The sequence below is a fragment of the Bos indicus genome, chromosome 26 (genome assembly GCF_029378745.1).
Source record: "Bos indicus isolate NIAB-ARS_2022 breed Sahiwal x Tharparkar chromosome 26, NIAB-ARS_B.indTharparkar_mat_pri_1.0, whole genome shotgun sequence".
NCBI classification, from domain to species: Eukaryota; Metazoa; Chordata; class Mammalia; order Artiodactyla; family Bovidae; genus Bos; species Bos indicus.
The window spans coordinates 41,961,625-42,028,491 of record NC_091785.1 but is presented as its reverse complement, the minus strand read 5'-3'; the positions used below and the strand labels follow the sequence as shown (position 1 = coordinate 42,028,491).

Sequence of the window (66,867 nt, the reverse complement as noted above, 5' to 3'; positions counted from 1 at the left end):
GGAATGTCATTAGACAGGATCATGAATCACCGTGCATGTAAAGGAAGGGCATGATTAGCAGCTCACCCATTAAGGGATTTGATGTTTAATCAGGCTGAGAATCAAAACTTTCCAAACTCCATTTGCAAGGTGGTTTTTAGGGACTATTTTGTTAAAATATTTCACTTGGATTGTGTTGATCAGGTGAAGTCAACACAGGGAACAATCACATTTTCAGAAATAGCCCTGCTTTCTCTGGCAGTCAACAATTTGTCCTTTGTCCTCACCTTTTCCGCATGAATCACCCTAGTATCAACCAAACTCCAGTGGCTTGCAGGTCCCCAAATTCCTCCTGATATCCAGGAGGACTGCCCTGAACTGCAGTTGTGTTTCTGGGTGGTTGTTCTCAGAAGCTCTCACTGGCCCCATTGTCTGCCCGTCTCTTGTGCAATCCACACGAGGAGCCTGGCAAAGCCTGTAGGATCATATCAGCCACTAATCCATGTGCCCCTGGAGACTCAGGGGCACCTCCCTATAAACTGTAGGGTGAGGTGCTCATCCTGGGGGAGAGGATAAGCCCAGCTAAAAGGCTTGGAGGAGGGAGCGCAGATTAAGGAGGAGCCAGAGGTCTGGGAGAAAGTGGCCCTGGTGTAAACAATACTGGCAAGTGGTGTCTAAGATCCACTGAGCCTCTCAAATATCCTCAGATTTGAAGCAACACAGGGGCAACACCCCCATGATCTTACTGTCTTTATTTTGAGAAGATCCAGTAAGCAGATACCAGTAGAGCGTATAGACATGATTTGCAAGCATTCCTGCTCATCGTTTGTTCATTCATTTGTTCAGACTATTTATGGAAAACCCTCTATTGTGTCAGGAACTGCGCTAAGAAATGGGTTCATAAATGTGACAATGTGTTACCCTCAGTGTGACAAATAGCACTGACATTTGGTGGTGAGTTTTCAAATTTCAAGGAAAGCAAGATAAGACAGAAGGAGACAAGAGCTGAATATTGTTGTAACCAGGTTGTCACATGGACTTCAGTCTGCCAGGCTCCACTGCCCATGGAATTTTCCAGGCAAAATACTGGAGTGGGTTGCCATTTCCTTCTCCAAGGGACCTTCCCGACCCAAGGATTGAACCCAGGTCTCCTATGTTGCAGGTAGATACTTTACCGTCTGAGCCACCAAGGAAGCCCAGTTATCACCATGCCCAATTCAATGTAATAAATAGCCTTCCTTTGGCTGATTTGTTTCATGGATACTTGGTTTTTCAATGTGATGGGAGGTAGGGGATGGGGTTAGAATTGAGGCTGACCTTTATTCCCAGGGACTCATTCTCGGCTTTTCTCAACACATTATTAAGTAGTTATTGGGGTGTTGTCTTAAGAAAATCACCAGGTTTTAAGATGACATTTTTTTTTCCAGTTCCCAGAAATTATTAAACTTGCTTATGTCAGACTGGAGGTTGTCTCTCCGTTTTCCCCCTGCCTCCTTCATGTCCATCCTAAATCCTTCGGGCATCTGATTCCAGGCACATTAAATCATATGCACGTCTGCTTCCTAAGAGTAGCAATATACTTCAAGTCAGGCCCTGGGCGCAGAGCTCACTGAGCCGCATTCCGGACTGGTCCAGGGGTCACTTTCAGTCCTGCCTGTAACTATATTCTCAAAGGCAGTACTTTGTTACTTTCAGCACCATCAAAGTCAGCATCATTTCACCACAGTTGTAGCAAATAAGAATTGAATTTTCTCAGAAATTTCCAAATGTTTCAGAAAGCCCCATTTTCCAACCTACATTCAGTTTAGTTCATGAATCTCCAGAGCACCTACCTGCTTAGTATTGATGTGCTAGAAGAAAAGAACTCCTTTCGTGCTATGCATACTGACAATATTAAACCAGTTAATTAAGTTGAAACCTAGACTGAAATACTGAAAGGGAAAATTCTTGGTTTCTTGGGAATGGAAATATCATGGTAAAATGTTAAAATCGAAATCTCATAATCTATATAGTCATCTTTCATCAGCTTACAATGCACAACTTAGAATTTACAGCCTCTATAATAACACTTAATCTTGAAAGAGCGTTTTCTGTACCTGAGACACTCTTTCAAGTAACTTACAAACATTATTTCTTTAAATCTCCCCAACAATGAGTGAGTGAGTGAGTGAAAATCACTCAGTCGTGTTCAACTCTTTGAGACCCCATGGACTATAGAATCCACTCCAGGCCAGAATACTAGAGTGGGTAGCCTTTTGCTTCTCCAGGGGATCTTCCCAACCCAGGAATCCAACCCAGGGTTTCTCGCATTGCAGGCAGATTCTTTACCAGCTGAGCCACCAGGGAAGCCCGCAAAACAACAATACAATGAATATTGAATCTCCCCAACAATACAGTGAATTATCCCCTTTTTGTGGGAGAACAAATAGCAGCATGGAGAGATGAAAAACCTCGCTCAAGTTCAGATGGTGAGGAGTATAGAGTTATGCAGACCTTTCTGGCTTTAAATAAGCTGTAGTTCCAGACTCATACCTCCTCAGGCATATACGTGAGAAATAAGGCCCAGAACCCCAAAGGATTAAAAGACTCACTCAATCTCTTAACACACTAATGTGTTTTAATAAATAATGTTTTAGTGTCTGAAATAAACATATCTATACAATTACTTAAAAAATAAAAAAAGTATAAACTTTACAGTCAAACATTATTCTGTGGTTGCTGTTATGTTTTTCTTTAAAATTAATGAAAATTACATTCTAACTATTAGTTGGTCAAGAGTATTTCCAAATTTCCATTTGTTAGTATAAATGGGAAAGCTAAATAGTAAAGGACTTTAATATTTCTCCCCGGAGCCACAAAATAATGAATAAAAATAACTGAAATTATATAGATATTTTAAACTACTTTAATTCTAAAGTAAATTAAAATTTCTTGAAGAGGGCTAGATGTGGAATACAGATTAAGACTAAGAAAGTAAAATCGATTTGGAAAGACACAGGTTTTCAGATTAGAAGACTTCATGAGTCTAGTCCAGATAATTTTGTGCCAAGTCCAATACTTCAGGCTAAGATATTATTTTACTTTACATTTTTAACTCCATTCAGCAACAGTAAAGAAATCATGGCAATAATTCAGTACCTCTAGAGCTAAATAGGGCTTCCCTGGTGGCTCATTGAGCCTGGGGTTCAATCTCTGGGGGGGAAGATCCCCTGGAAAAGCAAATGGCAACCCCCTCAAGTATTCTTGTCTGGGAAATCCCATGGACAGAGGAGCCTGGCAGGCTATGGTCCATGGTGTTGCAAAAAGGTTAGACATGATGTAGTGACTAAACAACAACAAAAAAGCAGTAGATATCAATATAGAAGCCAAAGAACATTTTCAAAACTCCTATTTAATTATCCTGCAGACAAGTATTTCTCCATTATCTATTTCTCCCCCAAATCCTAAAAACAGAGCCATGGACTTAAAGAACAAAAAAATTGGCCAGTGCCTTGTCCATGGAAAAGAAAAAATCTTACAGAAAAGATTCGATGCAACTTCCCTTAATCAATCATGATTATGTATGTGGTAACTATTCCAGCAACATCTCAATGGTGGTTGGATTGCGTTGAACAGTAAAGTTCTATTTGTCTGGATTTAATGCTAAGCTTTCTTCCAGTGTGCTGGTGAACTATGTGCAAATAACCGTCCTTTCCCTTTCAAGCTTGGAACAGGTAGGAGCAAAACAGCCTGGGGGCATTGGCTCTGGTACCTGCTTCTTGTAGAATAACAGTCTGGAAGAGCAGCAGCCAAAGGAGGAGGACTGGGCGGCCCATGTTGGGAAGGCTTCCAGCTCCTGGGAAACATGGAGTTTCAGCTTTATATGCTCTCAAGTCTCCCCTGAGGCGGGTGGCGGGGCAGGCAGTGCAATCTGATGCTCTTTTCAGACTTGGATTGGCAGGCTTTTTGTTGTGGCATTTGGTGTGTATCTGCAACGGGGAAAGGGTGATTCCATTAGTAGAGGCATTTCATGGAACCATTGGGAGGTGAAATCAGAGAGAAGAAAAAAAGACAAGTTGTGGCTTGATGTCTGGCTATGCAGGTGGACCTTCTAGCTCCTAATCAGGAGAGAGAGACCACCAGGAGCCCTATATATCAATGAAGGCATCGTTTCTTTGGCAGGTGATAGTTCCTAGTAGAAGAAGCTGCTGACATCTGCTCATCTTTCAATGCCCACATCTACCCCTCCTCCTTTTTTTTTTTTTTTTGAGTTTTCTCTTCTCATTTGCTTCCCTTGTAGCTCAGCTGATAAAGAATCCGCCTGCAGTGTGGGAGATCTGGGTTCAATCCCTGAGTTGGGACAATCCCCTGGAGAAGGGAAAGGCAGAGACATTACTTGGCCAACAAAGGTCTGTCTAGTCAAGGCTATGGTTTTTCCTGTGGTCATGTATGGATGTGAGAGTTGGACTGTGAAGAAAGCTGAGCACCGAAGAATTGATGCTTTTGAACTGTGGTGTTGGAGAAGACTCTTGAGAGTCCCTTGGACTGCAAGGAGATCCAACCAGTCCATTCTGAAGGAGATCAGCCCTGGGATTTCTTTGGAAGGAATGATGCTAAAGCTGAAACTCCAGTCCTTTGGCCACCTCATGCGAAGAGTTGACTCATTGGAAAAGACTCTGATGCTGGGAGGGATTGGGGGCAGGAGGAGAAGGGGATGACAGAGGATGAGATGGCTGGATGGCATCACTGACTCGATGGATGTGAGTCTGGGTGAACTCCAGGTGTTGGTGATGGACAGGGAGGCCTGGCGTGCTGTGATTTATGGAGTCGCAAAGAGTCAGACACAACTGAGTGACTGAACTGAACTGAACTGAACCCACTCCAGTATTCTGGCCTGGAGAATTCCATGGATTGTATAATCCATGGGGTCACAAAGAGTCAGACATGGCTAGGCGACTTTCACTTCCCTTCTCAATTGCATTCTCAAATTGCATTCTCCACTCTTACGTCACTCAAAACATTCCGCATTGTAGTTGCTAGTGTTTTAGTCTTGTTTTCCCCATTAGCTTGTAAATTCTCTCAGGGCAAGACTTCTCTTTTTATTATTTATATCCTATTTATAATATTGCTGACTTTATTGCCTAGCATGATGCCTTGGACCGAAATACTTGCAGAACTTTGAAGTACTCACTGACATCCGATGTTGTTCAAATTATTGCTTCCTTAATGGGTATTTTCTCTCTGCTTAGATCATTGACTGATAGTAACAAATTATCCCATAATCTCAATGAATTCTCTCTTCTGAGCCTTGGGGTACAACAGTCTTCTTCTTCATCTGATATTGTGTTTATTTATTTATTTTTGGTTGTGCTGGGTCTTCATTGCTGAGTGCAGGTTTTCTCTAGTTGCAGCAATCAGGGGCTACTCTCCTGTTGCAGAGCACGGGCCCTTGGGCACATGGGCTCAGTAGTAGCGGTGCATAGGCTTAGCTGCCCCGTGGTATGTGGAATCTTCCCAGATCTGGGATCAAACCCATGTCCCCTGCATTGGCAAGAGGATTCTTATCCAATATGCCACCAGGAAAGTCCCATAACAGTCTTCGGGCAGAGAACATACCTTCTGGAGCAGGTGTCTAGCTCTAGGAAATGGAAGGAAGTGTTTTACCAACCAAATACTCCAATATAATATTACTCATCAAGATGATTCCTCAAGCTGGGTGAATCCAGTGTATTATTTCTTTATTTTTGCTCATGTCACCTTTTTCCAGGAAAACAATACAAAACAACTTAAGGCTGATATAAAAATGCACACAAATTTCAAAAAGATGAAAAAAAGTAGAAGAAAACTAAATGAGTCTGGAGTAAAGCAAAAATTAAAAATAAGTCTAGGAAAATAACCAGAAGCCAAGAGAAGATGAAGCGCCAAAATTGCTAAAACAATAAATCTGAAAAGGGCATTTGCTATATAAATAAAGTAAGAGTCGGGTAACCCCTTATGTTTCCTAGTATATACTGATCATGCTGAGTGTTTCACATTCATTACTTAATTCTTTTAAGAGTTCTGTGAGTAAGGAGAACAGATATTCTTCTCTCCATTTTACAGATGGGAAAACTAAGGCAAGGAGAAATGGATTCTCATGCCTGAGGTCAGCTGGTGAGGGAAGGAAGCTGTAGGATGAGGACGCAGGTCGGCTGGCTCTTGTGTTCTCTGTCCCTGTGTCCTGAAAAGGCCATGTGAGACTGGATGCGCACTCTCTCTCTCCACGATGTATTAGAATTTTATTATAATTTATGAGATTAGCTTTAGTTTCAAAACTCTAGGTAGACATGATGGTTGTGTATATGGTGGTCATGGTTACGTGGCTCCACCAGCCCAGGTACTTACCACACCCTCTTGCACAGCATGGGGCCCGCCTGGCCTGTGGATAGATGTACACCCTGTATCCTCGGCCAGCTGTATAAAGAGATTGCACTGTATGTATTAAAACACTTTTTTTGGCTGCACTGCACATGCCGTGTGGGATCTTAGTTTCTTGACCAAGGATGGAACCTATGCCGCCTGCCGTGGAAGTTCAGAGTCTTAACCACTGGACTGCCTGGGAAGTCCCCACTTACTAATTTTTTAAAATAAACAGTTTTTAATTGTCTAGTGATAAAAAGATGAACTTCATATAGCTACTTCATTTGACTATCATGTAAATCACCAAACAACTAATGTTACGAACATGAAATGTGGGTCTGTTAGATATTTTAGACTTCTATTACTCGAGAGATCTTTGAAATAAAATGGATGTCTCTTGCCCAGAGAGACAATTATTGTCTCTTGTGTTTTCCTGACCAAGAGGCAAAGGCACACTAAGGGAAGTTGACCTAAAAACCACTTTCTTTGGTCCTTCTAAAAACCTTTATTTCTAAATAAATAGTGATCTCAGATGCCAATTCTAAAAAATCTCACATCTTTAACCCCACTTCTAATCAGATCGAATTATAACAACAGTGAACAGACATTACAGAACAGACTGCATCCGTGTATGATCCCAGTTCCAAGTAGGAGAAACTGGCTTGCTCTCGCTCTTTTCTTTTTTTAAACTCATTTTTGACCAAAAGGCTTTCTTTCTTTGAACAAGAAAAATCTAATGCGAGCTTTAAGTCATAGAGAGAGCTAAATTTCAGGCAATTACATTCAAGGTTTTTCTTAAAGATATATATACACATTCTGACCCACTACAGCTTGTGCTCTGCTAGGTATGGATATATTTTGATTCCTTTCTGGTCCCTTCCATCACCAGCATCTTGAGTTTCTCTATTACAGTTATCTTTTGATCTCCTACGAACTAGTTATTGATTGCAGGACTGGATAGTCTTGGAGAAAGTGCTCTGATTTGTAATCTACAGCAGAGGTAGCTTCAACACAAGTATCCAGATCTCCACTCTCAAGAATAATTGAAGAAATGACAAAGGGAAGCTGATGTGGAAGTGGAAGTGTTAGTTGCTCAGTCATGTTCGACCCTTTGCGGCCCGCCAGGCTCCTCTGTCCATGGAATTCTCCAGGCAAAAATACTGGAGTGGGTTGCCATTTCCTTCTCCAGGGGATCTTCCCAACCCAGGGATCGAACCTGGCTTTCCTGCATTGCAGGCAGATTCTTTACCATCTAAGCCACCAGGAAAGCCCAAAGGGAAGCTAAGTTACTCACTGTTCAGACATTTCCATGTCCTTTGCATCTTTACTGCCTCCTGTCACTTTTCCGAGTGGCCTTCTTTCCTTTTCTCCAGGGCAGGCTGACGTACCACTCAGCCTGGCTTGTCTGTTCCTCTGGAGAAGAAACCAGAATGAGTGGGCTGGCCTCATTTTCTTAAATTTTATTTTTTTAAAACTTGTTATTTTATATCGGAGTGTAGCGGATTTTACAATGTGCTAGTTTCAAGTGGACAGCAGAGCAACTACGTCATACGTAAACATGTATCCATTATCCCCCAAACTCCCCTTCCATCCAGGCTGCCACATGACATCGAGCAGAGTTCCCTGTGCTAATACAGTAGGGCCTTTTGGTTATCCATTTTAATTATACGAGTGTGTACGTTTCATCTCAAACTCCTAGGCTGGCCGCATTTTATCTTTCAGCACCTCATTTGTGAAATACCATTAGGTTCAAGAAAAAATACCGCTGTGAAAATCATAGACTCACCAACATCCGAAAACATGATTCTGGGCTATTCTGAAAACATAATTCTGGGCTGTTCGGGAGCAGTAGAATAGTTTCAGCATGTTTCAGAACTATGTTTTGAAACATTTTAAAACACAGTTTACCAAAAATGAGGAACTCTCCAGACAATAGTTGTCAACCTTAGCTGCACATTGGAGTCACAGAGATCTGCACACTTGAGAGCTTTACAAAATACTGATGTCTGGCTCCTACAGCCCAGATTCTGATGTGATTTTGGTCTAGCCTCTCACATCACCGTACCTCCCCACTGTAGGTGAATCTAATATGCAACTGGGGTCAAGAACCACTCTTGCAAGATCATCTTTTCTTTCAACCTTCTCTCCTCCAGCTTTGCTTTCTCCTTCCTTCCCTCAAGCAGTTCTCTCTTCAGCTCTTGGTTTCTTTTAAATTCACGTTCTCCAGGCTCTTTTGTTACAACGAGGACTTTATCCCCTTATCTAACAGAGGTTGGTTGAGACAAGCATGCTCTTTAGCAAGATCAACAAGTTCCTAGTAGAATGTGAGTTCTATTTGGGCACAGTCTGTATGGGGGAACTTGATGAAGTCTTAGTTTGCTAGGGATGGTATAATGAAGTACCACTAACGGGGTGGCTTAAACAGCAGTAAATTGTGAGATTTATGTCTCACGGTTCTTCAGGCTGGAGATGAGATTAAGTTGTTGGCAGGGTTTTTTTTTTTTGAAGACTATCAAGAAGACTCTGTTTATGAATCTCCCCTAGATTTTGGTGGCTTGCTGGCAAACAAAAAAAAATTTTATTGGACTATGGTTGCTTTACGATGTTGTGTTATTTTTTGCTGTACAGCAAAGTGAATCAGGTACACATATACATACATCCCCTCGTTTTGGATTTCTTTCTGTTTCAGGTCACCACGGAGCACCGAGTAGGTTAGTACTCTGCAGTCAGTTCCCATTCAGTTCAGTTCAGTTCAGTCCCTCAGTCATGTCCGACTCTTTTCGACCCAATGGACTGCAGTACATCAGGCTTCTCTGTCCATCACAAACTCCCAAAGCTTGCTCAAACTCATGTCCATTGGGTTGGTGATGCCATCCAACCATCTCATCCTCTGTCATCCCCTTCTCCTCCTGCCTTCAATCATTCCCAGCATCAGGGTCTTTTCAAATGAGTCAGCTCTTCACATCAGGCGGCCAAAGTATTGGAGCTTCAGCTTCAGCATCAATCCTTCCAATGAATATTCAGGACTGATCTCCTTTAGGATGGACTAGTTGGCTCTCTTGTTGTCCAAGGGACTCTCGAGTCTTCTCCAACACACAGTTCAAAAGCGTCAGTCCTTCAGTGCTCAGCCTTCTTTATACAAAGTCGTTGTGTATATGTCAATCCCAATCTCCCGGTTCATCCCAGCCTGCCTTTCCCCTCTTGGTGTCCATACATTTGTTCTCTATGTCTGTCTCTAATTCTGCTTTGCAAACAGGTTCATCTGTACTTTTTGTTCCTTTTCTTGTAGAAGCACAACCTCAGTCTCTGCCTTTTTCCTTGGTTTGTGTTCTTCCTGGGTGCCTGTTTGCCTCCAGATTTCCCCTTTTTAAAAAGATCCTAGTCCTATTGGATTAGTACTCACGGTAATGACCTCATTTTAACTCGATTACCTCTATAAAGCTGCTGTCTCCAAATACGGTCACCTTCTGAGGTCCTAGGGGTCAGGACTTTGACTTATGGGATGAAGACAGTTCAGCTCACGACACATGGCATGGACTGAATGGGCAGCCAGCACAGACAAGGCTGAAGTCTTTATCATCATCAGCAAAGTCAAACCACACAGCTGCAAATACAAAATCCTCAATTACAGGGGAAAGCCATCCAAGACCAAGTGGTATGTCCTCACCACCGTGCCACGTCATGACTCTTCACCTGCATTTCTACCCTCTCCTCCTCTCATCCCTCCTCTTGAGGCTCGATTGGCCTCCTGGGGGCCGTCAGGGTCACGAGTGCACTCATCTGCTTTGCCATCGACCCATCTCTTGACATCACCATTCTCAAAGCACCCTCTCCATCCTCTTTATCCTTCGTGCTTCATGGCCAGTTGGCCTCCTTGCCGGGATGTGTCCACTTCTGGATGCCACATTGGTCATGCCTGATACTTCAAGTGCCCACCGACAGTGGCTGCAGTCGGGGTGCAGTGCCAGCGAAGCTGGTGAAGACGCACTGACGGCTCCCTCTAAAGTGGCCACAGTCACGGCAGTGGCTGTAGCTGCTACTGAGGGCTCCACCACTGACTGAGGAGATGGGGTGATGGTGGGGTGGTGGAGCCTGCCATGAGGGCACCTTAGCGGGGAACAGTGCACAGCTACAAGAAGCTAAAGCCCTGCCTGTGACTGCAAGGGTCAGAGGGACAAAGCAGAAGGGGATGGTGAAGCCAGCAGCCATGGTGACACTCCACGGATGGCGTTTGCTTTGAACACTGCTATTAAAAAAATATTAACCATTAATTTCCCACTTATAGAACCGATGGGCTTTTCCATGAAAAAGAGACAAAGCATTGCACAACTCGAGTAAGAACTCCTCTTGCCAATTTGGGATTCTCTACCCTAGCCATTCAGGTCTGTTCCCAGGACTCTGTTCCAACACACACAACTGAAAGACCATGAGCATGTACTCTTCCTGGGGTTAGATCCTAAAGGAGATAGACTGTAACTCCCTCCCTCTTACCCGCCATGGGAGTTCTAGGATCTTTAGGCGATGCTTTGCCAACTGGGGTTTTAAGATAAGATGGTTTCATGTTTGTACACCGTGGCTCACAAAATCTTTTTATGCATGCTCGATTGGGTTCAGCCTTTGCAAAAGAACATGCTTCCTCCCTGGGTAAGTCCCCAGGGGGCAATGAGTTTCTGGGGAAGTTCAGAGAAAGATCGTCCTCTCATGATATGGAGAAAACCCAAGCCCTTACAAACATCTCTTAAGCTGCGTCTCAATTGGCGGAAAAAGCCAGGGTTTCACACAGTCACTTGCAAGCCCAGGGAAAGCAAGCAGGGGTACTTCTAAATAGAGAACCGTCACATTTCCAGGCAGGAAGAAACAGTTGGAGGTCATACTCTACATTTTATGAAACATACAGGGAGTTCCACTGCAAGATGTTCGTGATACCTGGTGAAGTTTCCAGAAAAACAGAAGATGGTTGAGAATTGAGACTTGCCAGCAGGGCTGGTCTTCCATCAGTGAAATGAAGTCGCTCAGTTGCGTCCGACTCTTTGCAACCCTGTGGGCTGTAGCCCACCAGGCTCCTCTGTCCATGGGATTCTCCAGGCAAGGATATTGGAGTGGGTTGCCATTTCCTTCTCCATGGGATCTTCCCACCAAGAGATCGAACCCGGGTCTTCCACACTGTGGGCAGACTCGCTTCCGTCTGAGCCACCAGGGTGCCATATGTAGTTGTACCATCATAGAAAGACTGTAGACCTTTCTTACTGGTGGGTAAGGAGCTTCCTGCATGCCCCTAGAACCACTTGGAATTCAGCCCATTTCCTGAGTTCAGACCTTCCCTACATAAAACGTAAACACAGAAATACATCTACTCAGCAGCCCTCGATCTGCCCTGTGCCAAGGCTACAACCTTGCTGTTATCATCTGGCCTATCATAGCAGACTATGCTTCCCAGGTGGCGCAGTGGTAAAGAATCCGCCTGCCAATGCAGGAGACGCGAGAGGCGCAGGTTCAATCCCTGGGTTGGGAAGATCTCCCTGGACTAGGAAAAGGCAACCCACTCCAGTATTCTTGCCTGGAAAATTCCATGAACAGAGTGGAATTGTAGTGCCTGGTGGCCTACAGTCCATGGGGTTGCAAAGAGTCAGACATGACTGAGCATACACATACACACACACACACACACACACACACCATCATAGCAGATTACTAAAGCTCTTAATATGCTTTGTTTTGGAAGCAAATGCCTTCTAGAACTCTCATTAATATTGTTTTAAATAAATATGCATATTTAAAGTATTTAAATATTTTAAGGCATGTATAGTTGATAGACTGTTGCCTATCTGTGAATGCTCTGTGGGTGTTAATTATTATTGCTAATCTTGGTGGCATTCCTTATTTCAGATCAGACCTGTGATTTAGGGGTGGTGACTTTGGGGCTGCTAAACCCTTGCCTCTAACCATTTTCCTGTGTGAATTTCATTAGCTTCCTGTTCAGATTTGTCAGACTAATTTGTATCCATTCAGCACCTCATCATTTCCTGGAGGGACTCTAACCTCAGATTGTACTGAGATTGGTGGGTTTTTTGTTTTTCTAGTTTTAAATAGTGTGACCTTGGGCAAATCATTGAAACTTTCCCCCAAAGTGGCCAACTTCTTTGTCTGTAAAACTCCATCAAAGGACCTCCTGAGGAAGAATGAGTAGGGGGCTGCCCAGAGACCCTGGTGCAACAGTGCTGAGAGCCTGTTTACTGTGTTAACATTAGAGACAACTTCTGTGAGTCCTTTCCTGCTGTCTTCTTTTCCAGATTCATAAATGGGACTTCCTGGAGGTCAAGACCCCAAAACGCAAAATCATTCATATTTGTAACTTCTCTCTGTGTGGGGAGAGCTGTTTGTTCTCTTTTGGGGCCATGTCTGCCTCCTTGAAATTTAAAAAAAAAAAATTCTTTTTTTTTTAAACTGGATTATAATTGCTTCATAATGTAGTGTTAGTTTCTGCTGTATGACAACGTGAATTGGCCATATTTAGACATATATCCCCTCCCTCTCGAGCCCCCCTCCCACCCCCATCATCCCACCCCTCTAGGTCAGCACAGAACACTGGGCTCAGCTTCCTTGTAAGTTGATTCCCAGTTTCCCCATCATTCCTTCCCTGCTGTATCTTGGCCACGTCTCACTTAGAAAAAAAAAGTTTTTTATTGGAGTATAGTTGAATTTCGATGTTGTGTTACTGTCTGCTGCACAGCAAAGTGAACCAGTTACACATCCATAGATTGACATATCCCCTCTTTTTCAGATCCTTTTCCCGTTACAGGTCAAGCACCCGCAGAACGGGAGGGGCAGAGCTGAGAGCTGAACCTGGGACAAATCTCTTCACCAGAAGCTACAGTTTCCCTCTCAAAATGATGAAGAAGACGGGGCTCTTTTCCTTCTTGGCTCATCTGTATGGGGCACTCTTGGAAGCAGAGCCTTGAGCTGACTTAAGGGCTTTGGTCATATCAGCAGCCCTGGGTTTCCACTGCTGGGGTGCACGTTGCCTTAGTTAGAGGACGAAAATGATGTTTTCCTCATTTGCAATTAGTAATTCATCGTCTCTCTCTTTTTTAAAACCTCTTCTCATTGCCCTGGGGACTCAGATCTGCCGTTAGACCACATGGTCTTGAGTGACTCCTCTTTCTCTCTTCTTCTCTAAGTCTCCACAGGTCGGATGAGCACCCTGTGAGCCTTGCATCTGGTGAGGCAGCTGGGACGTACCTCCCAGACACGGCCAACTCCTTTCCTCTGACATGCTCTTTTTGGCTGTTTGCCTCTCAGGTGGGGTATGTAGCAACCCAGATGGGGGACAGAGCTGAATCAGATGTCAGCGAGGCTGGGACACAAGACAGGAATGGAGCCTGGACCCTGCTTTGTCATACCCTTCCCATCCTCTTCCCACTCCCCCACTTCGTGGGAGAGAACGGAACATCACAGCCTATGGACTTGACTTGGTGTGGCCCAGCAAGGAGGGTCTTTTCTCCTATTTTATCTATGTCCAGATTTCACAAGGAGTGACAGGCAAGAAGGAGCATTCTAAATACAGGAAGGCCGCCCATCCCCCCACCTCCTGCCTTGTCCAGTTGCAGTGGGACCAGCAGAATCAATGTCTGGTTTGTCTGGCGCCATCTTCACGCCAGCCTAACAGAGGAAGTTGTTATTTAAAGATAAAGGAAACCACAGTTCACACCCTCCTCTGTAATCTGATGGAGTCTCGGAACTGCTAAGCTGAAGTAAGGGTAAGATAGGACCATCCCCAGCCTGACTCTCAGAGTGAGCTCAAACATTATCCCAGGCTGGTACTTCCGGTTTCATGAGCCAGGATTTAGCAGTGCGGCCAGTGTTGACGGAGGGGCAACAAAACCCCCAAGGCACTCTGCAGCTGAAAGCCAGAAAGTGAAGTCAAATGAAGTGAAAGTCACTCAGTGGTGTCTGACTCTTTGCGACCCCACAGACTATACAGTCCATGGAATTCTCCAGGCCAGAATACTGGAAAGGGATCACTTCAAAAAGAAAGCACTTAAATGCAAATTTGTAGAGACAGAAAGTAGACCAGCAGACTACTGGCTTCCAGGGGATTAACTGTAAATGGGCAGGAGAGATCTTTTGGGGGAGACATTCCAAAACTGAATTGTGAAGGCAATCATACAATTCAGTAAACTTATTAAAAATCAGTGAATGACATGTCTAAAACAGGCAAATTTTATGGTGGATAAAGTTTACTCTGGGGCTTCCCACTGATGACTCAGTGGTAAAGAATCTGCCTGCCAAGCAGGACACACAGGTTCAATCCCTGTCTCCGCAAGATCCCCTGGAGAAGGGAATGGCAACCCACTCCAGTATTCTTGCCTGGAGAATGCCATAGGCAGAGGAATCTGGCGGGCTACCATCCATGGGGTTGCAAAAGAGTTGGACATCAGCTACTAAACAAAAACAAAAGTTTATCCTGATAAAGTTGTTTTTAAAGAACTAAGCTGTTAAGCATGCTGCCTCCTTCGAAGGAAGTTGCAATGCTAGTCTCACTCTTCGGGGTGAAAGTGCCAACTTGTCTGCACGCCCTGACAGGCTCTTCTAGTCTCTGCCTGCATCCTTTTCTGGCCCCTTGTCCTGTCCCCACATGCCCTTTTCTGCCAACAGTTCCATGAACTCACAGGCTCTCTCTGGCTTTGCTCTTTCCTCTGTGTGGAGTGCCCAGCCCTCCTGCCCTCCTGATGGGTCCTTAGAGCAGGTGTCATTTCATCTACAGACAGATCAGATCCAGCCCAGATTTCCCCAAGGTGGGCAGGGGAGGGACTGCCCAGGATGGAGAGTGTGGATCTCAGGGACCACCCCCAAGCGCTCCTTCCTGGATCTCCGCTTCCCCTTGAGAGGGGTCTCACTAACCACTGCTGACCCCGGGGTCCTGGCCTCCGAGGCACAGTCCACACTCCTGCCCCACCACCCCTCCCCGCAGCCCCAACGTAATCCTAGACCGAGACCAGACTGGAGCAGTCAGAGCACGGGCTCGCCCTTCAGGGAAGCAGACATAATCAGGAAAGCACATGGAACCACGAGGTTCAGCTTATCTCTGACCGCCACGATGGGGCTCCCAGTCTGGCTCCTGACTTTGCTCTGAGCTGGCTCCCTGTGGTAGAGGCCACCTTTTCCTCACCACCAGGGCCACCAGCAAGAGTGGTTAGACCTTTCCAAGATCTAGATGCAGGACAGTAAGAGCTGGAGAGTGGCAGTAATTCTTTTAGTTTAAAGCCCTTCCATGCACCCATTTCTTGCCAGAGGACTGGGCTCACCCCTGATGCTTTCAGGAAGATGCCTCCACCTCCTGTACACAGTGGTGTGGCCTCACCTAAGTGATTCAACCAGGCAACCAGAAACAAGCCCTAGAGATGCATACTGTCCGGATCTGAGGGCTATTTTCACTCAACCTGCGGCCCCTCCTTTTACACCCCAGCCCACAGAAGGACATCATGCCTCTCTATGGCCCAGAGCTCCCTGCTTCACTTTACAGTGCTATCTTAGTTAAGCTTTTTGCTTTCATTCCACAGATATTTATTAAGTGTTTTCTATGTGTCAGTGACTTCATTTTAATAAGATCTCTAGGAGGTTTATATGGACTTCCCAGGTAGCTCAAATGGTAAAGAATCTGCCTGTAATGCGGGAGACCTGGGTTTGATCCCTGGGTTGGGAAGATCCCCTGGAGATGGACATGGCAACCCGCTCCAGGATTCTTGCCTGCAGAATCCCATGGACAGAGGAGCCCAATGGGCTACAGTCCATAGAGTGGCAAAGAGTTGGACACGACTGAGTGAGTAACACTCGCCAGGGAATTTATATACACATAAATTTTGGAGAATCACTGGCCTAGAAGACCTTTCTAGGAGGCTGGTCTGCCTAGAGCCAATGGCTTTGTAAAGGGAACTATGATTCTAAAGCCCACAGCCTCTCATATAAACGTCTGAATATAGTGCAATGTTAGAAAAGAGCACCATTCTTATAAACCAAGGGGGCCATGTCTGTAGGGAATCTTAGCCCTGGAGAGCTGGAGTGGCTGGCGGGTCTTTGCAGAGCCAGCTGTCACTGAGTGGCAAAATCCACCAGAGGGCGCCAGAGCCCAGGAGGTGACTGCAGGGACAGGTGTGGCTAGCGGGGGAAGAGAATCTTGGACTTTTTGTGTATGACCTGCGTACACACACACGCAAACACACACATGTACGAGCACTCCTTGATAGTCATTATAATATTAAGTTGGAAAATGTACTTAAAGAAAAAAAGGTAGGAAGTTAAGAAGTTCAAAAGAAAAGAAATTTTTAGAGAATGATGTGAGAAATCATAAATATATATGCAGTATGTATATAGATTATCATTCCTACCTAGGTCAGGAAATGCTTTCTTAAACAAGCCATGTAAAGCAATAACCATTCAGGAAAAGGCTCATAAATTGGAGTGCAGCTGGAATAAAGGACGTCTTTTTAAACTTAATTTTGTATTGGAGTATATTTGGTTTAGAATGCTGCATTAATTTTAGATGTACAGCAGAACGGTTCAGTTATCCATATACATATATCCATTCTTTTCCAGATTCTTTTCCCATATATGCTATTACAGAATACCGAGTAGGCTTCCCTGTGCTGTGCAGTAGGTCCTTGTTGGTCATCTGTCCTATATACAGTTGTGTGTATATTTTTAAAATTACTTTTTGGTGGAGTATAGTTTCTTTAGTGTTGTGTTAGTTTCTGCTGTACAGAGAAGTGAGTCAGTTACACTTGTACATGTATCCACTCTTCTTCGGATTTCCTTCCCATTTAGGTTGCCATAGAGCTTTGAGTAGAGTTCCCTGTGCTATACACTAGATTCTCATCAGTTATCTATTTTATACATAGTATAAATAGTGCATATATGTCAATCCCAATCGCCCAACTCTTCTCACCCCCAAAAGGCATCTTTAAGAAAGGGGAGAGGCTAGTCAAGAGTAGGAGCAGATATTTGCAATATATTTTACTGGCAATAGGCTTATAAAAAGAATATGTAAAGAAGTTGTACATATCAATAAGAAAAGCAATTACTAGAAAAAATGGACAAAAGTCCTGAATAGACATTTCACTAAGGGTAATCTCAATGGGCAATAGAAAAAGTATTTGACTTCATTTGTAATCATAAAAGTATAAATTAAAGCCACAATGACGTATCACAACATACCCACTAGTGTTGGCAAGAAGGAATTCTCATACCTTATCGGTGGGAGGGTGAATTATAAAGACATTTTTGAACAGAGCTGAGAATTCTCTAGGAAACTGAAGTTACACATACCCTGCTGCTGCTGCTAAGTCACTTCAGTCATGTCTGACTCTGTGCGACCCCATAGACGGCAGCCCACCAGGCTCCCCCATCTCTGGGATTCTCTAGGCAAGAACACTGGAGTGGGTTGCCATTTCCTTCTCCAATGCATGAAAGTGAAAAGTGAAAGTGAAGTTGCTCAGTCATGTCCAACTCTTAGCGACCACATGGACTGCAGCCTTCCAGGCTCCTCCGTCCATGGGATTTTCCAGGCAAGAGTACTGACTGGAGTGAGGTGCCATTGCCTTCTCCAACACATATCTGAGGGCTTACCAATTTCACTCTTAGGTATGCACCCAACAGAGTAACTGCAAGGAAACCTGTACAATCATGCTCCCCAAAGTAAAAAAATCCAAATGTAAGCAACAGAAGACTGTTTAATAAATAAGACGATCATGCTAAATAACAATGAAAATGATTGAACTACAAGCATAACAGCAGAGCCTGGAAAATACAATGCTGAGGGGAAATGCAGGTGTGAAAGAATTCATACTGTATGAATCTATTAATAGGAAGCTCAAAAATGGGCAAAACTATGCACAAAAATGAAAACCCTGATATTAGAAAGCTATTTAAAAATTAAGCAAATCATTAAAACTTAATACTTAGAAGTAGATTTGAGAGTTACTTTCATGTGTTGGCTTGGTTGGGCCATAGTGCCAGCCAGGGCTTCCCAGGTGGCGCTAGTGGTAAAGAAACTGCCTGCCAGCCAACACAGGAGACCATGGTTAGATCCCTGGGTCAGAAAGATCCCCTGGAGGAGGGCATGGTTACCCACTTCAGTAGTCTTGCCTGGAGAATCCCATGGACAGAGGAGCCTATAGTCCATAGGGTTGCAAAGATTCAGACACGACCAAAGCAACTTAGCACACGTGTATGCCCAGTCATGCTTTGGTCTGATCCATTATTCTGGATATTTATGTGAGGGTGTTTTTGGATGAGATTGATATTTAAATCAGCAAACTTTGAGTAAAGCAGATTGCCTTTTGCTCCATAATGTGGGTGGGCCTCATCCAATCAGCTGAAGGCATGAATAGACTGAAGACTTACATTCCTTGAATAAGAGGCAATTCTCCCAGTGGTCTTGAACCTCTACATGGGCTCTCCCAGAGTCTTCAGCCTGCTGGACCACACCAGCAGATTTTGGACCTTCCAGCCTCTACAATCATGTAAGCTAATTTCTTAAAATAAATTTCTCTCTTTTTCCAGTTCCCACCCCAAACCTACCATAGTCATGGTGACATCACTTCTGGGCAGCATGGCAGGGTGCCCTTTATCACTGACTTTCTGATGCCTGGAGGAGCTGTGCCACCTTTTTCTACCTGAACCTGCTGAGACAAGGCCATAGCTACTCCATCTCAATACCTGGATGGGACCAGGCTGCAGGTCCATGGCCAGTCCTAGAATATCCTCCACTAGTCCACAGTCCACTGCTCGTATCTCTGTGTTTTTCCTTCTAGTCCTTTTTCTTCTTGAATACTGTTGTATTGACACAGCCAGATCATACTCTATATAAGTTTTGTATGGTCTTTAAAAAAATATCACATTACATCCCGAGAGTATTATTGGAAATTTGACTAAGACTTGATTTTTTTGATGTGTGCCATGCTTAGTCGCTCAGTCATGTCTGACCCTTTGCGACCCTCTGGACTGCAGCCTACCAGGCTCCTCTGTTCATAGGGATTCTCCAGGCAAGAATACTGGAGTGGGTTGCCATGCCCTCCTCTAGGGGATCTTCTCAACCCAGGGGTTGAACCCAGGTCTCCTGCATTGCAGGTGGATATTTTTACCATCTGAACTGAGATCCATAATAATCTTTTTTTTAATATTTATTTTTTTGGCTGTGCCAAGTCTTAGTTGCGGCACAATCTTCAGTCTTCACCGTGGCAAGTGGGATCTTTAGTTGAGGCATGCAAATTCTTAGTAAGAGTGTGGGATCTAGTTCCCTGACCAGGGATTGAACCCAGGCCACCTGCACTGGGAGTGCAGGCTTGGCCTCTGGACCACCAGAAAGTACAGTCCTTCATATTCCATCATGTACCAGTCATTGGTTGTTCCACAAACATTTGTGCTGTGCACGCAATATGCCAGGTGTTGTGTGGGTTGTGCAAACGGCTGTGTGTAGGACAAATGTGTGAGTCGATGCATACAGGGCAAGAGGCACTGTCTATACCACTCCGCGGCACTGGCTGCTGATTCCCAGGTTCACAGCTGTTCTAGGGAACTGAAATTGCCTGGGTGTGTGAGAGGAGCATTGGTGTGTTTCAGATGGCTGCTGTGGGCATGAGCTCTGGACATATCGCCACTTAGGGGTGTTTTCTGGTAGAAGCAAAGGAAAGCTTCAGGACCAGTACTTGTCAGAGACATCGTCTTCCATGAGCTGCTTCTTTACTTTTTAAACTCATTTTTTTCAAAAGGTAATAGGCTCGCATGGTTCTAAACAATACTGTACAAAACAATAATGTACACAATGAAAAGACGCATTACCACCCTATCCATATCTGCCAGGTACCCACCTCTGATAGCCATTTATGACATTTTTTGCATGTATTATTCTAGTGTTTCTTTATGCAAATGCAAGTATACATGCTTATTTTTTCCTTTTCAATACAAAAAGGTTGTCTACAATTTATATACTTTTGTGCCTTGATTTTTGCACTAACAGTATTTCTCAGAGATATTTCCAGATAAGCTGGGCCCTAAAAGATAAGCAAGTTGTCAAGGCAGAGAGGCGTATTTGAGACAAGAGGGGAGTATGTCTAGAAGCTGATTCCTAGAACCATGGATAGAGTTCATGGATGGAGCATGAGGAACTAAGATTGGAGCTAAGATTGGAGAGGCAAGCCAATACCAGGGAGAGACTTCAGGTGATGAGTGTTCATCCAGAAAGAGCTGAGCAGTCTTTATGGGCTTATAAGTGGCATTGACATGGTCAGATTGTCTCCCAGCTATACTTCTCTGCCCACTCTATTCCTCTGGACTCCAACATACCGAGACCATGGTAGTGTGTGTCCATTTCACCCCAGGGGACCATCTGATGCCTAAACTCAGACCTCACAATAGCTGCCACGTAGGCCAGTTATGATGCAAGATGTTTGTGACTGTCATTTGGGTTCTCATTAAAGCTGTCTTAGGAAGAAACTCCAGGCACTGACACCTCCCATCCTAGCCTGGAGCCAGAGTATGATCAGAGAATGGGAGAATGGCTGTCCGAAGATTGGAAAACAGAGGGCTAGAGATTCAAGGGCCCAAGAGAGGATGACTACAGAGGGGAAGTTAAATAAGAATGGAATACCGGCGCGCGTTTTCAATATAAGCGATTCCTTCCTGAATAAAGAGTCCCTGTCCTCCCAAGGGGATGTATGCCCTGCTTCACCGCTGGGGTGAGTGTAACTGTGCTTCTGGTCCATTCCCTCCCACCCATGTCAGATTTGAAGCCAAATGGAAGAGCCCGCCCTGTGGCTGTAGAAACCGTGATCACAGAGCATCACCCTTTGTGATCAATGTGGCATCATCCTTTGTGAGATTTCCCACTCCAAAAGGCAACACTAGGAAGACCATTTCCGAGTTCTAATACACCTCTCTGCCTTCCAGGATATGGACCAAGTTCTACAAGTCAGACCCACGCATCGCCCTCGGGAAATACTCCCCCTTGGAGAAAGAGATCCTAGTAAGTGCTGTGAAATTTATATACAGGGAGGCCCCACGGAATCCAGGCAGTTAGGCTAGGAGAGTCAGAGTTTCAAAAACCACCAGCAACACAGGTGTGAGTCTCCCAAGCAGTGGAGGAGAGTTGGCTGAGTTAACTAGTGGCTTCCATATTTGCCTAGCAAAAGCAAAATACTCTCTTATTACAAAGTCCCAAGCAGGACTGTAACTACAAGTGATAACGAATCACGGAAGCGGCCTCTTCTTGAGCCCTTATCTTGCACTAGTCGCTTTCATATATGTTATCTCATGGAGACCTCACAGGGGCCTGTAAGATCAATACAATTCTCTCAGATTCATAGTAGGTGAGAAGGAGAGTCAGATTTGAACCCAGGCTCATCTGTTCCCAAAGATCTACCCTCATTCTCACTATACAGGGTCTCGGGCACCCTCACGGATGGAGGGCAAGGGAGCCATTAGATAATTCTTTCTGTGGGTGTCCTTTGCTCCTGTCCCATTGAGAACTTTTTTAAAATTTTCCATAGTAAATGCTATATTTTTATGTTTTTGTTGTTGTTGAGGTAACATTGATTTAGGACATTATTGTTGAGGCAGTCCGAGAGCAGGTGGGAAAAGAATTTCCAGACACAGAGTACTGCAGAAAGGAGTGCTTTTATTTAAAAAAAATAGCAGAGATAAAGTGGGCATTTCGAGGGCAACAGGCTGACAACTCCTGACAAGCCAGGGAGAGTTGACCACTTTCATGAGTTAATAGCCTATTTTTATAGCCTCAAGACAAAGACAGTTCCTACTGGAAGGTTGGCGTTAGGTGATTGGAGTGTGACAGGGTGTTTACTGGAGTGGGCGTCTTTGCCTAACTGGGAATCAGGAAGCTTGTTAGTGATGATCAAGGGGACTTTTGGTAAGGTTACAAAGGGGCTCAGTTAGCTTTGGTTCTGGGCTCTGCTTCTGTGGCCTTGGTACAGGGCCTCACACCTGTGACCTGCAGCAAGACTCAGCAATTACATCAGCGTCTTGTGTACAAAGCTGGGTTTCATATTTCTCTATGTGCTACATGTGTTCCCCACCAAAATTTAGTTTTCTCCATAACCTTACAGCTCATCTCCTTTACCCTCTTTTCCTTCCCCTCCCCACTCTTCCTTCTCTGGTAACCACTACTCTTGTTTTCTCCCCTTTACTAACCCTTGATGTACCAAACTAAGTGAAGTGAGGTTGCTCAGTCATGTCTGGCTCTTTGCAGCCTGGTGGGCTCCTCCGTCCGTGGGATTCTCCAGGCAAGAATACTGGGGTGGTTTGCCATTTCCTTCTCCAGGAGACCTTCCTGACCCAGGGATCAAACCTGGGTCTCCTGCATTGCAGGCAGACACTTTACCCTCTAAGCCACCAGGGAAGCCCATACTAAGTGAAATAAATCAGATTGAGAAATTCAAGTACTGTAGAAATTCACCCACATGTGGATTATAAAAAACTAACCAACAAACAAATGAACACATCAATCCCCTTGAGATTTTAACCACCACCTCTCCCCACTCACCCCCCAGCCCCCTGCCCATTGGCCCTGGAGAAGGGGATGGCAACCTACTGCAGTATTCTTGCCTGGAGCAGAGCCTGGCAGGCTCTAGTCCATGGGGTTGCAAAGAGTCGGACACGACTGATCGACTCACACACCTTTTCCCACTTGTCAGCGTCTAGGTGGCGTTCACACCGTCGCAGCCCGGAGGTTTCTGACTTACAAGCAAGAGGAAGAACGGAAAATGCTCAAGGAACTACAGACGCTGTCTGCAGACTACAAGCGGGTGGTGGACTGTAGAAGGCAACACACCCCTCCTTGTGCCACCTGTGGGTCCCTGGGGAAAATGTGGACGGCCAAGGTGATCGTGTCCCCGGAGGAGTTCAGGATGCCCCGGCGGGAGAGGCTGAACGTCAGCAAGCACATAGAGCGTATGCAGCTGGCGAGAGCCCTGCGGAGCAAGCAGCTGCTACCCTACATCGAAAGGTTTAGGGGCTCATCGCTTCTGCCTTCAGGGGGCCTGGGCCCCATGGCAAGGGCCAGGGCTGGGGAAGGCCAGGATGACGGCAACACCGACGATGGCAACGATGTGCATCAAAAGGGGAGAGGCGAGGTGGAGAGCAAAACCTCCAAAAGACAGGAAATTAAAATGAACGTCATTTTCAAGTCAGAAGAACCCCAAAAATGCATAACGTCCCATCCAAACGATCTAAAACCATTCTTCCCTGCAAAGAAAGCAGAAAGGTCCATCACTGGCTTAACAAACAGAAGTCTTTTGCACGTGTCAGAATTTCCTGGCGACCTCATGCTAATGAATCAGGATTTTCTGTCTCGGGGGATCTACCCCAGCTACGCATCACAGGCCACCCGTCTGGAAGAAGAGAATGCCTGGAAAGAGTACATGTGCAAAGTTGCTCCCCATCATTATTAAAGCTTTATTTATCTCCATGGTAACCCAGCCTCCTGGTCCTTCTTATTCCTGCAGCTCTGCCCCAGGTGTCTTTTTCTTTCTTTTCTTTCTTTTTTTTACTTTTAAAGAACTTTTCATTAAAAAAAATTTTTATTTTATATTGTAATGGCGTTGATTAACAATATTTCAGGTGTACAGCAGAGTGATTCAGTCATATATATTAATATTTTTTCGGGCTTCCCTGGTGGCTCAGCTGGTAAAGAATCTGCCTGCAATGAGGGAGACCTGGGTTCGATCCCTGGGTTGGGAAGATCCCCTGGAGAAAGGAAAGGCTACCCACTCCAGGATTCTGGCCTGGAAAAGTCCAGGGACTCTCTAGTCCAAGGGGTTGCAAAGAGTCGGACACGACTGAGCGACTTTCACTTCCATGCTCATTTCGGCTTCCCAGCTGGTACAGCGGGAAAGAATCCACCTGCCAGTGCAGAGACAGTCCATGGGATCATACTAAGTCAGACATTTCTGAAGCAGCTGAGCATACACACACACACAGAAAGCAAGTATAAACTCTGCAAGGCCTTGCAAATCCTTGAAAAGAAGCCCTATTGAGCGTGGATATTGCCGGTGGTAGAATAAGCCATATGTCCAGAAGGGACTCATGGACTGGTTTATATAGTGGGGGAAGGGCAGAGAGAGAAGGGACATTCTGAGATGGGATGCTGGGTTCTCACCTGGACAGTGTGTGGTCTGGGGCTGGGCATCTGTGTGAGAGAGAAGGAAGGTTAGATCTAAAGCACAGATGTGTCCAGCTGGAATCAAAGCTGAAGCAACTTTGAGAAATAGACTCTGGGCCGATGTTTCGCATGATTCCTCTGAGGAGTCACTGTCAACGTCATCATGATCTTTCTGACCCATGGCATTTGGGGACACCCCGATGCATGGCCATTGCCCACATCAGTGTGGCCAAAGGCTTTCTGTCCACATGTCCACGGCCCCTTCTGTGACAGCCAGAGGTCATTATAGCAACATCGCCCAGGACCATCAGTCAGTCTCCCTCAGGTCTATGACAACCCCATGGTCACCCTGGAGGTGTTAGGACTCTGGGCTGTACACGAATGCCTGGGGAGTCTCCGAGGGGCTCTGCTCCAGATAGCCATGCCCTAGCCGGTCCCTAGCATTCCATTTGTCACCTGCCTGTCATCCCCACACCCTTGAATCATCAAGGGGCTTCATGATGAGCTGTTTACCCAGGAATTCTTTTCTCTAGGTAGATGCTAGGGAAAAGCAACATAATACACCAACTGAGGTTAAACAGTGCTGCCCTGGAGAAGGAACTCCCAGGAAGCAATCGACGAGTGCCTCGCAGAGACGGATGAATGCTTCTGCAGAAAATAAAACCTTTCATTGTTCTGTCCTCAGAAGCAGAGCTTTCCTTCTGACCTGAGTGTGTAGCCACTCCTTGGTTTCTGACCCCCCACTCCTCTGGCAGATGGGGTTGGGGGTGGGGCTGCCGGCTCCAGCAGCCAATCTTGTGTCCAAGAGCAGGATCAGAGGCACAAGTTGTGTCCATATTCTTGTGGAGAACCCTCCTAGTCTTGAGGAGGTCCTTCTGCTTCTCTCTCTGGCCTTCAAAGCCCTCTCTGCTCTTAACTCCTGATCCCTTCCTTTATCCTCACTTAGCCACAAGCACATGCCCTGCTCACAAGAGACAGGCTGGAGGCTCTAAGGAATCCAGCAGGAGGCAGGGGACATGTCCAGGAAGAACCAGGACCTTCTGTACAGGTTTCACCCTTAACCAAACAGAGCCTTCCCAGAGATAAGGACAGGAAGAGCCCACAATCTCTGAAAATGGCAAAGGGCCAATGCAGGGAAGTTTTCAGAGCCATCTAACCATCTGAACCCTTGAGAAATTACATAAACCATGGGAAATGCGTGTGTTGTCAATCCCACCTCCTTGAGTTTGCACCCCAGTCTTGATTCTTGACCACACTATTTCAAGTTTACAGAAGCAATGTTTGAATAGTCTAAACCCCATTTTGCAGCCATTTGCAAGGCGTTTCATCCTTGGGCACATGAGAGTAACTTAGTGTAGGTCTAGACCCCATGTCAAATCTGGAAGGACAGAGACCCTTCCTCACACAGATGACATCTTCTGTCTCAGCACCTTTTCTGGTCTGTGTTTGGCTTAGCCTACCATTGAGGGAAACGTGACTCCCATGTTAACACTGAAGACTTCCTGGAGAGAAATGTAGAGCCTCATTGGAACGTTGAAAACACAACTCTGACTTTATCAGTCATTCATTCATTTAAGAATTACTAGTAGGACCCTAAAGTTCGAGTGCTGCAATGGTACGCACTGAATAAATAAGCAACTGATACTGTATACTTGACTTCCCTGGTGGCTCAGATGGTAAAGAATCTGCCTGCAATGCAGGCGACCCAGGCTCCACTTGTGGGATTGCCAAGAGTCGAATACGCCCGAGTGACTAACAGCCCCTGTATACTTAAATCTCATCGAGATCTACATGAGGCAAGTGAGAGAGGCACAAAGATGCAATGGTAGAGTCAGCCCTTCAGCTGAACCACGATATGCTTCATGGGGCTCCCCGAGCAGCAGACAGATGTGTCTGGAAGGTTGGAAGGATGGACTCCTGGCCAAGGGGACAGTGTGAGCAAAGGCTCAGAGTTGCTCAAAGGTGTGCAGTATCCAAAGCTCAGTGTGTGATGGCTCAGCCCTGAGAGGGGCCGGAGGGGAGAAGACATTAGAAGGGAGGGAAGGTCAGGTGAAGAAGGATTTGATAAAACTCTGCTAAGGTGGGTAAACTCTATGGACTGGTTTTCAACAGGAAGTGAAAAATGGAACCAGATTGTGGTTTGATGCCTATGCTGGATGACGGGGGGTGAACTGGAAAAGATCCTAAAATCTGCAATATCAACAAAGAAAAATCACCTTCAGAGAACTCACTCGAGGAAGGGAGATTCCAGCGTGACTTTCTGAGTTGACCTCAACAGGATGGTCCACACACACAGATTATTGTGCCTGAGGGAGTTGATGGTTCTCCCCACAAGTTCATGAAAAGACCCCCACACTCCCTCTCCTCTCTGAACAGAAGAAAGGGACACGGAAGCAGCTTCAGGCTTATAAGGGGCTGTGCCATCCCTGTTTTTGACCCTCCTAACTCCTGGTCTGAAAAAATGCAACATCACCCGACTTGATGAGCCTGCAAACCATGTGAACTTTATCTTTTACTCTCTGCAGACCTTTAAAAGGGACTATGATGCAATATAATTGATAGTTGGATGGTGGGAATCAGAAGACATTCAACATATCCTCACCAAAGATTCTATATCCTCAAGCACATTGCTTGAAACTTGGCAGGGAGCCGGGCCAGCGTCTCAAGGCTATGTCTGTAGAGGGTTTCCTTGTGCAGGCGAGGAAAATCATAAATAGACAGAGCTCTTGTCCTGAGATAGACCTCAGACCAATGAGAAGCCCTCTGGGCATAAAGACCTTCAGGAGGGGTTTCAACTACTCTCAGCGATGCCTGGGGTTCCAACCCTGTGACACCAGGACTCACAAACTAAAACAAAATCCAGACTCAGGTAAAGAGACATTATTCAAAATGATTATAATGATAAAGAGAAGGAACTAACCACAAGACTGGCAACAATCTAAAGCTCAGTAGTAAGGAATCTTTCTGCAGTTAGGAGACCAGGGGCTGGAAAGGATGGAGGTGACAGGCTGAGAGCAGGTGATCAGAAGATGCTTCTCCTTGTGGGCAGCTGATTCCAGAGGGTCTTCAAGGAATGTTGTTCTCTTTTGCAACGCTTGTCCACTCAGGCCTGAGCAGAGATCACTAAGCTGTGGGATGGAGAACAGGTTAAGTAGAGTTTAAGGAGCATTTTCTTCCAATTGACATGTGGGTGAAATTGCAGTCAATCATTAATGAGGAAAAAATACACTCTTGAGGGACTGTGCTTGGTTTGTTTTAGGTTACATATATATCTGGTCCCATTACTTCATGGCAAATATATGGGGAAACAGTGGAAACAGTGAAAACAGACTTTATTTGGGGGGGCTTAAAAATCACTGCAGATGGTGACTGCAGCCATGAAATTAAAAGACACTTACTCCTTGGAAGAAAAGTTATGACCAACCTAGATAGCATATTGAAAAGCAGAGACTTTACTTTGCCAACAAAGGTCCTTCTAGTCAAGGCTATGGTTTTTCCAGTGGTCATGTATGGATGTGAGAGTTGGACTGTGAAGAATACTGAGTGCAGAAAAGTTGATGCTTTTGAACTGTGGTGTTGGAGAAAACTTGAGAGTCACTTGGACTGCAAGGAGATCCAACCAGTCCATCCTGAAGGAGATCAGTCCTGAATGTTCATTGGAAGGACTGATGCTGAAGCTGAAGCTCCAATACTTGGGCCACCTGATGCGAAGAACTAACTGATGCTGGGAAAGATTGAAGGTGGGAGGAGAGGGGGACGACAGAGGATGGGACGGCTGAATGGCATCACTGACTCAATGGACATGAGTTTGAGTAAATTCCAGGCATTGGTGATGGACAGGGAGGCCTGGCATGCTGCAGTCCATGGGGCCGCAGAGTCGGACATGACTGAGTGGCTGAACTGAACTGACTGATATATGCCTGCTGCTGCTGCTGCTAAGTCGCTTCAGTCGTGTCCGACTCTGTGTGACCCCATAGATGGCAGCCCACCAGGCTCTGCCGTCCCTGGGATTCTCCAGGCAAGAACACTGGAGTGGGTTGCCATTTTCTTCTCCAATGCATGAAAGTGAAAGTGAAGTCGATCAGTCGTGTCTGACTCTTCACAACCCCATGGACTGCAGCCTATCAGGTTCCTCCATCCATGGGATTTTCCAGGCAAGAGTACTGGAGTGGGTTGCCATTGCCTTCTCCAGATATATGCCTAAAGGATTTTAATATGATCAGGAAGGGAAATTTTATATTTGAGAGGGAATGATCATCTTGTTTAGATGTAAAATAAAACTTGTAAAAGAATTTTCATGTCAGATCTTCACAACTGCAAGATCTGTGGATGCAGAAAGGCTGTCATAGAACTGGTGGATCTTTCTGGAGAAGGAAATGGCTACCCACTCCAGTGTTCTTGCCTGGAGAATCCCATGGACAGAGGAGCCTGGCAGGCTACTGTCTATGGGGTCGCAAGAGTCAGACATGACTGAGCGACTTTCACTTTCACTTCACTTCACTAGGTCACACTGCCTCTGGCTCATCTGCTGACAATGGAGTTTATTTCAACAATCATATAAATACCACACGCCCAACTTCCCTGTACCATGCACAGAGAAGGAGGACTTATCAGCAGGTGCCTGCCTCCTTTTACCTACCTTGTGGATCCTGAAAGTATAACACTTCATAGAAAGAAGCTGGGTGCTCAGGCTCTCTGATGTACTTGACAGTCATGATACTGCCAGAAGATCTATAATCCATGAGTGAACCTTCACAAATCTTCCCTAAGACAGGAGATCCTGGCAGCCCATCTATAATCTCCAGAGACTCTTTATTACAGTTGAGTCTGTTGGAGCAGAAAGAAGGGCAGGCATCAGCCTTTGGAATCATGGTCCCTCCGGCAGGCAGCCTCCCCTGTCTAGACCCAATGCAATCACATAGCTTTGCTCACCAGACTTCCCAGGCACGGTGCCCACAGGGAAGGAGACTCACCCTTCTGGAGGAGGGGATGGTGGTTACCCAGGACCCTCCCCACACCAGGGCTGCAGGTGACTCCTTGCCTCCTGAGCAGCCCCACTGATGGGGCTCAGGGAAGCCCACCCAGGACTCTGGGATCAGGAGCCACTGGAGGGAATAGTACAGTCAACCCTGAGGACTGTTTCCTTGGGCAACAAGAATGGAGTCAGTTGAGGCCCAGACATGCGTGTGTGACTCCACTCCTGCTTCACCTTCTACACCCCTGGCACAAGGAACCCAGGACCCCCTATTAGCCTCCAGGATCTAGAGAGGCGAGAGGGGCGTCCAGCTCTCCCTGCTGTGGGCAAAGTGCACGCTCGGGGTGTCACACTCCTGCTGAGGTCTCTGTCTCCTCCTCCTGCCCATCAGACCTCACCCCACCCTGTCTTCCTCTCTCAGCCACCAGCGTGTGTTCCAGCCAGGAGCGAGGTTGGAGCCTCTCTGGGCTAAAACGAGACACAGAAGGGACATCTCACGAGGACACACACTCAGCTCCCTCTGTACTAGCTCACTCTTGGACAGACTGATTCTTCCTGGTCCCAAGGACAGTCATATACAAAACTGGCCTTGGAGAGGGTCAAAGGAACAATAATGAAAATTTTAAGAATAATCTACCCCTCTGATCCTAACAGAAATGGTGATGTAGGAAACACCTGCTTCCTTCAGCCCTGGTGTGTGGTTTCGGTAGATGGTCTGAGCCCTGCTGTGAGGCAGGCATTGCCAGGTTGTCCTCACACAGAGCAGCTCCTCCATCTAGTGGAGACCTGACCCTGTGGAAGGTCTGGAGGGACAGGGCCCTCAGTCACAAGATAACATCACCTGTCTCAGCCACCACTGTGGACAATACATCACTTGGTCTGCAATTGGTGGCAATGTGGCCCCTGTATTAATATCTGTGAAGAGTAACCTACTATAGAAATGCTACAACTTATTGCTACCTTGACAGTGCTTTCTGTTGCAGTATTATTCATCCTGTCTTTTAATTGTTCATTCAGTCTTTCATTCATCCACTCAGTCACTAGTTAGAAAACATTTCTTAACCGCCAAAAATAAGACTCCCTTTCTTGTAGGCACAAACTCAGACATGGGCAGGAATGGTGCGTGCATCATCGCTCAGTCATGTCACTCAACTCTTTGAGACCCTGTGGACTGTGGCCCATCAGGCTCCTCTATCCGTGGGATTCTCCAGGCAAGAATATTGAAATGGGATGCCAGTCCCTTCTCCAGGGGATCTTCCCAAAGCAGGTAATATATGGAGCACAAATCCGAGAAATATCTGCCCAGCTGTGGACAGAGTCAGAGCAGGGGTTTCATGTGTGATGGAAAAGTTCTTCCAGTGAACTCGTGAACTAGGAAATGAGGACCCTAAGCAGCAGGTGGTGAGTCTGGGAGAGGTGGAAGGTGCCTTTCAGGTAGAGGGGACAGTGTGAGCAAAGGCTTAGAGCTGCCCAACAGTCTGATGGGTCCACAGCTCAGTGTGTGCTGGCTCAGCTCAGAGAGGGGACAGAGGGGAGAAGAGGTTAGAAGGGAGGGGAGGTCGGGGTCCCCTGGAGGGATCTGAAAGCCATGCAAGGAGGGTCAGCTCTATGCAGAGGGCAGGGGGCCATGCAGGGTCATCAGCAGGAGTGAGCTGGAGTCAGGATGTGTCTGGATGTGTGTGCTTGGTGGTGCAGGGGGAACGGGAAGGGGCAAAGAGGGACACCTTCCCATAAAACCACACCATCAGCAAAGAACACTCAACTGAGTACTTACTGGAGATATTGGATAGACACCCTAACATGGTACTCTGGTGGCATCTGGATAGTCCAGACACAGTTTGTTTTCGGTCCGTAATAGGTGGCGATCACTCCAGACTCCTCTTTGAGGATTCCCCCACAGTTAGTATTCCCTATAACAGAAGAAAGGATTCCAGTCTCCCAGAAGGTGCACCAGGCTGCTGAGCTCTGTGCCACCCCTCGCCCACCCCACTGCAGGTGGTCCTGACTCCCACTCCCCAATCACAAACAGACATCCACCATGCAGTCTGAGCATCCAGGAAAATGTGGTTTTCAAGGTTTTACTCTTTTCAGAATTTTAAAGAGATCCATACCCTTTACTGCAGTTTGTTTTGATCCCTGAAAAATATAAGAGTTTAACACCTTGTCAGCAAAACATTGTTTGTCAAGTGAAAGTGCAAGTCGCTCAGACGTGTCCAACTCTTTGCGACCCCATGGACTATACAGTCCATGGAATTCTCCAGGCCAGAATACTGGAGTGGGTAGCTGTTCCCTTCTCCAGGGGCTCTTCCCAACCTAGGGATCAACCCAGGTATCCCACATTACAGGCATATTCTTTACCAGCTGAACCGCCAGAGAAGCCCATTGTTTGCAAAGTGAAGATAAAATAGCACTTTCGTCATTGGTGTTTTGATCAAATGAGTTCAAGTTTTACCTGGACCTGAAAATCACTAGGGAAATCAGTCAATCATCGATTGATCAATCATCAGTCACTCAATCATCTATCAGCCCCCACATCAGGGGGCAAGCTTTCTCTTTGCCCAGCACCCCCCTGATGCCAAAGCACCCTCTGCCTGGAGGCTCTCATATCTGACATTGGACATGGTGATGCCCCTCAGCCCTCCAGGCTCCAGCCACTGAAGGTGGCTCCATAGTCCTGGGACACCTGCGCTGTGGAGAGGTGGTCCCATTCCTGCCTCATGAGGTTGTGCAGGCAGGAGGGCAGGGGAAGCTCCTGGGTTGTGGAGGTGAGGAGGGGAGGGAGAAGGAACAAGGTGGGAGTCGTAGGAGGTCAGGTTATGGGACCCCAGGGATTTTTAAGACCAAGGCTGACGGTCAGCTCCGGAAACGCCAAGTTCCTTTAACCAAAAGGTAAATGACACCAGTGTTTCCAGGACAGGCATCTGAACTGAAGCCCTAAAGCACTGCTCCCCGTGAGGAGCATAAAGTGGTAAAGCATTAAGACGGTACTTACGGGGGAGCCAGTCCATTGAATCCACTGTGGCTGGAAAGACATCAAAAGAGAACAACAAATGAAAAGCTGGAAGTTACTGAAGTGTCAAGGCTATATAGCACATACAGTGAGCACCCTGTGAGGAGGGGCTGTGTTTCCAGGGATCGTGCTGGGCACACAATACTTGGCTGCCCTCATCCTCGGAAGAGCTGGGTCCTGCAGGGACAGAGCAGGAAGGAAGTCTGGCGCTCAGCCATCAGGACTCGCTTATTCAGCTGTGACTGTCTGTTTCTCAGGCCCACTCAGTGAAAATGAATGTTCTGGTTCTGGAGCCACAGTCAGACAAGTCAGCTCTCAGGAGGCTGAGTGGCTTCTCCAGTTAACCTGGGAGTTTCTGCTCGGCAGGTTGAACCTGCTGTTTCCTAGGAAACCTCTCAGTCCCGGGCCAAACAGAACAGAGGGGCACTCAAAAATAACTTGAGTATTTTTTGTAATTCTTCAATGAGACCAATGATGAATTTGCTTCTGGTGTAAATACAGGGAATAAAAATCTCAGCTGAGAAGAAATAAGAATTCTTAATTTATGCAAGTTTCACCATATCAGGGAACTGAGGCAGTGACCTGACAGCAATCACTGTTTCCTCTGGTGTTGTGGCTTGTAGTTTATCCTCAGGGCGTGACAAGTGGGCACAGCCAGCCCAGGAAACAGACTGGGGCCCAGTGCGCCTCGGGTGAGAGCTGGGTGGCTTTAGACAAGGTATTTATTCTCACAAACCTCAGTCCATGCACCTGTAAACTGGAAATTTAATAGTAACAGCCTCCTTGGTTCCAGAGGACAGTTCACGTGCACACAGCTCAGTGCCCATCCCAGAGAGGCTGTCCACTATGCTCCCTGCCACTGGCAACCTCCCACCACATTCCTTTCCCATAGACACTGCTTTCCTCAGTAGATTGAAATCAACAAGCACTCTGGAAGCTATGTGACCATAGATGTCAACCAGGACACTGGGGTCTATCTCCAGCTGCCCGTCCTGAGTACCGAAGTGGCACAGGGTTGGGGGCCACAAAGGAAACCTCCCCACCCTGGAGCGTCCGTCTCGTCTGCTCTGGAAAATACAAATCGAGGTTTCTCTGAAAGCAGATCTCAAGGGCAGAATCACACAACTTCCCACCACAGACCTGCACATACAGTGACCTCCTCTGATCTAGAATCTAAGGTCCCGGCTTTGAAGCAGGGGAACAAGCAGCCCCTTGGAGGAGTTCAGGACACGTCACCCCAAAACATGCCATCCTGATCTGTTGATTTGAACTGATGGCGCTTGAGAAACAGCAGATGCAGGAAGGGCTCTGATGGACCTGTTTCTACCTATAAGCTGCCCACAAAGTGTCCCAGGAGCAGGGCTCCCCTTCCCCACCCCCCACAGCCCCAGACCAGGGAGATGGGAAGGTCCTGATCACAGGAGACAGGGATAAATGCTGAGAAGGATCTGTGCCCACACACTGACAGCACAAGCCCAAGCTGTCCACTCGGCTCCTGGTCATGAGCACAGTAGCCTGCAGAGGAGCAGGGGAGGAGAGTGTGGGTCGATGAAAGAGGAGCTGGAGCAGAAAAGCACAGAGAAGGGGGCGGGACAGAGTAAGACCCACAGAGAGCAAGGAGGAAGGAGACAGAGAGAGCGAGGAGGAAGGAGACAGAGCAAGGAGGAAGGAGACAGGCTTCCCTGAAGGCACGGCCATCTCTTCTTTCCCTCCAGCACCAAGAATCTTCGTGGGTCCCTCCATGTTCAGTGCAGGCCCAGTACACAGCCCCCCTGCAGGGCTAAGACCCCCCCACCCCCATCCCCACTCCCCTCGTAGGACATCCTCAGCCTTGCTGGGAGCTGCTGCTCCTGCTGGTCATCCCAGAGCTCGTGTTGCTGCCACGTCTCCATCCCGGGGGCAGAGGCAGAGCAGCCCACCTGTCCTGGGGCTTCTGCAGGGGCCCCCACTTCCCCTTGGATGCCACCATCCAATCAGGTCCAGCCAGGGTCCCACCTACAACACTCACACCATCACACTTCCAAGACCCCTGCAAAGCTGACCACGTCTGGTTCACCTCCTCCAGGTCTGGGCTGAGGGCTGGCTGTCCCACAGGGCATCCCAGGGGGACATTGGCTAAAGCAGAGGGGTCCCAGGGAATGCATACCAGAACAAGGATGGACAGCCCAGAAAATGTTTTAAAATCACTGTATACTCAGCCGTGGGTCATGACCATCCTGCTGGACACTCCTCCTCCAGGCCAGGCTAAGGGTGGCATCTCCTTGGAGGAGGGCAGCTTGCAGACCCTCTTCTTGGGCAACAAGTAAACTGCACAGACTCTCTAGGTTGAACAGGAAGCAGAGAGGCCCCAGGGGCAAGGGGCTGGGGGCCAGGCTTACCTGTGCTGAGCAGCAAGGCCCAAGGGATGACGCTGGACAGCTTCATCTTCACAGCCTGGCACCAGCCTCAGCACTGAGCCCGGCCCCGGAGGCCTGGGGCTATATACACACAGCAGCTGACACCTGACCTCCTCCTCCCCTGGAGCCCAGCCCCGCAGGGCTGCGGGAGTCCCCAGTTCTCTAGGAGAAGCGGGCTGCCTGCTGCTTTCTCTGTGTCTTTGTCACACACTTTCTGTGCCTTTATCCCCTGGGAAATAATGACCAATTTCTTTTCTTCCTCTCCTCTTCCTGCGGTCCTAGATAATAGGTGACATGGACCAATGGCCACACAGAACTCTTATTTGGGAGCCCTCCTGTCTGAGGTTAAGCTTCAGCATGTTCACCTCCAGTGACTTGCATAAGCCTCACAACACCTTGGACAGGAGAGGACCTGAGACCCAGAGAGGCCAAGGGACTTGCCCACATTCCAGGGCACCAGTGGCAGAAGCAGGACCAGTCTGACGTCCCAGCTGCCTGGTCTTAAGAGCCCTCCTGTGTCACTCAGGGCAAAGGCAGGTAAACAGCCCCATGTCTGCTCCAGGTGCACGTGTCACAATTGGTGGGGCAGCCAGAGTACATGTCAGCCTGCGTGTGGTGTGTCCACAAGGGAGAAAGGTAGGCACATGTTGGCATTTATTCTATGTTTATACCAACACCCACATGGCTCTGATAGTGAGGTATTACAGTTATGAGAACGCAGAAGAGCTCCTTGTTGAAAACATGTAGCGGATTCCTAACATGTTCCATCCAAGTTTACTTTATAAGGAAACTTTATAAGTACTTTATAAGTCAACTTTCTACTACCTATTTATCCAAGGAAATGAAAATATGGCCACACAGAACATTATTCATGAATATTCATAGCTTCATTATTTGTAACAGAGAGTGGTTAAAAACCCAAATGTCCATTCATTGTTGAATGCATAAATAAAACACAGTCTGTTTGTATAATGGAAGTCATTCGACCATTTAAAGGAACACAAGCCCAATTGTCTTTCAAGGAGCATTAGCAACTACACACCAACCAGGAGAATGCTATGTCCATTTTCCTGACCTTAAAAACTCTGCATTTTACTAAATCTTTCAAAATTCCATGCTGATTAGAAATGCTTAAAATAATGTCTTTTTAAAAATATGCATTTCTCCAACTGCCAGTAGGGTTGGCTGCTTTTCCAATGGGGATGTAGCTTAGTGGCAGAGTGTGTGCTTAGCATGCATGAGGTCCTGGGTTCAATCCTGGGCACCTCCAGCTTTCTTGGAGGTGGGGTGGTGTGGAATTTGTTTTGGGTTCTAAATCAGTACTAGACGCATCCTCATTTGCTAAGAACGCCCACCGCTTGCCCACTTTTTTAGTTCATTTTGAGTTTCCCTGGTGGCTCAGACAGTAAAAGCGTCTGCTCGCAATGTGGGAGATCCGGGCTCAATCCCTGGGTCAGGAAGATCCCCTGGAGAAGGAAATGGCAACCCACTCTAGTACTCTTGCCTGGAAAATTCTGTGGATGAAGGAACCTTGTAGGCTACTGTCCATTGGATCAAAAAGAGTTAGATATGACTGAGTGACTTGGGCTGGAAGAAGCACAAGCTGGAATCAAGATTGCCGGGAGAAATATCAATAACCTCAGATATGCAGATGACACCACCCTTGTGGTAGAAAGTGAAGAGGAACTAAAAAGCCTCTTGATGAAAGTGAAAGAGGAGAGTGAAAAAGTTGGCTTAAAGCTCAACATTCAGAAAACTAAGATCATGGCATCTGGTCCCATCACTTCATGGGAAATAGATGGGGAAACAGTGGAAAGTGTCAGACTTTATTTTTGGGGGCTCCAAAATCACTGCAGATGGTGACTGCAGCCATGAAATTAAAAGACGCTTACTCCTTGGAAGCAAAGTTATGACCAACCTAGATAGCATATTCAAAAACAGAGACATTACTTTGCCAACAAAGGTCCGTCTAGTCAAGGCTATGGTTTTTCCTGTGGTCATGTATGGATGTGAGATTTGGACTATAAAGAAAGATGAGTGCAGAAGAATTGGTGCTTTTGAACTGTGGTGTTGGAGAAGACTCTTGAGAGTCCCTTGGACTGCAAGGAGATCCAACCAGTCCATTCTGAAGGAGATCAGCCCTGGGATTTCTTTGGAAGGAATGATGCTAAAGCTGAAACTCCAGTACTTTGGCCACCTGATGCAAAGAGTTGACTCATTGGAAAAGACTCTGATGCTGGGAGGGATTGGGGGCAGGAGGAGAAGGGGGTGACAGAGGATGAGATGGCTGGATGGCATCACTGACTCGATGGATGTGAGTCTGAGTGAACTCCGGGAGTTGGTGATGGACAGGGAGGCCTGGCGTGCTGCGATTCATGGGGTCGCAAAGAGTCAGACAGGACTGAGCGACTGAACTGAACTGAACTGAGTGACTTTACTTTCACTTTCCAATGTTTCTAGTCCAACCCCAGTTCTTTTGAGAAATGCCTGTTTGTGCATATCTTTGGGCCAGTTTTCTGTTATTGTTGCATTACTCATTTCTCTTTATGGGTGGTAGAAACTTCCTGTTCTTTTTAAGTCATGTCTTTCTTTACAGAAACCCTAATGGGTTCCCAGTGGGAGGGACATTCTACCTCAAGCAGAGCACAGAGAAGTTGCCTGAGCTATCTGGTCATTCAAGCTCTTCTGGCTAATGAATGGAGGAGGAGGAGGCTCACTGGACAGGGTCTCCTTCTCAGAAAACAATGCTGGTTATGCTCCAGTGGTTAAGTGCCCTGGTTGTTATTTCTATAAAGTGAAGTCGCTCAGTCGTGTCTGACTGTTTGCGACCCAATAAACGGAAGCCTACCAAGCTATGTGATCCATGGCATTTTCCAGGCAAGAATACTGGAGTGGGCTGCCATTTCCTTCTCCAGGAGATCTTCCTAACCCAGGGATTGAACCCGGGTCTCCTGCATTGCAGACAGACGCTTTACCATCTGAGCCACTTGGGAAGCCCAAAATGCAATAATTCCGTACAGTTCTCCTTCCATCTAGAATCTCCCTTGCCTTATCGTTCCCTGTTATCCCTGGCAGTCCCCTACATATAGAATACTCCCTGGCCATGATCTGTGGACAGAACAAGGAGCACCCCGTGGCTGTAAATGTCTGGATGGAAGGAATGCAGGAGCCATGGGAGGAAGGCAGTTGCTTGTCTTCCATCCCAGCCCAAGCATCCTACCTTCAGTCCCCGCCTGTCTGGTTTGCTGTCCTCCCCCTCAGCGTCCATGCAGGTTTGTGATTGCCTGGGGGGGAAGGAAACACAGTCCCATATCCAGGGACACTCAGGAATCAAAGTCTGAGCTCTATTTGGATAGCCAACTGTCCTTCCGCCACTCGTCCAGTTGTCTCCCACTGTGCCAATAATGGGTGAGTGCGTGCTCAGTCGCTTCAGTCAAGTCCTACTCTACAGCCCGCCGGGCTCCTCTGTGCTTTGGATTCTCCAGGCAAGAACACTGGAGTGGGTTGCCATGCCCTGCTCCAGGGGATCTTCCCGACCCAAGGATAGAACCTGCTTCTCCCGAGACTCCCTTATTGTAGGTGGATTCTTTATCACTGAGCCACCAGGGAAGCCCTTGTTACCAGGTTAATTGGTTAATTACCAAAGCTTTATAATAATCCTTCATGGATAATAGTTGCTATTTCCCCTTTGTATGTGTGATTTCAGTTCCTTTTCAAAATTGCCCTATTTTGGAACTTTCATTCTTCTGTATGAGTTTTGGATTGTCTTAATGGCAACCCACTCCAGTACTCTTGCCTGGAAAATCCCACGGATGGAGGAGCCTGGTGGGCTACAGACCACGGGGCCACGAGTCGGACATGACTGAGCAACTTCACTTTCTTTCACTTTATCAAGTTATAGGAAAGTTGATTTTAATTTAAAGTGCATTAAATTAATAGATGTGTTGGGCAGAATTGGCATTTTTATGATCTGAGGCTTTTGAACCTGTAACACTTGTGTTTCTCCATTTCATCACATTTTCTAGGCTTTCAGTATCATTTAGAAGTTTTTTCCATAGAAACCTGATACACCTAATCGGTTATTACCGTTGGAAACATTACTGTTTTTCACACATTGATCCAGCAGTCTTAATCTTAGCATTAGTTTCTATCAATTGACTTCAGATAATTTTTAAAAATTTTCTATGTGTACCATATTGGCTGAAAATAAGATTAGTTTTATTACTTTTTTGCCAATTATTACAATGTTAACCCCTTTTTCTTACAGAGAAAAATGATAAAATGACCAGAGTCTCCTAACCAATGCTGATTAAATGTGATGGTTATCATTCTGCCTTACTCTTACTTTAATGGGATTACTTCTGAAGCCTCACCATAAATTAGAGGTCTGCTGGTCATTTTTTTATACTTACGCTTTAAGGCATTTAGCTTGTTCCCTTCAATAAGATTCTAAGAGCTCTTTTACATCATTAATGCCTATTGAGTTTTGCTGGATTTGTTTCTGAATCCAGGAAGCAGTAATACAGACTTCAGTGCTTATTCTGTTAAACTCAAAAATTACATGAGTAGATTTTCTGATTTTGAATTATCTTTGCATCTTTGAGATAAATTATTATTTTAAAAAATATTTTTAACAATACTCAATTCAATTTCCTAAAATTATGTCCTACTCTATTTCATTTTGTCTTGTTTTCATCTGTATTCTTAATTACATTGCCTAAAATGTCTTTTACTGTCTGTCCTTGCTCATAACTCATATCAGATTATAGTTATATCACTTCAGTTCAGTCATTCGGTCCTGTCTGACTCTGTGACCCCATGAACCACAGCATGCCAGGCATCCCTGTCCATCACCAACTCCCAGAATCTACCCAAACCCATGTCCATTGTGTCAGTAACGCCATCCACCCATCTCATCTCCTGTCGTCCCCTTCTCCTCCTGCCCTCAGTCTTTCCCAGCATCAGGGTCTTTTCCAGTGAGTCACCTCTCCGCATCAGGTGGCCAAAGTATTGGAGTTTCAGCTTCAACATCAGTCCTTCCAATGAACACCCAGGACTGATCTCCTTTAGGGTGTACTGGTTGGATCTCCTCACAGTCCAAGGGACTCTCAAGAGTCTTCTCCAACACCACAGTTCCAAAGCATCAATTCTTTGGCACTCAGTTTTCTTTATAGTCCAACTCTCACATCCATACCTGACTACTGGAAAAACCATAGCCTTAACTAGACAGACCTTTGTTGGCAAAGTAATGTCTCTGCTTTTTAATATGCTGTCTAGTTTGGTCATAACTTTCCTTCCAAGGAGCAAGTGTCTTTTAATTTCATGGCTGCAATCACCATCTGCAGTGATTTTGGAGCCCAGAAAAATAAAGTCAGCCACTGTTACCACTCTTTCCCCATCTATTTGCCATGAAGTGATGGGACCGGATGCCATGATCTTAGTTTTCTGAATGTTGAGCTTAAACCAACTTTTTCACTCTCTTTCACTGTCTTCAAGAGGCTCTTTAGTTCTTCTTCACTTTCTGCCAGAAGGGTGGTATCATCTGCATATCTGAGGTTATTGATATTTCTCCCAGTAATCTTGATTCCAGCTTGTGCTTCCTCCAGCCCAGTGTTTCTCATGATGTACTCTGCATAGGAGTTAAATAAGCAGGGTGACAACATACAGCATCAGTCTGTTGTTCCATGTCCAGTTCTAACTGTTGCTTCTTGACCTGCATACAGGTTTCTCAAGAGGCAGGTCAGGTGGTCTGGTATTCCCATCTCTTTCAGAATTTTCCACCGTTTATTGTGATCCACACAGTCAAAGGCTTTAGCATAGTCAATAAAGCAGAAATAGATGTTTTTTCTGGAACTCTCTTGTTTTTTCGATGATCCAGCGGGTGTTGGCAATTTGATCTCTGGTTCCTCTGCCTTTTCTAAAACCAGCTTGAACATCTGGAAGTTCATGGTTAACGTATTGCTGAAGCCTGGCTTGGAGAATTTTGAGCATTACTTTACTAGCGTGTAAGATGAGTGCAATTGTGCAGTAGTTTGAGCATTCTTTGGCATTACCTTTCTTTGGGATTGGAATGAAAACTGACCTTTTCCAGTCCTGTGGGCACTGCTGAGTTTTCCAAATTTGCTGGCATATTAGGTGCAGCACTTTCACAGCATCATCTTTTAGAATTTGAAATAGCTCAACTGGAATGCCATCGCTTCCACTAACTTTGTTCGTAGTGATGCTTCCTAAGGCTCACCTGACTTCACATTCCAGGATGTCAGCCTCTAGGTGAGTGGGAGTGATCTCACCTTCGTGATAATCTGGGTCGTGAAGATCTTTTTTGTACAGTTCTTCTGTGTATTCTTGCCACCTCTTCTTAATATCTTCTGCTTCTGTTAGGTCCATACCATTTCTGTCTTTTCTTGAGCCCATCTTGAAATGTTCCCTTGGTATCTCTAATTTTCTTGAAGAGATCTCTAGTCTTTCCCATTCTATTGTTTTCCTCTATTTCTTTGCATTGATCGCTGAGGAAGGCTTTCTTATCTCTCCTTGCTATTCTTTGGAACTCTGCATTCAAGTGGGTATATCTTTCCTTTTCTCCTTTGCTTTTTGCTTCTCTTCTTTTCACAGCTATTTGTAAGGCCTTCTCAGACAGCCATTTTGCTTTTTTGCATTTCTTTTTCTTGGGGATGGTCTTGATCCCTGTCTCCTGTACAATGTAACGAACCTCCGTCAATAGTTATATCAGATTATTATAAATTTGTAGAATATGTTGGGTAATATTTTCACTTCCTGTAAGATATTTTGAATGAATTAAAAGTCACTGAGCTTCACAGTGTTAAAGAATTCACCTGCAAAGCAGGAGACTTGGGTTTGATACCTGGATCAGGGAGATCCCCTGGAGAAGGAAATGTCAACCCACTCCAGTATTCTTGCCTGAGAAATTCCATGGACAGAGGAGCCGGGTGGGCTACAGTCTATGGGGTCGCAAAAGACTTGGACACGACTTAGTGACTAAACAACGATGACAACAAAAGTAATTGAAGGCAGTGATATTTCATTGTTAAACTGTCCAGAACTGTTGCCTTCAAAGAAGAAAACTTTTGCTCACTATCTCCGATTTTTTCCCCCAGGCAAAAATGTTTAATGAATCAATGAATTGATTCTTCTTATTATTATTGGAGTAGATTTGATTTACAATGTTGTGTTGGTTTCTGCTGTACAACAAAGTGAATCAGCTACAGCTGTATATATGTCCCCTCCCTATTGAGTGCTCCTCTTTTCTTATGACTCTTTCTTTAGTAGTTTTAGAGAGGGAGGAACAGAGACTTCCCATGTAGCCCAAGTCCCATGTGAGCATCACCCAGTCCCTGTTCCCATCACTCCTCCCAGAGTGCCATGCTTGCCATAGTTGATGAGCCTACATTGAAACATTAATAACAGCCTAAAGTGCATAGTGGTCACGGTTAGTGTGACTCATTATATGGGTTTGGACAAAAGTACAAGAACATGTTCCCATCATTAAAATATCACCTAGAATGTTTTCAGGGCAGGGCCCTAAAAATCCTCTGTGCTCCATATAGTCATCTCTCCTCCCAAACCTGGGCAATGGCTGATCTTACTACTGTTGCCATGGTTTGACGTTTTCTACAACGTCAAATAGTTGGCATCATGCGGTATGTAGCTTTTTCAGATTGGCATCTTTAATTTCGCAATTTGTATTTAAGTTTCTTTCACATGTCTTTTGATGGTTTGTTGGTTCATTTCTTTCTAGAACAGAATTCCATTCTATTGTATCACAGTTTACTTATCCGACTACCTTTCAATGGGCTTCCTGGCTGCTTTTTGCGTTTTGGCAATTGTGAATAAAACTGCTGTAATGGCCTTGTGTGGGTTTTCATGTGAATATAAGTTTTCAATTCCTTTGGATAAATACCAAGAAGCAGGATTGCTGGGTGTATACCAAGACTATGTTTATTTTTATAAGAAATTGCTAAACTGCCTTCTTGATAGCTTACCGCGAATGGTGTCGGATTCGATATTGTTATTATACATTGTTGTTATATAATCCCTGGTACAGAGTTTAAACTGAGTTGTTTGTTGTGTAATCATCAGTTCTTGGCTTAAAGAAAAAAAAAAAAAAAACATTTTATGTGACTAAGAGTGAGGAATGTAGAGAAAAAAAAAGTTTGTCTTTTTCTCCTCCTTGAGAACCCCTATCTCCTCCTTGGGGACCCTGGACCTCTTATCAACCTGCCTAGGAATTGACTCTCTCATTCCTAAATGGCTTTTCCATTTTTCATTCTGACCCGCAATGTATGGGAGTTTCCATTGCTTTATATCCTCATTGGCACACAGTGCTGTCAGGGTTCCAGATGTGGTCACCTGAAGCTGTATCTCACTGTCGTCTTAATTTGCCATCCTCTGGAGACACTTGACGTGGTGCATCTTTACATGTTTATTGCCATTTGTACACTTTTCCTTTTGTTGAAATGTCTGTTAAAATTTGGCCCTTTAAAAAATGAACTGTTTCCTTATCTTTGAATTTTAACAGACCTTTGTATGTTTTTGCCTGCAATGCAGGAGACCCCAGTTCAATTCTGGGGCGGAAAGATCTGCTGGAGAAGGGATAGGCTACCCATTCTAGTATTCTGACCTGGAGAATTCCATGGACAATTCTCCAGCATTGCAGGCAGATCCTTTACCAGCTGAGCCACAAAGGAAGCCCTCCATGGACTTATGGGATCACAAAGAGTCAGACACGACTGAGTGCCTTTCACTTACACTTTGTATGTTTGGATAATAGGCCTTAATCAGATATGTCTTTTCCACATGTTTTCTTTCAGTCTATGGCTTGTCATCTCATTATCCTGATACTGTTTCCACAGGGCTAAGTGAGTACATTTAGTGAAGTCCAGCTTATCGATGATTTCTTCCAAGGATCATGCCATTGGTGTTATCACTGTACCCAAAGTCATCTAGATTTTCTCCTATGCCTCTTTTAGAAGTTCTGTAGTCTTTTATTTTACATCTGGGTAAGTGGTTCATTTGGAGATGATTTTTATGAAGAGCTTTGTGAAGCTCTGAGTCTAGACTTATAATTTTTGCATATGGACATCAACTACTCCAATACCACTTGTTTGAAAGACTGTATTTGCTCCATTGTATTGCCTTTGCCCATTGTCAACAATCAGTTGACTGCATTTATGGGGGTCTCTTTCTGTGCTTTTTATTCTGTTCCAGTGCTCTGTTCTTTCATCAGTACCACACTGTCTTGCTACTGTGGCATTATGGTAGGTCCTGAAGTCAAGTAGCATCAGCCTTCCAGTTTTGTACTTCTCCTTCCATATTTTTTCTACAGATTGAATCGTTTGCCTCTCCACCTAAATTTTAGAGTCAGCTTGTCCATATTTGCAAAATGACTTGCTGGGAATTCTGAATGGAATTGCACTGAATATATAGATCAACTTAGAAAGAATTGAAATCTTGACAACATTGAGTCTTCTTATCCATGAAAATCATATATCTCTCCATTTGTTTAGTTTCCTTTAGATTTTATTCATCAGAATTTTGTAGTTTTTCTCATATAGAACATGTAAAATTTTTGTTTGACTTAAGTATAATATTTCATTTTGGGGAGTGCTAAGGTAAATTACATTGTGTTTTCAATTTCAAATTCTGCTTGTTCATTTTGATATATTGGCTTTTGTGTATTAATCTTTATATCCTGAAACCTTGCTATAATTATGAATTACTTCCAGGAGTTTTTCTTTTTTTGATCATTCTTTCAGATCTGCTAAGGGATGATAGTGTAGTCTGTATGCAAAAATAAATTTCTGTATTCCTTACCAATGTGAATATTTTTATTTACATTTCTTGTCTTATTATATGTTAGAAGCAAAAGCTTCCAGTGTGATGTTGAAGAGGAGTGGTGAGTGGGGACAGCCTTGCCTGATACCTGATACTAGTGGAAAATCTTCGAGGTTCTCATCATTAAGTAAGACATGTTGTGTGCATGCACAGTCATGTCCAAATCTTGGGACCCTATGGACTGTAGCCTGCCACGCTCCTCTGTCCATGGTATTTTCCAGGCAAGAATTTCCCAGGTATCAAATTTCTTCCTCCAGGGTATTTTCCCAAGCCAGGTATCAAACCTGTGCCTCCTGAGGCTCCTGAACTGCAGGCAGATTCTTTACTGCTTGAGCCATCAAGGAAGCCCCAAGTAAGATGTTAGGTACAGTTTTTTTTTTTTTGCTAGATATTATTGAGCAAGTTGAGAAAGTTTCCCTATGTTTCTGCAAGTTTTTATGATGAGTAAGTGTTGAATTTTCTCAAAGGCTTTTTTGAGGAAAAAAACAAACAAACAAACACCTTTGTTACAACCAAGTGACTTTTCTTTTTCATCATATTGATGCAATAAATTACAGAAACCAATTACAGAAATTGATTTTTAAATGTGTAGCCTTGCATACTCATAATAAATGTCAAATGCTTGAGGTTTATAATTTTTTTATACAGTGTTGGATTCAATACACTAATATTTTGTTGAGAATGCTTGCCTCTATGTTTCTGAGAGATTTGGTCCATAGTTTTCTTGTTATGTTTTTGTTTAGTTTTGATATTAAGCTGATGCTGGCCTCATAGAATGACTTAGAATATATTCTCTGTGCCTCTATCCTCTGAAAGATATTCAGAAAATAATATAATTTTATCCTTAAGTGTTTGGTAGAATTCACTGGTGAATTCCTGTAGGCCTGCTTGGAAGATTACCAATTACTGATTCAATGTCTTCAATGGATCTATTCATATTGTCCATTGAAAATGGACACTGAAAATGCATCTGTGAATCTACCACTCATTCATTCACTTAAGAATTCCAAATGACCCTAAAGTGAAGGTCCACAGTGGTACTGAATTATAAATAAGGAAATGATCTGTATACTTACATGACATAGAGATTTACATGAAGAAAGTGAAGGGGAAAAAGGAGAGAGACTGGTTCCCTTGAGAGGGTCAGGAAGATGTGATGGTGAGAGAGTCAATTCCTGGGCAGGTTGAAAAGAAGTCCGGGGTCCCCGAGGAGGAGAAAGGGGTATGGAATTCTCAAGGAGGAGGAAAGGACAAACGTATTTTTTTTTTCCTCTACATTCCTTAGTCTTAGTCACATAAAACATTTTTTAATTTAAGCCCAGAACTGATGATTACACAACAAACGACTCAGTTTAAATTCCGTACTAGGGATTATATAACAACAATGTATCCTGCTTGAGGACAGTTTCTCCTTCCTGAAAACTTTCTGTTTAGTTCAGTTCAGTTCAGTCTCTCAGTCCTGTCTGACTCTTTGCGACCCCATGAATTTCAGCACGCCAGGCCTCTCTGTCCATCACCAACTCCCGGAGTTCACTCAGACTCACGTTCATCGAGTCGGTGATGCCATCCAGCCATCTCATCCTCTGTCGTCCCCTTCTCCTCCTGCCCCCAATCCCTCCCAGCATCAGAGTCTTTCCCAATGAGTCAACTCTTCGCATGAGGTGGCCAAAGTACTGGAGTTTCAGCTTTCGCATCATTCCTTCCAAAGAACACCCAGGACTGATCTCCTTCAGGATGGACTGGTTGGATCTCCTTGCAGTCCAAGGGACTCTCAAGAGTCTTCTCCAACACCATAGTTCAAAAGCACTAATTTCTCTGCACTCAGCTTTCTTTATAGTCCAACTCTCACATCCACACATGACTACTGGAAAAACCATATCCTTGACTAGACAGACCTTTGTTGGCAAAGTAATGTCTCTGCTTTTGAATATGCTATCTAGGTTGGTCATAACTTTCCTTCCAAGGAGTAAGCGTCTTTTAATTTCATGGCTGCAGTCACCATCTGCAGTGATTTGGAGCCCCAAAAAATAAAGTCTGATACTGTTTCCACTGTTTCCCCATGGGACCGGATGCCATGATCTTCGTTTTCTGAATGTTGAGTTTTAAGCCAACTTTTTCACTCTCCTCTTTCACCTTCATCAAGAGGCTTTTTAGTTCCTCTTCACTTTCTGCCATAAGGGTGGTGTCATCTGCATATCTGACGTTATTGATATTTCTCCCAGCAATCTTGATTCCAGCTTGTGCTTCTTCCAGTCCAGCGTTTCTCATGATGTACTCTGCATAGAAGTTAAATAAGCAGGGTAACAATATACAGCCTTGACGTACTCCTTTTCCTATTTGGAACCAGTCTGTTGTTCCATGTCCAGTTCTAACTGTTGCTTCCTGACCTGCATACAAATTTCTCAAGAGGCAGATCAGGTGTTCTGGTATTCCCATCTCTTTCAGAATTTTCCACAGTTTATTGTGATCCACACAGTCAAAGGCTTTGGCATAGTCAATAAAGCAGAAATAGATGTTTTTTTGGAACTTTGTTGCTTTTTCTATGATCCAGCGGATGTTGGCAATTTGATCTCTGGTTCCTCTGCCTTTTCTAAAACCAGCTGGAACATCAGGAAGTTCATAGTTCACATATTGCTGAAGCCTGGCTTGGAGAATTTTGAGCATTACTTTACTAGCGTGTGAGATGAGTGCAACTGTGTGGTAGTTTGAACATTCTTTGGCACTGCCTTTCTTTGGGATTAAAATGAAAACTGGCCTTTTCCAGTCCTGTGGCCACTGCTGAGTTTTCCAAATGTGCTGGCATATTGAGTGCAGCACTTTCACAGCATCATCTTTCAGGATTTGAAATAGCTCAACTGGAATTCCATCACCTCCACTAGCTTTGCTCGTAGTCATGCTTTCTAAGGCCCACTTGACTTCACATTCCAGGATGTCTGGCTCGAGGTCAGTGACCACACCATCGTGATTATCTGGGTCGTGAAGATCTTTTTTGTACAGTTCTCCTGTGTATTCTTGCCACCTCTTCTTAATATCTTCTGCTTCTGTTAGGTCCATATCATTTCTGTCCTTTATCGAGCCCATCTTTGCATGAAATGTTCCCTGGGTATCTCTAATTTTCTTGAAGAGATCTCTAGTCTTTCCCATTCTGTTGTTTTCCTCTATTTCTTTGCATGGATTGCTGAAGAAGGCTTTCTTATCTCTTCTTGCTATTCTTTGGAACTCTGCATTCAGATGCTTATATCTTTCCTTTTCTCCTTTGCTTTTCACTTCTCTTCTTTTCAAAGCTGTTTGTAAGGCCTCCCCAGACAGCCATTTTGCTTTTTTGCATTTCTTTTCCATGGGAATGGTCTTGATCCCTGTCTCCTGTACAATGTCACGAACCTCATTCCATAGTTCATCAGGCACTCTATCTATCAGATCTAGGCCCTTAAATCTATTTCTCACTTCCACTGTATAATCATAAGGGATTTGATTTAGGTCATACCTGAATGGTCTAGTGGTTTCCCCTACTTTCTTCAATTTCAGTCTGAATTTGGCAATAAGGAGTTCATGATCTGAGCCACAGTCAGCTTCTGGTCGTGTTTTTGCTGACTGTATAGAGCTTCTCCATCTTTGGCTGCAAAGACTATAATCAATCTGATTTCGGTGTTGACCATCTGGTGATGTCCATGTATAGAGTCTTCTCTTGTGTTGTTGGAAGAGGGTGTTTGTTATGACCAGTGCATTTTCTTGGCAAAACTCTATTAGTCTTTGCCCTGCTTCATTGAGTATTCCAAGGCCAAATTTGCCTGTTACTCCAGGTATTTCTTGACTTCCTACTTTTGCATTCCAGTCCCCTATAATGAAAAGGACATCTTTTTTGGGTGTTAGTTCTAAAAGGTCTTGGAGGTCTTCATAGAACCGTTCAACTTCAGCTTCTTCAGCGTTACTGGTTGGGGCATAGACTTGGATTACTGTGATACTGAATGGTTTGCCTTGGAAACGAACAGAGATCATTCTGTCGCTTTTGAGATTGCATCCAAGTACTGCATTTCAGACTCTCTTGTTGACCATGATGGCTACTCCATTTCTTCTGAGGGATTCCTGCCCGCAGTAGTAGATATAATGGTCATCTGAGTTAAATTCACCCATTCCAGTCCATTTAAGTTCGCTGATTCCTAGAATGTCGACATTCACTCTTGCCATCTCTTGTTTGACCACTTCCAATTTGCCTTGATTCATGGACCTGACATTCCAGGTTCCTATGAAATATTGCTCTTTACAGCATCAGACCTTGCTTCTATCACCAGTCACATCCACAGCTGGGTATTCTTTTTGCTTTGGCTCCATCCCTTCATTCTTTCTGGAGTTATTTCTCCACTGATCTCCAGTAGCATATTGGGCCCCTACTGACCTGGGGAGTTCCTCTTTCAGTATCCTATCATTTTGCCTTTTCATACTGTTCATGGGGTTCTCAAGGCAAGAATACTGAAATGGTTTGCCATTCCCTTCTCCAGTGGACCACATTCTGTCAGATCTCTCCACCATGACCCGCCCATCTTGGGTTGACCCACGGGCATGGCTTAGTTTCATTGAGTTAGACAAGGCTGTGGTCCTCATGTGATTAGATTGACTACGTTTCTGTGAGTATGGTTTCAGTGTGTCTGCCCTCTGATGCCCTCTTGCAACACCTACCATCTTATTTGGGTTTCCCTTACCTTGGGCGTGGCTTATCTCTTCACGGCTGCTCCAACAAAGCACAGCCGCTGCTCCTTACCTTGAACGAGGGGTATCTCCTCACCGCAGCCCTTCCTGACCTTCAACGTGGGATAGCTCCTCTAGGTCCTCCTGTGCTCGCGCAGCCAGGGCTCCTTCTACATGGGGTTGGTCCTCCCAGCCGCTGCCCCTGGCCTAGGGCTTGGGGGCATGGGGTAGCTCCTCCCAGCCACTGCCCCCGACCTCGGACGTGGGGTAACTCCTCTCCTCGCCGCCCCTGACCTCGGACACGGGGTAGCTCCTCTCGGCCGCCCCCCCCCCCCGCCGACCTCGGACACAGGGTAGTTCCTCTCGGCCACTGCCCCTGACCTCGGACGTGGGGTAGCTCCTCTCAGACACGCTTAGTGCGCGGGTCGCAGCCGCCTGACTAATCCTGATATGTTAGAATGTGTATTATGGGAGTGGGTCTGGTAGGATCTTTCCATTGTTAAATTTTTTAATCCTGTTATCCTAAAATGTAAATTGTGGGAGTGGGTCTGTAAAATTTTTACAACCTTGAGACATTCTTTTGATTTATTGTAATAACTAATTTTAAAAGTATATAAGTCCCTTACTAAAGACTAGCAAGGGGGACACTCTCTGTCCCCCTTCTGATGTCTATGTCAGAAACTTTCTCTGTTCCTTTTCTTACTTTGATAAAACTCTGCTACAGGAAAGGTTTTGAGTGATTAAGCCTGGTCCCTGGTCTCAAAGCTAAATCTTCTTCGGAGATCAAGACCGACATGGTTCACTGTAAGTTATCATCTTGGGGGCTTGTCTGGGATGTTCAGGACAAGGTAAGAACACTCAGAGCTCTAGCCTCTCTGCTTTCTCAGTATATATGTTTTCTGCTTTACTAACTCTTCAATGTGCATTGTGAATGAATGACATGCCCTGTGCGAAGCAAGTGATGAGCCCTGCTCTGTGGTTTCGAAGTGCCTTGTAATGACTGAAGGCAGCCCCAAAAAGGGGAGCCTTGTTGGGGGTTTATACCGACCTGCCAGCGCCAAAAGACACCCAAGGTCCCTGAGAGGGGAGCGACCAGAAATGGGCAAAGCCTGTGGGTCAAACTTTCCTTTCTCAGTCAGCTTTTCCTGGTCTCTTTGACCGTTTCATAATTGCGTGGGAAATTAAAACTACTAACCTAATCTGATGGAGAAGGCGATGGCACCCCACTCCAGTACTCTTGCCTGGAAAATCCCATGGATGGAGGAGCCTGGTAGGCTGCAGTCCATGGGGTTGCGAAGCGTCAGACACGACTGAGCGACTTCACTTTCACTTTTCACTTTTATGCATTGGAGAAGGAAATGGCAACCCACTCCAGTGTTCTTGCATGGAAAATCCCAGGGACGGGGGAGCCTGGTGGGCTACCATCTATGGGGTTGCACAGAGTCAGACACGACTGAAGTGACTTAGCAGCAGCAGCAACCTAATCTGATGGATTATAGACTTTCAATGGACTTGTGATTCATGCCGGTCAGTATAGTTCAGTCTCTCAGTCGTGTCCAACTCTTTGTGACCCCATGGATTGCAGCACACCAGGCCTCCCTGTCCATCACCAACTTCTGGAGTTTACCCAAACTCATGTCCATTGAGTCAGTGATGCCATCCAACCATTTCATCCTTGGTTGTTCCCTTCTCCTCCTGCCTTCAGTCTTTCCCAGCATCAGGGTACTTTCAAATGAGTCAGCGCTTTGCATCAGGTGGCCAAAGTATTGGAATTTTGGTTTCAACATCAGTCCTTCCAATGAACACTCAGGACTGATTTCCTTTAGGATGGACTGGTTGGATCTCCTTGCAGTCCAAGGGACTCTCAAGAGTCTTCTCCAACACCACAGTTCAAAAGCATCCATTCTTTGGCGCTCAGCTTTCTTCACAGTCCAACTGTCACATCCATACATGAGTACTGGGAAAACCATAGCCTTGACTAGACAGACCTTTCTTGGCTGTCTAGTCTCTGTAATGTCTCTGTTTTTTAATATGCTGTCTAGGTTGGTCAGTACTATTGCCTGGAAAATCCCATGGGTGGAGGAGCCTGGTGGGCTACAGTCCATGGGGTCACTAAGAGTCGGACACGACTGAGGCGACTTAGCAGCAGCAGGTTGGTCATAACTTTTCTTCCAAGGAGCAAGCATCTTTTAATTTCATGGCTGCAGCCACCATCTGCAGTGATTTTGGAGTCCCCCAAAATAAAGTCTGTCACTGTTTACACTGTTTCCCAATCTATTTGCCATGAAGTGATGGGACCAGATGCCATGATCTTAGTTTTCTGAATGCTGAGCTTTTTAAAGCCAATTTTTCACTCTCTTCTTTCACTTTCATCAAGAGATTCTTTAGTTCTTCTTTGCTTTCTGCCATAAGGGTGGTATCATCTGCATATCTGAGGTTATTGATATTTCTCCCGGAAATCTTGATTCCAACTTCTGCTTCATCCAGCCTGGCATTTCTCATGATTTACTCTGCATATAAGTTAAATAAGCAGGATGACAATATACAGCCTTGATGTACTCCTTTTCCTATTTAGAACCAGTCTGTTGCTCCGTGTCCAGTTCTAACTGTTGCTTCTTGATCTGCATACAGATTTCTTAGGAGGCAAGTCCAATTTCTTGAAGAATTTTCCACAATGACTGTGATCTACACAGTCAAAGTCTTTGGCATAGTCAAAAAAGCAGAAGTAGATGTTTTTCTGGGACTCTTCTGCTTTTTTGATGATCCAGTGGATGTTGGCATTTTGATCTCTGGTTCCTCTGCCTTTTCTAAACCCAGCTTGAATATCTGGAAGTTCACGGTTCACATACTGTTGAAGCCTGGCTTGGAGAATTTGAGCATTACTTTGCTAATGGGTGAGATGAGTGCTCCTGAAAAGATGAAAGATGATGCTGTGAAAGTGCAGCTCTCAATGTGCCAGCACATTTGGAAAACTCAGCAGTGGCCAAAGGACTGGAAAAGGTCAGTTTTCATTCCAATCCCAAAGAAAGGCAATGCCAAAGAATGTTCAAACTACCACACAATTGCACTCATCTCACACGCTAGTAAAGTAATGCTCAAAATTCTCCAAGCCAGGCTTCAGCAATACGTGAACCGTGAACTTCCAGATGTTCAAGCTGGTTTTAGAAAAGGCAGAGGAACCAGAGATCAAATTGCCAACATCCGCTGGATCATGGAAAAAGCAAGAGAGTTCCAGAAAAACATCTACTTCTGCTTATTGACTATGCTAAAGCCTTTGACTGTGTGGATCACAATAAACTGTGGAAAATTCTGAAAGAGATGGGAATACCAGAACACCTGATCTGCCTCTTGAGAAATTTGTATGCAGGTCAGGAAGCAACAGTTAGAACTGGACATGGAACAACAGACTGGTTCCAAATAGGAAAAGGAGTACGTCAAGGCTGTATATTGTCACCCTGCTTATTTAACTTCTATGCAGAGTACATCATGAGAAACGCTGGACTGGAAGAAACACAAGCTGGAATCAAGATTGCTGGGAGAAATATCAATAATGTCAGATATGCAGATGACACCACCCTTATGGCAGATAGTGAAGAGGAACTTAAAAGCCTCTTGATGAAGGTGAAAGAGGAGAGTGAAAAAGTTGGCTTAAAACTCAACATTCAGAAACTAAGATCATGGCATCTGGTCCCATCGCTTCATGGCAAATAGATTGGGAAACAGTGACAGACTTAATTTTCTTGGGCTCCAAAATCACTGCACATGGTGACTGCAGCCATGAAATTAAAAAATGCTTGCTCCTTGGAAGGAAAGTTATGACCAACCTAGATAGCATATTCAAAAGCAGAGACATTACTTTGCCAACAAAGGTCTGTCTAGTCAAGGATATGGTTTTTCCAGTAGTCATGTGTAGATGTGAGAGTAAGACTATAAAGAAAGCTGAGTGCAGAGAAATTAGTGCTTTTGAACTGTGGTGTTGGAGAAGACTTTTGAGAGTCCCTTGGACAGAAAGAAGATCCAACCAGTCCATCCTAAAGGAAATCAGTCCTGACTATTCATTGGAAGGACTGATGCTGAAGCTGAAACTCCAATACTTTGGCCACCTGATGCCAAGAGCTGACTCATTTGAAAAGACCCTGATGCTGGGAAAGATTGAAGGCAGGAGATGAAGGGGACCACAGAGGATGAGATGGTTGGATGGCATCACCGACTCAATGCACATGAGTTTGAGTAGGCTCCGGGAGTTGGTGATCAACAGGGAAGCCTGGCGTGCTGTGGTCCACAGGGTCACAAACAGTCAGACACAACTGAGACTGAACCGAACTGAATTACTCTTGGAAATGAATGTCTTAAGGGTAAGGGGAAAGAGGGAACATGAAATTGTCCTCCTTCCTTCTGGGAGCCAAGCAGTTCCAATAACAGAGCCACTTTGTCAGATGTATTCTTGAAGGACTCAAGCAAGCGCGCATGCTAAGACTTTATGCTAAGTTGGTTGACATAGAATGGGGAGAGAGGGACATGCCTAGTAAATTCCCAGAGAGACTATAGGAGGATCTCCACAAGTTTCCTGATGTTGATCCTGCAAGTGCAGAGGAGAAATAATCTTAAAATATAGGTTTCTTACTCAGTCAGCTCCAGATTTCTGCCATAAGTTATGAAAACAGGTGTTTGAACCAAATCAGTCTTTAAAAAACTGTTACAGCTGGCTCAGGCAGTATATTATGATAGAGAATACAAGGAGGAAAAAAGAAGCAGACAAAAGACTCAAGACCCATTGAGGAAAAATGCCCAGAGGAACCCAGGTGAAAAGGAATGGGCTTGCTATTACTATGATGAGGAGGGGCATCTCAAGCTAAGTTGCTCTCAGGCGTCTGAGCTGCCCCCAGCTCTCTGTCCAGTCTGTAAAGGACCACACTGGAGGAGAGACGGCCCCCAGAGTTGTAGGCCCCAGGGGTCGGGCTCTCAGGACAATCAGGACTGAAGGTGCCCAGGGGTCCCCACACAAACTCCCGTCCTAATAACATGTGAGGAACCCTGGGTATCAGTAACTGTGGGAAGCCAGTCAATCAATTTTCTTTTGGACACTGAGGCATCTTTCTCTGTGCTCACTGAAGCCCCTGGTCCACTTTCCTCCTGATCCACTACTGTAATGGGACAATCAGAGCCAAATGCTATTATTTCAGTCATCCTTTAAGCTGCAACTGGGACTCTGGGCTCTTTTCTCACGAGTTTCTGATTGTGCGGAGTCTCTCTCACACCTTCTGGGGAGGGATTATACTGAGCAAGGTCCAGGCCTTGATTTTCATCAATGTGGAGACTTCTCTTTCTCTCCCATTAATTGAACAAAGTGTAAATCCTAAAGTGTGGGCTAATGGAAAAACTGTGGGTTGAGCACAAAATGCTGTTCCTGTCGTTATCAAGCTCAAAGACCCTAACCTATTTCCACATCAAAAGCAGTACCCACGAAAGCCCAAGGTTAAGGAAGAGTTAAAACCCATCATTGAAAAGTTAAAGGAGCAGGGGCTATTCATTCCCTATAATAGTCTATGCAACACTCCTATTTTGGGTGTGAAAAAGTCAAATGATGAACAGAGACTAGTGCAAGAATTATGAATAATAAATGAGGCTGTGGTTCCTTTTACTCATATGCCAAAAACAAACAGATTTTCTTGCTTACAGGCCTGAGTAGACACTGAATGGATTGAAGCCTTTCCCTGCCATGGTGAACAGGCAAAGGAAGTTATAAAATTTTTAATCCATGAAATTATTCCCAGGTTTGGGCTGCCACAGAGCCTCCAGAGCAACTATGCTCCACCTTTAAAGCTGCTTTAATTCAAAGGGTGTCAAAAGCTCTAGGAATGGAATATCACTTACACTGTTCCTGGAGACCCCAATCTTCAGAAAAGGTTGAAAAGGCTAAGGACATTATTAGAAGAATCCGTGTATGCTAACGCAGGCAACACAGACAGTTGGGTTAAAGTTTTACCCATAGCTTTAATGAGGGCTTGAACTGCCCCTAACAAGAAGGGACTGTCTCTATGGGAGACCATTTTTGCACACTGATATTGTCATAGACCCTAAAGCCTTAGAACTAACTATTTGACTCAGCTTTCAGCTTTTCAACCTCCTCATCAATTGAAGGCTTTCCATGGTGGGTTTCTCTGGTTGAAGAAAAGACTTTCTTCAACTCTGTGAATATCTTCACCATCAGCAACCACGTGTGATGTCTCTCTTTAGTCTAATGATATCTAGCAATCCTAAGATGGACTGGTGTAACATTTTGTACCTTAACTATGGATATACTGTGACTTCCAACTTTGATTATACATTACCTTGGTTTAATGACTGTTTTGCTGCACATAAATAGGTAAATGCATCTAGATCTGGTGGTTTCCTACCTGATGTTTATCAAACATGGGATAAGATCATATGGCTAACTCCTTAAAAGGGATGCCTACTATCTAACACTCCTATATGCTTGTAACAAATGGAGCCATCCCCAGAAGTTAGCTGACAACTTAATTATAATGATTGGAAACAATTGGGATTTTTGCCTCATTAAATATGCAATGTGATCATTCCTGTGTTTTCCAATCCCAGTTCAGATCCTCCCTTTGCCTGCCCAGGAACTGATTGGGACTGGATCCCTCAGTCATGCTGGTTTGCTCCAAACGGGACTTACTGGATATATGGCTCTTACCTACAGGCATGGCTTCCCCCTGGCTGGATAGGGAGATGCACCTGAGGTTTACCTTTTACTCATGGCTTTGTATTTTCAGAACTTCCAGAGAATCCTGCCAATCTGCTACACCTTAAAACTCGCTGGGCAAGGTCTGTATTTCACTGGTATGATTATGTGGTTGCAATATTCATTCCCTCTCTGGGAACTACAGATGTTATGCTACAAGTTGATGCTCTAAGTTTACTCAGCAGGCTTTACAAGAGTCTCAAAAAGCTATTTCAGCCCTTAGTACAAATTATTATATTAAACAAATACAAATTAGAAAGGTGGTTTTACAAAAACAGATTGGCTTTAGATATTCTAACGGCTGCACGAGGAGGAACTTGTGCTATTATTCATACCCAATGTTGTACATAATACCAGATATGAGTACTAATGTTACTCACTTTACTAAACACATGAAGAAGATGATTCAGGCTATGGATTCTCCTGAAGTCTCAGTCACGTCACTTTTGGAAATGTTAACTAGCTCCCTATGGTGGAAAACTATCTTAATCATGATAATTCTAATTTTTCTGCTTGAACTATTTGCTCCCTGCACTTGTAGCTGTGTAGCTGAATTTGCTTCCAACCGTTTGAAAACTTTTAATTTACGAATGGTTGTATAGCCTCCGAAAAGTACCACAGACTCCTCCAACTTTTATTTGGAGTCCCTGGATCAGAGGCCCTCAATATGAGGGTTAGGAGAATATGTTGCCTCAATAGTTTAGGGACGATACCCTTCAACAGCAGGAAGTAGTTATGGAATGAAAACGATGCCTCTTTCCCTTGGCAACATAATTCTCCTTAAAGAAAAGGGGGGAATGAGATGGTCAATTCCTAAGCAGGTTGCTAAGAAGTCCGGGGATTCCAAGGACGAGATAGGGGTCTGGAATTCTCAAGGAGGAGGAAAGGACACATGTCTTTTTTTCCCCCGTCTACACTCCTTAGTCTTAGTCACATAAAATGTTTTTTTTTTTTTTTTTTTCCTTTAAGCCGGGAACTGATGATTACACAACAAACAAACTCAGTTTAAACTCTGTACTATGGATTATATAACAACAATGTATCCTGTTTGAGAAATCTGTATGCAGGTAGGAAGCAACAGTTCGAACTGGACATGGAGCAACAGACTGGTTCTAAATAAGAAAAGGAGTACATCAAGGCTGTATATTGTCACCCTGCTTATTTAACTTATATGCAGAGTACATCACGAGGAACGCTGGGCTGGAGGAAGCACAAGCTGGAAGCAAGATTGCCAGGGGAGAAATATCAATAACCTCAGCTATGCAGATGACACCACCCTTATGGCAGAAAGTAAAGAGGAACTAAAAAGTCTCTTGATGAAAGTGAAAGTGGAGAGTGAAAAAGTTGGCATAAAGCTCAACATTCAGAAAACTAAGATCATGGCATCTGGTCCCATTGCTTCATGGCAAATAGATGAGGAAAAAGTGGAAATAGTGGCAGACTTTATTCTGGGGGGGCTCCAAAATCACTGCAGATGGTGACTGCAGCTGTGAAATTAAAAGAAGCTTACTCCTTGGAAGAAAAGTTATGACCAACCGAAACAGCATATTAAAAAGCAGAGACATTACTTTGTCAACAAGGTCCATCTAATCAAAGCTGTGGTTTTTCCAGTACTCATGTATGGATGTCAGAGTTGGACTATAAAGAAAGCTGAGCACCAAAGAATTGATGCTTTTGAACTGTGGTGTTGGAGAAGACTCTTGAGAGTCCCTTGGACTGCAACGAAGTCCAACCAGTCCATCCTAAAGGAAATCAGTCCTGAATATTCATTGGAAGGACTGATGCTGAAGCTGAAACTCCAATACTTTGGCTACCTGATGTGATGAACTGACTCATTTGAAAGGACCCTGATGCTGGGAAAGACTGAAGGCGGGAGGAGAAGGGGATGACAGAGGATAAGATGGTTGGATGGCATCACTGACTCAATGGACATGAGTTTGAGTAAACTCTGAGAGTTGACGATGGACAGGGAGGCCTGGTGACCATGGGGTTGCAAAGAGTTGGACATGACTGAGAGACTGAACTGAACTGATCCTGCTTAAGGACAGTTTCTCCTTCCTGAAAACCTTCTGACTAATCCTGATATCAAATGTATATTATGGAAGTGGGTCTGGTAGGATCTTTCTGTTGTTAAGTTATAATCCTGTTACCCTAAAATGTAAATTGTGGGAGCAGGTCTGGTAAAATTTTTACAACCTTGAGACATTCTTTTGATTTATTGTAATAACTAATTTAAAAAGTATGTAATTCCCTTGCTAATGACTAGCAAATTGGGCATCCCCCCTCTGATGTCTATGTCAGAAACTTTCCCTGTCCCTTTTCATACTTTAATAAAACTCTGCTACACAAAAGCTCTTGAGTGATCAAGCCTGGTCCCTGGTCATGAAGCTAAATCTTCTTCTTCAGAGATCGAGAATTCAGCATTGTTCACCATAAGCTATCAATTGTTGAGTTATCCATTCAGCTTAATCATGATGTACTAATTGGGAACCCTCAGAAGCGAGCAGGTGAAACCTGAAGTGCTGTAAGGATGCACTTCTGGCCCAGGGGACAATGTGAACTATGGCAGGAAGATGCCCAAAGTTCTACTGGGCCCAATATTCAGTGTGTGATGGCTCAGCCCTGAGAAAGCGTATAAGGAAGAAGACATTAAGAGGGAGGGAAGGTCAGATGGAAAGGATTTTATAAGCTCTAAACAGGCTTCTCTGTCCATGGAATTTTTCCAGGCAAGCATACTGGAGTGGGTTGCCATTTCCTTCTCTAGGGGATCTTCTTGACCCAGGGATCAAACCCTGGCCCTCCTGCATGGCAGGTGGATTCTTTACTGATTGAGCTATCAGGGAAGCCCCAAACTCTGCTAAGATGGGTAAATTTAATCTTAATGGCAGGGATTCATAGAAGGGCTTTCAACAGGAAGTGAAAATGGAATCAGATTCTGTTTGGATACATGTGCTGGATAGTGGTGGGTGAACTGGAGGAGATCAGGATGAAAGCTTTCCTAATATCTACAACATCAGCAAAGAAAACCCACCTCCAGGAAACTCACTTGCGGGAGGGAGATCCCAGCATGGCTCTGAGCCGGCCTCATTGGGCATTGTTGTTCCTGAGGGAGTTGATGACCCAGCTCAAGGTCCATGAAGAGGCCCCCACACCACCCCTTCGACTCTGAGCAGAAGTAAAAGACTTGAAGGCAATTTGATCAGTTCCAGGCCTACAAGAGGCTGTGCCATTCAGGCACCATTGTGCTTTTTGATCCTCCTAACATCTGATCTGATAAAATGCTGTGTCACCCAACTTTGATGAACTGACAATGCAGGCTTTATGTTTTACTCTTTTCAGAACTTCAAAAGTAACCCTGATGCAGTACTAGGCTAGGGGGAATCAAAGAGATTCAACACATTCTCATCAAATATTCTTTACCATCAACCATGTTGCTAGAAAGTTTAGCAGAGAGTTGGGCCAGCATCTCGTTTCTCTTTCTGGGGAGGTTTTCGTTGTGAAGGTGAGAGAAAGAGTCAAAATAGGCACAACTCCTGTCTCCAGACAGGCCTCAGACAAAGGAGAATTCCTCTGGTTTTAAAGACCTTCAGAGAGGATTTCAGTCACTCTCAGTGATGCCGGAGGCTCCGACACTGTGAAATGAGGACTCACAAACAAAACAAAAAAACAATTCCAGACTCAGGTAAAGAGACTTTATTCAGAATGATTACAGCAATAAGTAGAATGATCCAACCTCTAGACTGACAAGTTTTTAAAGCTCAGGAGTAAGAAGCGTTTCCTTCCAAAGAGGAGACAGATGACTGGGACAGACACAGAGGGAGGGATGGGGTCAATATGTGATGAGACAGGTGAGCAGAGGACGTCTCTCGTCTTGCTCAGCTGATTCCTGAAATCTGCAAGGACTGTTGTTCTCATTTGTAATGCTTGCCCACCCTTAGGCACAAGGCAAATGTCACTAATCTCTGGGATGGAGAGCAGCTTAAATAGACTTTGGGTAAGTCAAATCAATAAGCATTTTCTTCCAACTGATAATTGGGGGAAACTTTCAGCAAAACATTAATGAGGAAAAAAGCAATTTCGGGGACTGTGTCTTGTTTCCTCTGGGTTACATATGTATCTATATACCTGCATAACACCTATATAATGAACATAAATTTCCATTAGTATACTGATATATTTATATATGTACATATACATATATATATATAATATATGTATCTGCTATATATCTACATATTTACTATACACCTATAGACCTTATATATATATGTATTGTATATTCCCTGATGGCTCAGTGGTAAAGAATCCACCTACAGTGAAGGAGACACAGGAGATGCGAGTCCAATCCCTGGGTCAGGAAGATTCCCTGGAGGAAGAAATGGCAACCCACTTCAGTATTCTTGTCTGTAAGACTCCATGCACAGAGGAGCCTGGCGGTCAACAGTCCATGGGGTCGCAAAGAGTCGGACACGACTGAGCACAAACATGAGATACTATCTGTACCTCAAATTTAAAATGAATTTATTGGAAAATGCCAAAGGGATTTTTAAAAGATCAGGAAGGGAAATTTTACCTTTGGGAGGAAATTTTCACATCATCAAGATGAAAAATACAATTTGTCAAAGAATTTTCATATCAGAACTTTCCAACTCAAAAATCCGGGGTTTGCAGAAAGGCTGGGATAGAACTGGTGGATGATTCTGGAGAGACTCAGTAGTCACCCTGCCTGTCACTCACCCAGTGATGGTCAAGTTTATTTCAACAGTCACGTAAATACCACACACCTAGCTCCCACGGAGCCATTCACAGACAGGGGAGGGCACGGCAGCAGGTCTCTGCTCTCTAAAACCTACCCTACAACACACGACGGAAAATTAAGAAGAAATCAGGGGCTGGGTGGTTGGGCTTTCTTGTGTACTTGACGGTCATGGTATTGGTACAAGATGTGTATTCCGCGTGTGAAGTGTCACAAATCTTCCGTGAGTTAGAAGATTCTGGCGGCCCCTCTATAATCTCGAGAGACTCTTTATTACAGTTGAGGCTGTTGCAGCAGAGGAAAAAGCACGCATCAGCCTTTGGAATTGTGGTCCCTCCAGCAGGCAGCCTCCCCACCTGGACCCAACCCAATCACATAGCTTTGCTCACCAGACTTCTCAGGCATGATGCCCACAGGGAAGGAGACTCACCCTTCTGGAGAGGGGCATCATGCAGGACCCTCCCCTCACATGAGTCCACATCTCCTGGGAAGCCCCACTGATGGCTCAGGGAAGCCCACCCTGGTCTTTGGGATCAGGACCCACTGGAGGGCACAGTATGGCCAACCCTGAGGACCGTTTCCTTGGACAAGCAAAGAGGCAGGTGAGGCTCAGACACGAGAGTGTGACACCACTCCTGGTTCACCCTCTGCACCCCTAGCACAGGGGGCCCAGGACCCCCTCGTGGGCTCCAGGACCTGCAGAGGTGAGAGGGGCGTCCAGCTCTCCCCGCTGTGGGCAAAGTGCACACACGGGGTGTCACACTCCTGCTGAGGTCTCCACCTCCTCCTCTTGCCCATCAGACCTGACCCCACCCTGTCTTCCTCTCTCAGCCACCAGCGTGTGTCCCACCCAGGAGGAAGACTGGAGCCTCTCTGGTTTAAAACGAGACACAGAAGGGACATCTCACCAGGACACACGCTTGACACTCTCTAAGTTAGTTGAGCTAACTTTTAGTTAGTTAGCTGTGCCCTCCCCTGTTTAGTTAGTTTGCTCTTAGACTGATTCCTTCCTTGGTGCCAAGGACAGTGAGAACAAAAATAAACCTCTGCAAAAGTGGAGAGGTCAATCAGGGGAAGTTTTCCATACAACCTATCCCTCTGACCATAATAGAAATATGATGCAGGAAATGCCTGCCTCCTTCAGCCCTGGGGTGTGGTTTGGGGAGATGGTCTGAGCCCTGCTGTAGGGCAGGCATCTCCAGGTTGTCCTCACATGGAGCAGCTCCTCAGCCCAGTGGGAGACCTGACCTCATAGAAGGTCTGGAGGGACAGGGCCCTCAGTCACTAGAGAACATCACCTGTCTCAACCACCACCCTGGGCCGCATGTGGCCAGCCATGGAAATGTGGCTCCTGTGTTTGTATCTATGAAGACTAACCTGCTATAGAAGTGCTGTATTTTATTGCTACATTGCAAATGCTTGCTGTTGCCACATCATTTCATTCACTTTTCCCATTATCATTCCTTTACTCTTTCTTTCAATGGTTCATTCATTCATTTATTCAGTCATTAGTTAAAAAATTATTCCCTGACCCCCCAAAGATTAAGCTGCTTTCTCTAGAGCAAATTTAGACATAAGCAGGAGTGATGTTATGCTGTCAATCTGAGAGAGTCATTTCCTAGGCAGGTTGATAAGAACTCTAGGGGTCCCTAAGGAGAGAGGGGTCCAGAATTCTCAAAGAGGAAGAAAGGACAAACTTTTATTTCCTCATGAAATTAAAAGACACTTACTCCTTGGAAGGAAAGTTATGTCCAACCTAGATAGCATATTCAAAAGCAGAGACATTACTTTGCCAACAAAGGTCCGTCTAGTAAAGGCTATGGTTTTTCCTGTGGTCATGTATGGATGTGAGAGTTGGACTGTGAAGAAGGCTGAGCGCCGAAGAATTGATGCTTTTGAACTGTGGTGTTGGAGAAGACTCTTGAGAGTCCCTTGGACTGCAAGGAGATCCAACCAGTCCATTCTGAAGGAGATCAGCCCTGGGATTTCTTTGGAAGGAATGATGCTAGAGCTGAAACTCTAGTACTTTGGCCACCTCATGCGAAGAGTTGACTCATTGGAAAAGACTCTGATGCTGGGAGGGATTGGGGGCAGGAGGAGAAGGGGACGACAGAGGATGAGATGGCTGGATGGCATCACTGACTCGATGGACATGAGTCTGAGTGGACTCCGGGAGTTGGTGATGGACAGGGAGGCCTGGCGTGCTGTGATTCATGGGGTTGCAAAGAGTTGGACACGACTGAGTGACTGAACTGAACTGACATTCCTTAGGATTATATAACAATAATATATCCTGCCTGAGGACAGTCTCTGGATTAAACCTTCTGGCTAATTCTGTTATCTTAAAATGTAAATTATGGGAGTAGGTCTGGTGAGGTCTTTACAACCTCCAGACATTCTTTGGATTCACTGGAGAGTATATAACTTGATTGCTAACACTAGCAAGGGGGTACTCTTTCTGCCCCCTTCTGATGCGTATGTCAGAAGCTTTCTCTATCTCCTTTATACTTTAATAAAACTTTATTACACAAAAGCTCTGAGCAATCAAGCCTCATCTCTGGCCCCGGATTGAATTCTTCTCCTCCGGGGGCCAAGAATCCTGGTGTCTTCACGTGATTCAACAACAACCTTTCAAATTCCCCCAGAGTTTTGACGGATTAATGGATGGGGCACAAATCCGAGAAAGATCTGCCCAGCTGTGGACAGAGTCAGAGCAGGGGTTTGAGGTGTGATGGAAAAGTTCTTCCTCCAGTGAACTTGTGAACTAGGAAATGAGGACCCTAACCAGCAGGTGGTGAGTCTAGGAGAGGTGGAAGATACCTTCTAGGCAGAGGGGACAGTGTGAGCAAAGGCTTAGAGCTGCCCAACAGTCTGATGGGTCCACAGCTCAGTGTGTGCTGGCTCAGCTCAGAGAGGGGGCAGAGGGGAGAAGAAGTTAGAAGGGAGGGGAGATCAGGGGTCCCCTGGAGGGATCTGAAAGTCATGCAAGGAGGGTCAGCTTTATGCAGAGGGCAAAGGGCCACTCAGGGTCGTCAGCAGGAGTGAGCTGGAGTCAGGATGTGTCCGAATGTGTGTGCTGGGTGGTGCAGGGGGAACGGGAAGAGGCCAAGAAAGACACCTTCCCATAAAACCACAACATCAGCAAAGAGCACTTACTGGACATCGCGTACTTCCAAAAGAATTCTGTAACCTGGGTCCATCTTGATGATCCAGAGGCATTCCGTATGCAGTCCCAGATAGGGGAAGATCACTCCATATTCCTCTCCATAAAGGTCCCCACACAAATATTTATCTTTAACTGAAGAGAGAATTACAGGTGCCCAGGAGCAGCACCAGGCCGGCGGGGAGGGTACCACCCCTGGGCGCCACACCACCGTACATGGTCCTAACTTCCCCTTCCGCCAATCACAACGGAACCTCCAGGCTCTAAGTCTGGAGTCCCCCAAAAGTGAATCTTATCTTGTACTCTGCAGAACATAGCAAACCCACACACACGTTACTGCAATTTGTTCTGACACCTGAATATAGAAGAACTTCAAACTTGCATGATGAAACATTTTTCATCAAGTGAGGATAAAGACAGTACTTTCTTCAGGGGTGTTTATCATCAAAAGACTTCTTATTTGTAAAAAATGCTCATCGAGTACCTGGGCCAGAAGTCACCAGGGAAATCAATCGATCATCAGTCGATCAATTATCAATCATCAGTCAGCCCTCTCATCAGGAGGAAGCCTGTCCCTCTGCCCAGAACCCCTCCTGCTGCCAGCACACCCTCTGCCTGGACACGGTGACGCTCCTCAGCCCTCCAGGCTCCGGCCATTGGAGGCGGCTCCGTCATCCTGGGACACCGGTGCTGTGGAGAGGTGGTCCCACCCCTGCCCAGTGCGGTTGTGCAGGCAGGAGGGCAGGGGAGGCTTTTGGGCTGTGGAGGAGGAAAGGTGGGGAGGGGAGGAGGAGCACGGTGGGAGTCATGAGAGGTCAGGGTATATGGGACCCTAAGGACTGTTAAAACCAAGGCTGACGGTCAACTCCGGAAATGCCAAGTTCCTTGGCCTTGGTTTACCAAGGTAAAATGGTAAAGTGTTTTCAGGAGAGCTATTGAAACTGCAACCCCCAAGCACTTCTCTGTGTGATGAGCAGGAAAGGATGAAATAATATCTGTGCACTTACCGAGAAGCCCGTCAGTTGAATCCGATGAGGCTGAAAGAAACAAACAAAAACACGGAAAGTCAAGATGACAAGGTGGAAGTTACGGAAGAGTCGAGCCTTTCGCATAGACAACGTGGAGAAGGGCTGAGTCTCAAGGAAGATGCAGAGCACAGACAGAGAAGCCTGGCTGTCCCTGTCCCCGGGACGAAACTGGTCTCATGGGGCAGGGCAGCATGGAGGCCTGGCCCTCCACCTTCAAGACTCCCTCATCCAGCTGCTTTCTCCTCGTCTCTCCGATTGCACCATGTCTCCTGTGATGCCCCCACTCCGGAGCCAATTAGAGGTCAGCACTCGGGGTGCTGACCCATCTGTCCTGATTTCCCCAAGAATTTCCCAGTCTGAGCATTGTAAGACCCTCTCCCAAGAAACCTCTCCAACCTGGTCACAACAAGACATTTCATCACTCTAATGAACGTGAACTGTTTGGACAATTCTTTACTGAGGTCAGCGACCAATCTGAGGTTGAACAAAATGAAATCGATTTTCCGCTAGAGAGAAGTGAACCATCTGAATTTATGAAGTTTCACTGTAGCAGGGAACTGAGTCCAGGGCTTCTGTCAAGGGTGCTGATCCAGCCCCTCAGGCGCCACCATTGATGAGATCCTGGCTTGTCCTCATGATGTGATCAGTGGGCGCAGACAGTGCCTGAATCAATGGCCCTGGGGCTCAGAGCAGCTCAGATGAGAGCTGGATGGCTTTAGACAAGGCATTTGTTGTCACAAACCTCAGTCCTTTCAGCTATAACCTGGAAATATAATAGTAACAGCCTCCTTGGTTCCAGAGGACAGTCCACGCATACACAGCTCTATGCCCATCCCAGAGAGGCTGTCCACTATGCTCCCTGCCACTGGCAACCTCCCACCACATTCATTTCCTTTCCCATAAACACTGCTTTCCTCAGTAAGTTGAAATCAACAAGCGCTCTGGAAGCTATGTGACCATAGATGTCAACCAGGACACCGGGATCTGTCTCCAGCTGCCCGTCCTGAGTACTGAAGTGGCATAGGACTGGGGGCCACAAAGGAAACCTCCCCACCCTCCATGGATGGATGGGGCATCCATCACATCGGCTCCGAAAATGCAAATCAAGGTTTTTCTGAAAGCAGATCTCAAAGGCAGAATCACACATCTTCCCACCGTGGACCCACACGTCTGGTGACCTCCTCTGATTTGAATCTGAGGTCCCGGCTTTGAAGCAAGGGAACCAGGAGCCCCATGTAAGAGTTCACCCCAAAACATGCTGCCTTGATCTGTTGATTTGAACTGATGTTGCTTGAGAAACGGCAGAGGCAGGAAGGCTCTGATGGACCTGTTTTTACCTATAAGCTGCTCACAGACTGTCCCAGGAGAGAACCGTGACCCCCCCTCACCCAAGACCAGGGAGATAGGAAGGTCCTGATCACAGGAGACTGGGATAAATGCTGAGACGGATATGTGCTCACACGCTGACAGCACAAGCCCGTCCTCCCCACCTGCCTCCCACCGGGCTCCTAGTCATGACCACAGTTGCCTGCAGGGGAGCAGGGGATGGGGAGGGAAGCAGAGTGTGGGTTGATGAAAAGAGCAGTCTGAGCAGAAAAGGGGAGAGAAGAGGGAAGGACAGAATGAGACCCACAGAGAACAAGGAAAGAAGGAGACAGAGGCTTCCCTGAAGGCACAGCTGTCCTCTGCTTTCCCTCCAGCACTGAGAATCCTCATGGGTCCCTCCGTGT

The 66,867-nt window shown here is 45.4% G+C and overlaps 2 protein-coding genes across 2 annotated transcripts; one reads left to right on the top strand and one right to left on the bottom strand.

Moving 5' to 3' along the window:
• The first annotated feature begins 20,819 nt into the window (after nucleotides 1–20,819).
• Nucleotides 20,820–23,846, top strand: C26H10orf120 (chromosome 26 C10orf120 homolog). Its single transcript, XM_019953053.2, has 3 exons — nucleotides 20,820–21,089; nucleotides 21,301–21,376; nucleotides 23,061–23,846. Exons 1-3 carry the CDS (start codon nucleotides 20,890–20,892, stop codon nucleotides 23,814–23,816), a joined length of 1,032 nt encoding a protein of 343 aa, XP_019808612.2. The 5' UTR covers nucleotides 20,820–20,889; the 3' UTR covers nucleotides 23,817–23,846.
• A 3,550-nt stretch (nucleotides 23,847–27,396) lies between these two features.
• Nucleotides 27,397–35,359, bottom strand: LOC109553121 (spermadhesin-1). Its single transcript, XM_019953054.2, has 5 exons — nucleotides 34,890–35,359; nucleotides 32,494–32,523; nucleotides 31,276–31,411; nucleotides 29,166–29,353; nucleotides 27,397–27,654 (listed from the first exon to the last, which is right to left on the bottom strand). The coding sequence occupies exons 1-5, from the start codon at nucleotides 34,933–34,935 to the stop codon at nucleotides 27,650–27,652; spliced, it is 405 nt and encodes a 134-aa protein (XP_019808613.1). The 5' UTR covers nucleotides 34,936–35,359; the 3' UTR covers nucleotides 27,397–27,649.
• Between the last annotated feature and the right edge of the window lie 31,508 nt (nucleotides 35,360–66,867).

Coding starts and splice junctions, on each gene's coding strand:
- C26H10orf120 (XM_019953053.2), top strand. CDS start 20,890: ATGATCAGAGAATGGGAGAATGGCTGTCCGAAGATTGGAAAACAGAGG. Junction 21,090..21,300: donor TGCCCTGCTTCACCGCTGGG/GTGAGTGTAACT, acceptor TCTGCCTTCCAG/GATATGGACCAAGTTCTACA. Junction 21,377..23,060: donor CCTTGGAGAAAGAGATCCTA/GTAAGTGCTGTG, acceptor CCCACTTGTCAG/CGTCTAGGTGGCGTTCACAC.
- LOC109553121 (XM_019953054.2), bottom strand. CDS start 34,935: ATGAAGCTGTCCAGCGTCATCCCTTGGGCCTTGCTGCTCAGCACAG. Junction 31,412..32,493: donor TTCAATGGACTGGCTCCCCC/GTAAGTACCGTC, acceptor CTTCTGTTATAG/GGAATACTAACTGTGGGGGA. Junction 29,354..31,275: donor GTGTCTATCCAATATCTCCA/GTAAGTACTCAG, acceptor CTGCTCCAACAG/ACTCAACTGTAATAAAGAGT.